Source organism: Lactuca sativa, chromosome 8 (genome assembly GCF_002870075.4).
Source record: "Lactuca sativa cultivar Salinas chromosome 8, Lsat_Salinas_v11, whole genome shotgun sequence".
Classification (NCBI taxonomy): domain Eukaryota; kingdom Viridiplantae; phylum Streptophyta; class Magnoliopsida; order Asterales; family Asteraceae; genus Lactuca; species Lactuca sativa.
The window spans coordinates 59,433,682-59,505,770 of record NC_056630.2 but is presented as its reverse complement, the minus strand read 5'-3'; the positions used below and the strand labels follow the sequence as shown (position 1 = coordinate 59,505,770).

The window sequence follows — 72,089 nt, the reverse complement described above, 5'->3', positions numbered from 1 at the left end:
CATGAAGGATCCTTAAAACCTAATTTTTAAGGTTTGGTCCATATATAATCATCATTTACTCCTCATTTCTCATTCCCTCATTAGCCTCCACCTGAGAAAACATCCCTCTAGCTAACCCTAAGTGAGAAGAGTGCATCTTGAGCTCATCTTTGTGTTTTGGTGGTATTCTTGAACAAGAAGAAGAAGGTGGTGGAAAGACTTTGGAGCTTGGAAGCAACTTGGATCTGGGATTCTCTCCATGCTAGCAACCTCCATGAGGTAAAAAGCTCATAGCTAGATCATATTATCTTATAGATCTAGCCATTTCTTCATTTAGGGCATTTTTGGCCCCAACTATGATGATTATTAAGCATGGAATGCTCTTAGTTGAATAAGTCATCCTTTCAGACCTAATGAGGGGTCTTGAGTAATAAAAATGTGGTCTTGATGCTTAGTTTTTCCCCATGCGTCCTCTAGAAGGTCTTAAGGCGTTAAGAAATTAGTATTTTATGTATTAAGCACTTAATGGGCATGCAAAGTCATAAAGTTGGAAACGTTATGACTCTTAGTGGTATTTTGGCCTTGGATCTGAAATTGGGATGTGAGAGCTTCATGCATTAAGATCTTGTTGAGTAAAAATGGATTATGTGCGTACGTCGTATGCAACCCAGCATACGCCGCACATACGGGGTCAACTGCCCAACTCCGGTCAAAGCCTGAGTACGTCCAGCGTAGGAGCTGAGTACGCCCCGCGTACTCAACTGAGTGGATCGAGTTGACCCGTTGACCTTAACCTTTGACCAGAGCTTTGACCAAATTAAACTAGGGGTATTTTAGGTATTTTGAGTTGATTAATTGAGATTAGGTCCTTTGTTTTGATTAGGTGATCGTTGAGCCAATTTCCAATACCGAGATTCATTCAGCTTCCATTCAGACTGAAAGGTGAGTTTTCCTTATTATACCCGTGGGTCGAAGACACCAATGCCGACCCACTAGATTATTTATCATGGTTAGGATAGTGATATCATAGTTGTAGTTGTTCAGCAGATCCGTATGATTATCTGTATATGTTAGCTCTGTGTTTATGTTTATTTGTTGCATAATTCGACATGTTGTGTTGGGTTGAGGCGGTCCTACTTTGTGTTGTAGACCAAGACACCCGGGAACGATTGGATAGGCTGTAGCCCCTTCGAGGCAGTCCAGTCAGGCCGGCGACCCGTGGAGCGGTCCGGATAGGCTGTAGGTCCTACGAGGTGGTCCAGTCATGTCGAAGGCTCATAGAGCGGTCCAAATAAGCTATAAGACCTACGAGGCGGTCTAGTCATGTTGGCTGCTCATATTGTATGTTTGTTTGTTGTGGTGTGCTGGTACTTTGGAGGAACTCACTAAGCTTTGGCTTACAGTTTTTAGTTTATCGTTTCAGGTACTTCAGAGGATTGTGGGAAGGCAAAGGCGTGATCGTACATAGCTTCCTATGTTTATGTCTTCGGGTCTTGGGAAAACTCTGATTTGGAGTAATGCTTTTGAAACAATGACTCTTTTTGTAAAAAATATTGATTCATGATTGGTTTTACAAATTTAAATTTATTGTGATTTTTGGACCGTTACAAGTTGGTATCAGAGTTGGGGCATGGATCGATGTGTTCGATGGGGACGTCGAACCTTATAATGGGGGGTGAAGGTGGGTTGCACCTAATCCTACATCAGCTTGGACGGATAACGAAACATTTCCTTATAAGGGGTGTGGATAGCTTCCTTTTCACAACACATTTTACAGTCGTGAGGGCAGCAGATCCCATAAGAACTCTACAATTAAGTGTGTTCGGGCGAGAGCAATCAAGGGATGGGTGACCTCTTATGAATTTTTCGTGTCGGGAGCCCAAAGCGAACAATATTTTGATACGTGCCAGAGGGGGATGTTACACTATAAAGTGTATTGATGCACTTAATCCTTCGAGGATTTTCCGGAAAAAATGGTGACACAAGCACCATGAGCAAAGACTGGCTCTATGTTATGTACAACATCTTCTCCGGAAGGGATAATGCAGTTGAATTAACTGAGGTGCTCTGGCAAGACTTTCGTAAATTTGTTGTTAAGAGGAAGCTGAATGAAATTTCCAGTCCGAGATTCTGGGCTCTAACGTTGCAACAACCGTACTTTGAGAGACTTGAAGCCATTCCTCTTAACTCGGACATCAAAGAGGTATATTGTTCTTTTAAAGCTATAAAGACTTAAATGTTAGCGAACCAATTCGCTTATGGACCTATCAGACGTTTGCCAGTATACATGTTAGCCACAGTTCTATCCAGCTCACCATATCTCAAAAATCATCTTGAGATTTCAGTTGTGTTCAACCCAACACAATCTACCCCAATCTCGGATGATCTAGCATCGGATGTGAACAAATCAACCTCTTCAGGAGGACATAAGAAGTAGATGGCCAAATGAAAGAAATCACCCTCAAAAGTTCGAGCCAAAAAAAAGAACCAAAGCCAGTGAATCCTCTAAAAAGGATTCACAGATTGGCATTCGATCTGAATATGGATCTCAGTCTACCCCTCCCATCCACTCTTCCGCCTGATAAACAATGTGATTTGGAGATATGTGGCGGTGTATGCTTTGATAAAAGGCTCATTTCTAACTTGATAACAACACCACCAAGATAAACATAAGTAGTAATATTAGCACCAAACCAATAATCAACATATATTGGATATTGACTTATATCCAACTACATCAAATTAAGGATCACCATCATCGCTTCAATCTCTGATCCAACTAGGGCTTCCATGATCCTTTTTCTGCTTCAAATAACTTCACATTCTTGAGCCCATTCTCTCTCATCATTTCCACCACCTTTTCCATTAGCAACCGATGATTGTTCATGGAGCCTTAGTCGATTCCTATGTCGATATTTGAATCGGGATTACACAAGTGAAATCACCATAAATGTTGTCAAGAAATAGAGTACGATTGTCATGGATTTAAGAGAATTATGATCTTTAGGGATTTTAGTGACAGGTTGTTTCTTTGTTAGTTTAATTTGTCGATTCTTTTCAGTTTTGAGGAATTAGAGGAAATTGGAGGATGTTGTGTGTGTGAAATAGATGAGAATAGTAAAAGATTCGATACTAGTTAAAACTGTAATTTACTATAAAATAAATAAAATTATGTAATATTTGTTATTTAAAAAAAGTAACAACTCAAAGTTCTATTTAACGTCTCAAAAACAAAACCATGAACCACAAAACCTAAACAAAGAGACGTTTTCATAATTGTCATCAACCAACTAGTTCTAGTTATAAAACCATATTGACCAATTGTATAAATTTTGTTTAAACAAAAGAATAAAATAAGGATAAATTAGTGTTTTCATATCTACCGCACCTCTTATTTCTAAGGGATGGTATCAGCCAAACGAATAGTGGTCTAGTAAACCACAACCCACAGGGAACAATATTGTAAGATAAAACTTGGACTAAAATTGTCTATTTTAATATACTGTAGGGATCATTTATGTAACTTTTTCCATATAGTATAATGAGATGAACGGTTGTGATGAGACATCCCATTTGAAATTCGGTCGGCAAATCCATCCTCCATACCAAAAATGCGCACAAAACTCACACGCTGGTGCACGTTAGCAGTCTAACCTGCTTCTCGAACGTTAAATCTCACCTCTCCCATCTCTCTCTCTCTCTCTCTCTCTCTCTCTCTCTCTCTCTCGACTCGTCATTTATATGAATGTTTCGCGGCGATTTCAGATTAAACACAAAACACACAGAAAGGAAGAATAATAACCTCCGTGACAAGAATTACGAGGGGAAGATTGGAGCGAAAGAGAAGCGATTGAAAGAGGTTTTGATGGTATTTTCCGGTAAGAGAAGAGGCGGCGGAGAAATAGAAACCGTGGAGGAAGATATGGAGAAATTGAAGCCGTTGCACAATTTCGATTTGCCGTGCTTGAAGTGGGGGAATCAGAAGCTCCTACGGTGCATGAAGGTGGATTCAAACGGAGATGCGTCGGCCGTCGATCGCAAGCAATCGTCGGAGAGTGGTGGCGGCGGTGGCTCTGTAATCGGAACACGACGAAGGGATTCGGAATTTGAGAGACGATTTAGATCGAGTGATGATCGTAAGATGGAGAGTTATTATAAGTTTTCTTCCTCAGAGAAAATGAAGGCGAGAACCGGAGCTGCCGGAGATGGTGAGATCGAGGCGACTAGAGAGAAGCTGATGTTCGATTTTCAGAAGGAGGTTGGTAAGATGAAGGATGCCATTCTCAGAGAAGGTCTTGTTGTTCCGCCGCCGCCGGCGATGACGTCTAATTCTCCGGCGGAGAGGCCATGGAATTTGAGGACTAGACGAGCAGCGTGCAAGGCTCCGCCGTCTCCATCGAACGGAGTCAACGGTAACGGTGATGTTCTGAAACCTAATTCTTCTCCGGTAAGAAACGAATGCAAATCTCCGAAACACCGGCCTATCATCGGAATCGCCACCGCAACTACAAGTGCCGAGAAGAGAGACAGACCGAAGTTTTCCATTTCCCTTTCCCGTCGTGAGTTGGAGGACGATTTCATGGCTATGGCCGGTCGACGACTGCCGCGTAAGCCGAAGAAACGGCCACGGATTGTTCAAAAACAATTGGATGTAAGTGAAATAAACTAATTCAACTTGATCTCTTTTTCAAATCTGCGAAGCATCTTTAAATTTAACAGTTGCATTATCTCTTTGATTCACAGACTCTTTTCCCAGGATTGTGGTTGTCGGAAATAACTGCCGATCTGTACAAAGTTCCCGACGAGATCGAAACCGGAAAGGTAATAATCCGGTGATAAAAATTGATAATCACTGTTCTTCTTCTCTAATTGATAACTTCGATACACATACCAAATCCCACTTTCTAATCATCGTGTTCTTTTTTCAACTTTTGCAGAGGTAGCATTAGGGATATGGTTGATCACTAATAATTGGATACTTGCTGCTTGATTTCTTCTAATTGGAAACTGATCGGAAGGGTTCAAATTTCCAGATAAGATCTTGGTGTAAACTTGGGTTTTATGCTAATTTTGATTCTAATGGCTAAAAACATGTTCATAATTCATATATGTGTTTTTTTTTTTTTTTTTAACGCTCTTGATGTTCATTGAAATAAAACTGGAATAAGTTTCACATTAACATTTCTTCTGATCAATCTTTCCAAATTTGTGATAATTTGGGTATCTCCAAGTTTTCTGATTACATTTATCTTTCTTAATTTCTGGGAAACAATTGCAGTAAAGTGACACCAAATTACATCATTGTACATGGTCTGTTTTAAAGATCAACCTCCAAGATAAAAAAAATAAATAAATAAATAAAAACTTTTTAAAGCCATATAAGGTTTTAGAACTTGCTTACTTATAGATTCTTGATACATATTCATTAATTACCCAAGAATCAAACTTTCATAAGTTCTTGATGAGCAAAAATGTTGGTTTTATGTAACCAAATTTATTGTATATTCTTTATAGTATTTGGTACATGGGATGGGACATGAATGGATTCGACAAGTTTTATGAGGTTTATTTTCGATGATGATATGGATGTGAAGGGTATTTATGTAATTTGAGATATAGAGGACATTTATGTCATTATGTTATTTGCATAGAGGGTAGCCCGTCTTGTTCCATCTTTTTTGGTGTACCAAAAGTATAATATTAACATCTTTTATAGTCTCACTCTAATGCGAATGTAAGTGAGACGCATTACAATGATACTTTGTATTTCGTAACAAATAACAGTAATTCTACGTTTGCATGATGTTGAGAGCATTGACATAATCTGAAGTTTGCGTGATGTTAGCTGAAAGCTAGTTATTATATGAAAAACTAAATTATAAAATTTGATGTTTGATAAAACTAGCTGAAAAAGCTAGCTAAAAGATATTAAATAATATAAAAAGACACTTACATGTTTTCTATAATTAATTAAGGGTATAATTGAATTTTTTTTAAAAAGCTTATGAAAAGTTAGTTTAAGTAGTTTTTTAAAAAGCTAGCTTATGAACTGCTTTTTGGTTTATCAAACATTATAATTTAAAAAAGTTCAAAAAATAAGTTAGTTTATTAACTAGTTGTGGCGTGCTAAATACAACTCTAATGAACCATCCATCTTGTTTCCAATGGAATAAGATTTATAGCTTTTCTTCTATTAATCTTTGCCTAAGTCTTAGTCTAATAAATTTCAAATGAATGTTAGATATAATAGGACTAAAGTTGTGCTTCACATACTGAAAACATAGATTATAAAAAAAAAAAAAAAAAAAAAAAAAAAAAAAAAAAAAAAAACTAATTTATAAAGTATTTTTATAGTCGCATCAAACATCAAATTATAATAATTTCGAAAAATAAACTAATTTATATGTGCCAATTCACCAAACATATCCTAAGTTTTTATTATGTAAGTTTATTATATATATATATATATATATATATATATATATATATATATATATATATATATATATATATATATATATATATATATATATATATATATATATATATATATATATATATATATATATATATATTCTTTCTCCAACGGGTTATGTGAGTTATTTGTTCATGATTTATACTTGAAATTGGAGGGAAATAAACATTAGCCCACGAATTTTGACCATGGAGCTAGGTGTAAAGTTGCCTTCTATGAATATTCTAGAGCTTGAAGCCTTCAATAAAACATCACTTTTAGTACTTTGAAGTTGAAAACTTGCAATTTGCACCCTCCAAATGCTTGATTGTACTTTTTGATCTTGATTTGGTTGAGGGAATCTCGAGTCATTAATGTATCCTTAATAAATTATTACATGAGATTATATTCTATGAAGTATGATCTTATTTTAGAAGCTGTTATTATTATTATTAATTTATTATCATTTAAAATAGAATATAAAAGAAATGTGAGCAATAGGAATTGATGATAAGTGAGTGGGAAATTTGGTGGGGGTTGATCGGGTCTTGGGTTAGTAAATTGTTGATGATTAGGGTTTCCCTTGCAGCTTTCAATGAACTTCGTCTGATTTACAACATTCATAATATAAATATTTCATCCTACGAGTATCCAAATCTTACTATTATCTAATTAAATCGTTAAATTTAGTTATTATATATGGCATGCAAGACTATATATTCAAACATGATTGTGTATTTTTGTTGCTTTTATTGATTACACCTTAATTTTTAAAACCAATAAAAACAGTTCACCAACACCATAAGACATCCAACAGCCACAAGCTGCTTCATATAATATTATATAATTGAAAATGAATGTTGAGAAACAATACCATATCTGAGCGCAACTTCTTGTAATATTTTAAATTTTGCTTGATTTTGTAAACTATGATATATAGAAAACCATGTAAAGTATTACATATAGAGATTAAGTTATTTTTTATATTTATTTGTTGAAATTATGGACGAGTCGAACTACCTGAGTTCGGATCATTAAAAGCTTGAAACAAGCTGAGCCTTAACAAATCCAAATCCGAGTTCGATCCTAGAGTAATGTCATTTAATAAATGAGTCCGATCTCGAACCTGATGTAAGGGCTCATTTAAATTCGCAAGCTTAAACGAGCTTTTGTGTAATAGAATTTTATTTTCATATTATTATTAATTACTTGTATATTAATAAAATATGAAAAAAATAATGAGTTGATCCCGATTTCTATCGAACTTCACAGACAAACGAGCCTTAACGAGCCAATCTCGAGCTTCATATATGCTTCACGAGCCGAGATGGAGCTCGAGCCTCAAGACTATTAACAAGCTCGAGCTCAAGTTTCTATAACTTTAAACGAGCCTAACTTGATTAATATCAAGCTTGGCTTGTTTACATCCCTAGTTGAATTTAACAACTAAGCATATATTTAAAAAGGGAAATAGCACAAAAACCCCACAATATTTTCAAAGTTGGTTGATTCAGTCCCTAGAGTTATTTTCTAACTTTGTTGGGTATAAAGTAGGTTATGACCCGATTTGTTAGTCCCTTCCAACTTTTAACCGGTACACCATGTGACATGTGACCCTTTAGACACAACAAAACTCACCTTATGTGACTATGTCTCCATAAATTATAAATAAATAAATAAAAAATAAATTTGGGGATCATTTAAACCAAAACTCAAAAAAATCATAAAAACACAACCTTTTGCATTCTTGATGTAAATAAGCTAAAGTAGGGATGTTCAAAACCGGATATCCCAAAATTCGGATAGTTGATTTTTGATATCCGAATTCATATCCGAAATTTCGGATACGGATTCGGATATTAAACCGGATATCTGAATTTCATTAATTTTAAATAAATATCCACATTTGAACATCCGGTCCGTAAAATCACCTCAACTCTTAAAATTAATAATAACAACTATGTTAAATCTTGCGACATAGATGGATATCGATAGCAACAAATAAATATATGTAGCATTTACTTAATAGTTTTTTATTATAAGCCAACGAACCAGGATTATAACAAACAAATATATAACGATTGTAATGGAAAGGTTTGCAATAAAAGTTTGGAAATAATGGTCATGAGAAAGTTGAAAATGGTGGGAAACATTAGTCCATTAAGCATGTCAATGTTTCTAATTTCTCATTTTAAAATATTAAAAAATAAAGAAAAATTATTTTTTTCGGATATCCGGAATATCCGAAGCTTTATAAATTCACTATCCGTATCCGAATCCGAAAAACCGGATATCCAAAATTCGGATATCCGAAAATCCGGATATCCGAAATTTCGGATAATTTCGGATCGGATTTTCGGATTTTCGGATCGGATATTTCGGATGCGGATATTTTTTAACACCCCTAAGCTAAAGTAGTGGCTACAACCATTAATATTTTGCTCCGCTGAACCCACGAGAGAGTTATTCTTGACTTAAATATTGATTTATCAAGTGACCCATTTCAAGTCATAAACCAATAAAATTTCATCTTTTTCGTGACACCAACCTTGTAATCTCACAAAATTTCGTTGGCAGAGAGTTCTGATGATTGATAGCTCTGAACTTAGTCATTCCCACCTGTATGGCTGCACTTCTTCACGACAATATACTCGTCGGTATCTGATAGTATACCCCTGTAAACAATCCCAAATGCTCCATGTCTAATTATCCATGTGGGATCAAAGCCTTTCATGGCTAATTTAAGCTCTTTGTATGAGAATTCTTTTGGGGGTTTTATGAATTCAGAAGCAAAAGGTTGAGGCTTTTTTTTTTGTATTTTTGACTTTCTTGGAGTAGAACCATATTAGTAAGAGTGTACACACGTCTAAAACAAATGCACCGACAATCGTCACCCCCATCACCTGTTGGGTTTTTGAGCATTATAACACTCATATGGTGCACATGCAACCCTAGATGCTTTGGATCTAAGTTTTCTCTAATTATACATGCAATTTCAATTTTCCAAAGCATACACCCTAACTAGCATGCAATTAAAGATATACAACATAAAACCAAGTTAGATGAATGCCTCTTGATGTAGCTTGTAGTTCTTGGCCTTTAAAGTTTTAGCACCTCAAATTTGATGCCTCTAATGTGTCACAAAGACCAAATGCAAGAGGAGGCTTATGAGAGGCTAGATAGCACTAAAATCGGTTATAGTTCGTCTTAAGAATGCATGGGCCGATTTTAGGGGTTAAGGGGTTGCTTTTATAGTGTGGCAAAGACTATGGTTACATCCATGCAAACCCAAACTCACCATGACCCTTCGTATTTCTTAGGCCCTTTAGGTTTAAACCTTCATGGACTATCATATAGGTTTAGCCCATCCTAATCAAGCATGGATCATTAGCCCAAACTATAAGTATTACTGATTTACTTAATTATTCCTCGTAAATTTAATTAGTCTCTTTTGATCACTAAATTAATTCCAAATTAATTCTTGATGAACACTAATTAAATAATATGATTTCTCAATTAATATATTATACTTATTCCTCAAAAGTCCATCCTATCAAATTGCTCTTGTGAAGACAACCCAAAAGGATCATGCTACTATCGCATCAAGTACATACCAATTATAGTTATGAGCTTAGACACCTAATCTAACAGTCTCCCACTTGGATAAGTCTAATAACTATAACTGCCAATGCAACTTCAAAATTCGATTAGCAATCGTAGCTCTCAAAATTCGTTGTCGAACTCTGATCCAGTCAGTGACGCGTCCTTAGATAAGGGATCATATAATCCTCTTTTAATCAATATATCATGTGGACAAATACATGGAACATAGTCATACTTATTGTCCAGCAGTTTGTTTCCCGATTTCTGATTTGTTTGACATAGAAATTAATTGAACACATCAATTGAGTCCTGACCGGGCCCGACACATAAGCCAAAACAAAATCATCGAGGGGCCCAATATATCGTTTTTAATCCTCTTAGGATAAAGGAACGGATAAACCTCGACGTATATGCTTGTACTAACTACTCGTTAAATCATGCACAACAATACGTTTTATAACATCAAGTTACTGATGCGTTTTCATACCGTCAATGCACAACCAGCTCATAGTCAACAACTCATATATCTTGGTTTGAAGACTATATGATATTATCGTCTCACAATCACTCATGATAAATTCCATGAAGTGATTCATGTGAGCGTGGGTTTAATCCAATACTCAAATCTTATTTCAAGAGCACTATGAATGTTGTAGCATACTTTTGCTATGTCTAATACCTTAGATAATCTACAAGCCAATTCATGACAGTCTAGCCTCATAACCTACTCCCAAAGTATGATCGACTGTGGATAGTTTGAATAATCTTATTATTCCGTAAGTCAATACATGCATAAGTGAAACAATAGTAAACAATTTACACAAGATAGTAACTTTACTTATAAATAAAACTCATTTTATTCAATCATCAAATGTCAGTTACATTTAAGCTATTACAAGTTTCTAAATATTTATCTAATCATTAAAATTAATATCGTCCTTCAGCCCGATACTCTTAGCATGCTGCAAGTGCTTAACCCTACTCATTCCCTTCGTAAGGGGATATGTTGGGTTATCCTCTGACGATACCCTCTTTACTACGATGAGTCCTTCTTCTACTCGATGTCTTATGAAGTGGTATTTTCTGTCGATATGCCTGGATCTTCTATGATCTCTCGGTTCCTTGGTTAAGGCGACCACTCCTTCATTATTGCAGAAAATCTCCACAGGCTCCTTTATGGATGGTACAACTCCAAGGTCTCCGATGAAGTTTTTCAACCATATCACCTCTTTCGATGCTTCACTTGCTGCCATGTACTCTGATTCGCACATTGAATCAACTACAGTCTCCTGCTTGGAACTTTTCCATGTTACTGCTCCTCCATTTAGGGTAAACACCCAGCCCGGCTGAGAGCGCAAATTATCTTTGTCGGTCTGAAAATTGGCATCACAATACCCTGTCACTCTCAAGTCATCACTCCCACCGAGGGTAAGGACCCAGTCCTTAGTCCTCCGCATGTACTTTAGAATGTTCTTTACCGCAGTCCAGTGAGCTCTACTAGGGTTCCCTTAATATCGACTAACCTTGCTCAAAGCAAAAGCCACATTAGGGCGAGTACACGTCATAGCGTACATGGTTGATCCAACATTAGAGGCATATGGTACTTGACTCATATCCGCTATCTTTTCATTAGTTCTCGGACACTGAGCCTTGCTCAGTTTGGTATTGCTCTGGATAGGTAAGTCACCTTTCTTGGAATTCTCCATGTTGAAACGTTTCAACACCTTATCCAAGTAGTTACTTAGACTAAGTCCTATTAGTCTTTTACTTCAGTTTCTCAATATCCTTATCCCTAGAATGTAAGCAGCTTCCCCAAGGTCCTTCATAGCGAAACACTTCCCAAGCCAGGACTTCACCTCCTGCAAGGTTGGGATGTTGTTTCCTATGAGCAATATGTCATCTACATACAATATCATAAAGCTAACTATACTCCCACTAGCTTTGACGCTGAAGCTAATAAGATAACAATTACAACCCAAGAAGTAATAAGTACTTGGCCGTGGACTTGGAAACCCCTTATTTTCTAATAAAAATGTTGCTTTGGCAGTCGAATTTTTCTTACATCTAGTGCTACATCTAAAGGTCCAGTTCCCTAGGTCATTTGATATCTCTAGTTTGTGTTCCGTTCAACAAGCCAGTTCTGTTAGATCGCTTACAGTCCCCGTAGTGTCCAGTAGCTGTCTCTTTCCCGCTTCTCGAAAATCCAAACTCTTTGACTTTCTCATCAAAACAAATATTCCATCTGCGAGATGCTTGTTTTAATCCATAAATGGATTTCTCAAGCTTACATACTCTATTAGGGTACTTTGCATTGACAAAACCCTCTGGCCTACACATGTAAATGTCTTTAGCCAACTTTCCATTAAGGAAATCGGGTTTGACATCCATTTGTCATATTTCATAATCATGAAATGCAGCTATGGCTAACATAACCCTTATAGATTTACTCTTCGCTACTGGTGAGAAGGTCTCATCATAGTCAACTCCATGAGTTTGAGTAAATCCCTTCGCAACCAATCGCACCTTATATGTGTTTACTTTCCCATCCATGTCGGTCTTCTTCTTGAAGATCCATTTGCACCCGACTGTCTTGCAACCTGACACATTGTCAACCAAGTTCCAAACTTGATTGTCATACATGGACTGAATCTCGTTGTCCATCGCCTCTTTCAATTTTGTAGACTCAGGGCGTTCCATGGCTTCCTTGTGGTTATTAGGTTCATCCAAATTTATCAGTGTACTATCACTGATAAACGTATCACCTTCAGTTGTTATATGAAAACCATATAAAACAGGTGGAACACTAACTCTACTAGAACGTCTTAGAGGTATAGACTCATCAATCGGTCCAACGGGAGTTTCCTCCTCGGTTTGAGTGCTAGTGGTTGAGGTTCCTTCATCACTTAACTCTTGAAGCTCTTCAAGGTCAGTTTGTCTCCCACTGTCCTCTTGGCATATTAGTTCTCCATCTCGTAAAACCCCTCTCCTCTCAACGAAGACAACATTGTCACTCGGTCTATAGAAGAGATACCCAAAGGACTTCTACGGGTAGCCGATGAAAATACATCGCTCACTACGAGGTTGGAGCTTGTCGTGAGTCTCTCGTCTTACGAAAGCCTCGCAACCCCAAACCTTGATGTGTGCTAACGAGGGAACTTTCCCTGTCCACATCTCGTGAGGCATTTTAGCGACCTTCTTAGTTCGGACTAGATCAAGGATATGGGCGGCTGTCTTTAAAGCATGCCCCCAGAATGAGATGGGTAACAAAGCTCGACTCATCATGGAACGAACCATGTCCAACAATGTTCGATTGTGCCTCTCAGCTACACCATTCAACTGTGGTGTCCTAGGTGGTGTTAATTGTGAAACAAGTCCACATTCCTTAAGATAGTCGTGAAACTTGATACTAAGATACTCACCACCTTGATCGGATCGAAGCATCTTTATCTTCCAGCCCAATTAATTCTCCACTTCTTGCTTAAAATCTTTGAACTTTTCAAAGGTTTTTGAATTATGCTTGATCAAGTAGATATAGCCATATCTGCTGTAATCATTAGTAAAAGTCACATAGAAGCGGTTAGCATCCCTTGTGGTGGATCTGAAGTTTCCACACACATGGTGTGTATAAGATCCAACAGAACTTCACCCCTTTCACAAGTACCAGTGAAGGGTGACTTGGTCATCTTTCCAAGCAAACAAGATTCGCAAGTGTCATCCGACTTCAAGTCGAATGACTCCAAGACTCCATCCTTTTGGAGTTGGGCTATGCGCTTCTTGTTGACATGTCCAAGACGACAATGCCAGAAGCATGTTTTTTCCAAACCATTAGACGAATCAATATTCAACACATTATTTCCTAAGTTATGTACAACCATCACAATTTCATATATACAATTACAAGGCAATGTTTTAGAATAAAATACACCATTATAGAAAGCATTAATAGAACCAATTTCATTATCAAATGAAAATCTAAAACCTTGTTTATACAAACCATGAAAGGAAATAATGTTTCTCGCCATATACGACGAGTAGCAACAATTATTCAACTCTAAATTTAACACACTACTAAGCAATAAAGAATAAACTCTAATCTTGGTGACAGGCTACACTTTCCTATTCCCCATGATTAAGCTTATCTTCCCGTGCTCCACATCCCTACTTCTTTTTAGTCCCTGCAAATCAGAACAAATGTGAAATTCACAACCTGTATCAAGGACCCTAAGAATTAGCATGTGATGAGTTATTAGATAGAATAGTATAAATACCTGCAACGGTGAGATTTATCTTCCCATCGTTAATATCCTATAAGTATTTGGGGCAGCTTCATTTCCAGGGCCCTTTTTCGTAACAATGGAAGCACTCTGCTTCCTTTGGATTGGTAGAGGGTTTAGCAGGACCACCATTGGTTCCACTAGAAGAGGATCCGTCATGGGACTTTCCCTTATGAATCTTAGAAGGAGCCATCCTCTTTTTTCCCTTCTTATCTCTAATTGCTAGAACAGGGGCAGTAGCAGTAAGAGCGGGTACAACAGCCCTGCCTTTCAAATTACTTTCTGCAGTTCTTAGTAGACCTTGAAGCTTGCTCAGAGTGACTTCCTCCTTGTTCATATGATAAGTTATACGAAACTGATCATAACAGGGAGGCAAAGAATGTAAGATGATGTCAATAGCGAACTCTTCATCGAAGTTCACATTCAACTTCAGCAAGCGGTCCACAAACCTCTGCATCTTTTTCAAGTGGGTTGTGATGGCTCTCCATCCTTCATTTTGGTTGTAATCATGGAGGCAATGATCTCATACCTTTCCTACCGAGCACTTTGATGGTACCTTTCCATCAAATCTTGGTGCATCTCGAAGGGCCAGAAGTCCTCATAGGACTTTTGAAGCTCAGCAGTCATGGTAGTAATCATAATGCACGACACCTTTGTCGTGTCCCTCTCATGAACCCTGTATTCATCGATTTGGTCTGGAGTAGTAGTTTGTTCATCAATCTCCTTCAACTCTTTATCGAGGACATATTATTTGTCCTCGTAGAGAAGGGTCGTACGAATGTTTCGAATCCAATCGTTAAAGTTTGACCCCATCGAAGATAGTTCTGCCAACCAAGTTCATGAGGGAGAATAAGCTAGAAGGGTTGGAGCCTAAAGCATTGTTTGGGACAGACAACTGAAAAGGAAAAAGAACAAGTTTATATTAGATAAGAATCCTTAATATAACACCCAAATGAAATATTAAGACTAGGACCCAACACAATACTCTACAATTCGGAAGAGGGATGTCGTATCCAATTGCAAAATATTTGAAGGTATGTAAATGACGATTTACCAATTTCCACCATGAAAAACGAAACTGATTATTAAGTTTTAAATGAATTGAAATTCCAAGATTCTTTGAGATTCATTGAACTTTTCAATGACATGTTTGAATCTCGATTATGTCTGTAACATCCCTAGATCAGGTATACCTCAGCAGCCCTTGTTCTTTTGGTAATTGTCAAGTTTGGCCCACTATTTGAGAAAAGGTGGTAAGTGAGTACGCGGGGCGTACGCGTGTGTACGCTCAGCGTACTCATGTGTGTGTATTTGATGCGGAAGCTACCTAGTCCTAGAGTGAAAACCCTAATTAAGGGTGTATCCCTATTTAAGGGAAATGATGGCCTCATTTCTGGCCACCATTCCCAGACCTTAACCCTCTCAAACCTTAATTTCTCGTCCCTTGAGCTTGTGTGTCCATTGTGAGCTATTAAGTGTTCTTATGGTTTCTTTGGAGTGAAGAAGGAGCTTTGAAGAGGAAGGACTGGGAGTCCAGGCTTTGGATCTGAGCTTATCTGTGGTTGGAGCTTCAGTTAGAGGTATAAAGCTTAAAGCTTTCTCACCCCTTTTGATTTGTGCATCATTTTAGTCCATTTAAGGGTTTTGGTCCCAATGTTGGATGCTTTATGAGTTGTTAAAACCCCAGAGCGTAATATCTATCCCTTTGAGTGTTTTAATGGAGTGGTTTCATAAAAATGGAGTCTTGAACGTCAAAACTACCCCATGCATGAGACACAAGCATTCTTGAGAATCGAGAGTGAGAGTTTTGGTGTTTGTGACTTTTTCAGCCATGCAAAGGCTTAAAGTCCCAGACTTTATGGAGTATGAGCCTTTAGGGAGTCCAAATCTGAGATTTGAGCTAAGGTCTTAACGGATTAAGACCAAATGAGTAGAAAGAGCAAAAATGGGGTGTACGTTGAGTGTAATCCCAGTACGCACAACGTAGGGTTGAGAATCCTTGATGCATGCATGTCGAAGGAGTATGCCCAGCGTAGAGGGCTTGTACGCATTGCCGTTGACTTTTAGTTGACTTTTGGGGTTTGGTCAATTTGTAGACTATTAAGGCCATGGGAGGGTAAAATGGTCTTTTATCCTTCTGTGAGTTTGTAGAAGGGTTTAGGCTAGCTTCTTTGAGAGCTGTTATTAATTAGAAACAAATATCGTATGTGTTAGGCGGAGGCTAGACTGGTGATTTGAGTTCGAGGTTATCCGATTTCTTACGAGGTGAGTCTTCTCACTATAGTTACCTAGAGTGGTAACCTTTGTGTGACCGGAGGGTCTTATGTGCTTATATTGAGTATTGTGATATCCTGCATTATGTATTTGTGATTTATGTTGTGTATTATTCTGAGCTTACTGAGTTAGGACCGGAGGGTTTCACTGAGACACATTGACCGGAGGGTCTTATTCGAGTATATCCATAAGAGGCTAATGAGATGTGTGTGGTATTTTGGGGAACTCACTAAGCTTCGTTCTTACTGTGTTATGTGTTATGTGTTTTAGGTACTTCTCAGGATCACAGGAAGGCACCGGCTTGATTGTACACACACAAGTTGGAGATATGTTTTGGAGGATCCTGGATTGTGTATTAAACAATTAATAAACATGTGTTTTTGATGACTCGATATTTTGGGATTTTTATGGTTGTGTTAATGAAATTCATGTGATTTTTAAATGAAAATTTTGTTTGGAAATTTACGGTGTTACAAGTTGGTATCAGAGCCTTGGTTTGAGGGATTCAGATATACCTCCGGGTGTGTCTGGACTCAAACTGAGGATTTGAGGAAAATTTTCAAAAGAAATGATTTTTCTAAAAATGAGTAAGAGTTTTAAGAGAAAAACGAGTTGGAGCAGTGTGTACAATCAACCAGAGCCCGAACGGTGATTTCCCAAAATACCTTTACTTATCTGTGTTATGAGATATTTATGAGATGTTAGGGATGCATGCTAGAGGATAGGCTAGGTATTTCATATTTAGGGCTAGATTTGCCTAATTTGTGATGCCTTAGCCTAGGAATTTGCTGCTATCTGTTGTCTCCTTGAGTATGTGCTGAGTAGGAGTATCTAGCAGGAATCACTTAAAAAGTGTTCTGAGTCGAGGGTTAATCTAGGAGAGATATCTAGATGATTATATGAGGAGTCTACTGAGAAAGTAGCCTAATATCCGTAAGAGATAGAGTACTTGTGAATTGGAATGATAGGAGGAGGACTTGGGGTGACTACAGGTTGGTGTGGAAGGCAGTATTTAGCCCGTACTACTAAAAGCACCAGATCTGTATGCAACCCAAGTAAAAATCATTAGGGTACTAAGGAGCATGTAGGGGCGTCAAATCGAGTGTGAGTATGCTCGAGCGAGTCTCTAATGATTTTGTGTTTTCAGAGACATCATGGTGGGTACACACCACAACCCCGAGAGCAGTAGTGCTGGTGACAAGGAGATCTGTAGGATCATACATGAGGAGGTGGCTGCAACCATTCGAGAGGCAATACCAGAGATTTTTGGGTCTATTAATATCACCCTGATCAAGACATTTGATGAGCGGTATACCACTGTTACTGAGGTCGCTGCTGCTGCAGCTACCACGACTGTTGCCACTGCTAGACCACAGGGAGGTGACTCGTTGTTGTTCCGGGAATTCAGCAACACGAAGCCACCAGAGTTTGATTGGATACATGATCTAATTGCTGCTATGAGATGGATCTACTACATCGAGAGATGTTTTTACACATGTTCTTGCCTAGAGCATTTGAGAGTTCGGTTTGCGCTGAACCAGCTTCGCTTGCGAGCGAAGGACTAGTGGAAGTTTGTGACAGCCAACTTTACCCCTGCAGATCATGCTGCAGTGATATGGGAGAGGTTTACACAGTTGTTCCGAGACAAGTATGTTCCCCAGGTGGAGAGGGAACGATTAGCCCCAGATTTTCTCTCTCTCAAGTAGAAGACAGAAACTGTGACTGAGATTTCGAGGATGTTCCATGAGAGGGCGTTGTTTTGCCCTGACCACGTGTCTACCAATCAGGCATGTGTGAGTTAATCTCTGAGCATACTGAGGAGGGATATACGGGAGTTTGTGGCGAACTTGTCATACCGTACATTGGCTGAGCTTTAGACCAATGCCATACGGAGGTAGATCGAGCTTGAGTTGCAGGCCATGGAGGAGGGAGAGTCTTAGGGGAGGGACCGGAGACCAGTGCAGTCGCAGTTAGTGACGAAGCGGGCCAAGCCCGCTGATACAAGATTTGTGGGCCAGAAGGGCCGCACTTGTGGTAAGTGCGGCAAGAGTCACGAGGGATCATGTCGGGCAGGGATTTGATACAAATGTGGCAAGGAGGGGCACATGGTGAAGGATTGCCCCAAGGGGTTTGCAATTTGCTTTCACTGCAACCAGACCGGCCATCGGAAGCCCGAGTGCCCTCAGATCATTCAGGGATCAGCTCAGGGTTCCGCACCTGCTGCTTTGCGTGCTACTGATAGTCGGCCGGTGAAGGCCGAGGTTCTAAGGGCTCGTGGGAGAGCTTTTCAGCTGACAGGGGAGGAAGTCCGCGTAGCACCTGATGTCGTGGCTGGTACGTATTCTCTTATTTATACTATTTTGATATTTGTTGTGCTTATTCTGTGTTATATATAGGTATTTTTCTTGTGAGTTTTGTACTTGCTTTGGTGTTATTTGACTCGGGTACGAGTCAATCCTTCATGTCTTTAGCTTTTAGTCGTCACATTAGTATCCGAAGTGAGGCGTTGTGTCGACGTCTGAGGGTTTCTATAGCCGACGAGCATGCCGTTTTCGCTACTGGTGTATTTCGAGGATGTGTGCTATAGATTTTGGTGTTGAGTCCCTGATAAACTTGGTACCTATCGCGATGGGTGATGTCTGTGTCATAGTGGTCATGGACTGGTTGAGTCGGTTTGGATCTATGATCGATTGCGAGCGTCAGATGGTGACCATACGAGACCCTAGTGGGGGAGTGATTATGGTGCATTGCGAGGGTACCAGATCTGGATCAGCTTTCTGCTCTGCTGCCAGAGCGAGACAGACTCTACTATAGGGATGTATGGGCTTCTTGGTGTGCGTGATGGATACGCGGGTTACTACAGAGAGGCTGAGTTCTATCTATGAGGTTTCGATAGTGTGTGAGTTCCCGAATGTCTTTCCAGAAGAGTTGTCAGGTGTTCCTCCCAAGAGGAAGGCAGAGTTCCAGATAGACTTGGTTTCGGGTGCGGCGCCTATTGCCAAGGCACCTTATCGTCTTGTGCCACCAGAGATGCAGAAGTTATCCTCACAGATCCAGGAGCTGCTGGGGAAAGGTTGCATCAGACCGAGTAGCTCACCGTGGGGAGCATCAATCCTTTTTGTCAAGAAAAAGGATGGTTCACACCGGATGTGTATTAATTACCGAGAGTTGAACAACCTGACGATCAAGAACCGTTATCCACTTCCGAGGATCGAAGATTTGTTCGATCAGTTGCAGAGGGCGTCTTGGTTCTCCAAGATTGATTTGAGATCGGGATATCATCAAATGAGAGTTTGCAAGGAGGATATCCAGAAGACGACTTTTAGGACTCGTTATGGGCATTACGAGTTTGTGGTGATGCCTTTCGGGCTCACCAACGCACCGACGGTATTAATGGATCTCATGAACCGGGTGTGTAGGCCCATGTTGGATCGATCAATGACCGTGTTCATCAATGACATTTTGGTGTACTCGAGGTCCAGAGAGCAGCACGAGGAGCACCTGTGAGATATTCTTGGAGTATTGAGGGTTGAGAGGCTTTATCCCAAATTCTCCAAGTGTGATTTCTGGTTACGAGAGGTCCAATTCCTAGGGCCTCTCGTTAATCAGAATGAGATATTGGCCAACCCGGCCAAGATTGAGGCTGTTATGAGATAGGAGGTGTTGAGATCCCCGTCTGAGATCAGGAGTTTTCTGAGTGTGGTTGGCTACTATCGGAGATTTAATAGAGATTTCTCCAAGTTCGCTGTTCCTCTCACCAGATTGACCCGGAAGGGTGTTACTTTTTCCTGGGGGCCTGAGCAGCAGGCGTCATTTGAGACTCTTCACCAGTGATTGTGCGAAGCTCCAGTGTTAGCCCTTCCCGAGGGATTGGAGGACTTTTTAGTTTACTATGATGCATCTATGTCAAGATTGGGTGTAGTGTTGATGCAAAGAGGGTATGTGATAGCTTATGCATCGAGGCAGTTGAAGCCTCATGAGACGAGGTATCCCACCCACGATTTGGAGTTGGGGGCTGTGGCGTTCACCCTCAAGATCTAGCATCATTATATGTACGGAATCCGATGTACTATATACACAGACCACAAGATTTTGAAGTACCTCATGGATCAGCCCAACCTGAATATGAGACAGGGGAGGTGGTTGGATGTAGTGAAAGACTATAACTGTGAGATCTTATATCACCCCGACAAGGCTAATGTGGTAGCCGATGCCTTGAGCCGCAGAGCATAGAGTGCTCCGATCCGAGACCTGAGTATGAGGATGACAGTGATGACTCCACTCCTAGATATCACCCGAGAGGCTCAGGTGGAGGCTGTGAGGCCCGAGAACCTCAAGTGGGTGCGAGTGATCGGACGGGTTTTCCAAGTTTGACACGGATAGTCAGGGGTTTATGACTTTCCGTGGGCAGATTTGGGTGCCCTATACAAGTGGAGCTTGATGTATACTGATGGAGGAGGCACATAGATCGAGATTCTTGATCCATCCAGGAGCCACTAAGATGTATTTGGATATGAAGAGAGATTATTGATGGTCCTGTATGAAAAGGGATGTGGCATGGGTAGTTGAGAGGTGCTTGACATGTCGTCGGGTTAAGGCGGAGCACCAGCTTCCACATGGCCCGTTACAACCTCTAGAGATTCCCCAGTGGAAGTGGGAATAGATTTCCATGGATTTTATCACCAAATTACCGAGAACCGTGCGAGGTGTCGACACGATATGGGTGATTGTGGACCGGCTGACGAAGAGTGCTCACTTCCTTGCTATCAGTGAGAGCTCTTCTACAGAGAGATTGACCGAGATCTATGTGAGAGAGGTGGTGGCACGACATGGGGTGCCAACTTCGATAGTGTCAGATTGGGATGTGTGTTTAACTTCCAGGTTCTGGAAGAGGTTTCATGAGGAGTTGGGTACCTGATTGCACTTCAGTACCACATACCACCCACAGACAAACGGGGACAAGTCCAATTATTAGGGTTTTAGACTTCGGCCCCGTACGCCCTGCGTCATAGCTTGCACGCAATGTGTATGAGCCTAAGTCACCCGATGCATCCGCTTGTGTACGCTAAGTGTACACAAATATTCGACAACCGTAAAGAGGGTCCTCCAATGCCATAAATTAATACTTCAAGGGGTTAAATAAAATACATGGATTTTGAATGTTACAACTCTCCCCCACTTGATTTTGACTTCATTCTCAAAGTCTGCTGACACAAATAGATCCGGGTAATGCACTCTCATCTCGTCCTCCTGCTCCCCAGTCCATTCGGAGCCCCTCCGGCGCTGCCATTGCACCTTCACTAGTCTCACCTCTTTATTACGAAGAGCTTTAGTTTTTTCTGTCCAGAACTGCAATAGGCTTCTCAACATAGTTCAAGCTCTCATCCACCTGAATTTCATCCAATGAAATAACTGCAGACTTATCTGATAAATACTTCCGCAGCTGAGACACATGGAAGGTATTATGGATCTGACTCAGCTCATAAGGGAGATCTAACCGATACACAACCTTGCTAACTCGGGGCAGAGATCCTGAATGGACCAAAGAATCGGGGTCCTAACTTTCCCCTCTTTCGAATGCAGATGAAACCCTTCCAGGGCAACACCTTCAGCAGTACGAAATCCCCTACCTGAAACTCGAGATCCGAACGGCGTCGGTTATATCTGTTTTTTAAAAGCAACTTTTGATATTTTTCCCAACTTATATATATATATATATATATATATATATATATATATATATATATATATATATATATATATAATTTTCTAGTTGTAAATAAATGTCGAGAATTTTAAATTACTTTTTACTAATTAATTCAATTTTTGTTATATTAAACACTCATAAATCATAAAATAGGACTCTATAGTTTAAAAACAACTTTTGACATTTCTCCCAACTTATATATAATATATACCAATTGTACTAATATATTTGAAATTTTTATTATCTGTTTAAAAACTAATTTTATTGTTGTTTAATTAAACACAAATAAATCAAAAGCTGAGACTCTAGGTTTACAAGCAACTTTTGACATTTTTTCAAAATTATATATATATATATATATATATATATATATATATATATATATATATATATATATATATATATATATATATATATATATTGTATTCAAGTTGTAAAAAATATTGAATATTTTTATTAACAATTTACTAATTAATTTGAGATTTTTCTTATTATACACACATAAATCATAAAATCAGACTCTCTTATTTAAAAACACATTTTGATATTTTTCCTAGCTTATACAAATTATTTAACAACTGTGAAAAAAATATTGAGAATTTTTAATAACTTTTTACTAATTAATTCGATTTTGTTATATAAAACACAGATAAATCATAAAATCAGACTCTATAGTTTTAAAACAACTTATAACATTTTTCCCAACTAATATATAAATCATAAAATCAGACTCTACACATAAATCATAATTCGATAAATATTCAGAATTTTTATTAACTGTTTACTAACACATTTTATTTTTGTTTTATTAAACACAAATGAATCATAAAATTAGACTCTACTGTTTCAGAACAATTTTTGACATTTTTCAAAATATACATATATATATATATATATATATATATATATATATATATATATATATATATATATATATATATATATATATTATTCAAGTTCTTCAAACATATTGAATATTTTTATTAGCTATTTACTAATTAATTTGATTTTTGTTATTAAACACACATAAAACATATAATAAGACTTTGTTGTTTAAAAACAACTTTTGATGTTTATCCAAATTTATATATATTATTTACCAGTCGTAAAAAAATATTGAGAATTTTTTTAACTTTTTACGCATTAATTTGATTTTTGTTATATTAAACACACATAAATCATAAAATCTGTCTCTATAGTTTTAAATTAACTTTTGACATTTTTTCCAACTTATATATGACATATACCTGTTGTAGTGATATATTCAAAATTTTTATTAACATTTTAAAAATTAATTTGAGTTTTGATTAGTTAAATACAAATAAATCAGAAATTGAGACTCTACTTTTTTAAAAAAAAATTTGATATTTCTCCCAACTTATAGATATTGTATTGAATTTGTAAAAAAATATTGATTATTTTTATTAACACTTTACTAATTAATTTGATTTTTTTTATTATTAAACACACATAAATCATAAAATCCGACTCTGTTGGTTAAAAACAACTTTTGATAATTTTTCAACTTATATATAAAAATTTACAGTTTTAAAAAAATATTGAGAATTTTTAATAACTGTTTACTAATTAATTCGATTTTTGTTATATTAAACACACATAAATCATAAAATTAGACTATATAGTTTTAAAACAACTTTTGAGATTCATCCCAACTTATTTATAATATATATTAGTTTGATTAAAATATTCATAATTTTTATTAACAGTTTACTAATTAATTTGATTTTTTTTATTAAACACAAATAAATCATAAAATCAGTCTCTACTGTTTAAGAACAACTTTTGAGATTTTTCACAAAATATATATATATATATATATATATATATATATATATATATATATATATATATATATATATATATTGTATTTAAGTTGATCGAAAATATTGATTTTTTTATTAACTATTTACTAATTAATTTGATTTTTTTGTTATTAAACACACATAAAACATAAAATTGGACTCTGTTGTTTAAAAGCAACTTTTGATATTTTTACAACTTATATATAATATTTTCGAGTTTAAAATAAATATTGAGAATTTTTAATAACTGTTTACTAATTAATTCGATTTTTGTTATATTAAAAATACATAAATCATAAAATTAGACTCTGCAGTTTTAAAACAACTTTTGACATTCATCCCAACTTATTTATTATACATACTAGTTTTAGTAAAATACTCAAAATTTTTATTAACTGTTTACTAATTAATTTGATTTTTTTATTAAAACAAATAAATCATAAAATCAGACTCTACTATTTAAGAACAACTTTTGAGATTTTTCACAATATATATATATATATATATATATATATATATATATATATATATTGTATTTAAGTTGATCGAAAATTTTGATTTTTTTATTAACTATTTACTAATTAATTTGATTTTTTTATATTAAACACACATAAAACGTAAAATTGGACTCTGTTGTTTAAAAACAACATTTGATATTTTTACCGACTTATATATATATATATATATATATATATATATATATATATATATATATATATTACTTACCCGTCATAAAAATATATTGAGAATTTTTAATAACTGTTTACTCATTAATTTGGTTTTTGTTATATTAAACACACATAAATCATAAAATCTAACTCTACAATTTTAAAACAACTTTTGACATTTTCTCCAACTAATATATGATATGTACCAGTGGTAGTAAAATATTCAGAATTTGTATTCACCATTTACTAATTAATATGAATTTTAATTAATTATATACAAATAAATCAAAAATTGAGACTACTATTTAAAAACAACTTTTGACATTTTTTTCAACTTATATCTATTGTATTTAAGTTGTGCAAAAATATTGATTATTTTTATTAACAATTTACTAATTAAGTTGATTTTTTTCTTTCTAAACACACATAAATCATAAAGTCGGACTCTGTTGTTTAAACACAACTTTTGATATTTTTCCCAACTTTTATATATATATATATATATATATATATATATATATATATATATATATATATATATATATATATATATATATATATATATATATATATATTATTTACCAGTTTTAAGTAACTATTGAGAATTTTTAATAACTGTTTACTAATTAATTCAATTTTTGTTATATTAAGCACATATAATTCATAAAATCTTACTCTACATTCTTAAAATAACTTTTGACATTCTTCCCAACTTATGTATAACATATACCAGTTGTAGAAAAATATTTCGAGTTTTTATTAACTGCTTACTAATTAATTTGATTTTTATTTAATTAAACACAAATAATTCATAAAATCAGACTCTACTATTTATAAACTAGTTTTGACATTTTTCCCAACTTTTTATATATATATATATATATATATATATATATATATATATATATATATATATATATATATATATATATATATTATTCATTCTTTTCAAAATATTGATAATATTGAGAATTTTTAATAACTATTTTTGTTATATGAAAGACACATAAATCATAAAGTCCCACTCTACCATTTTAAAACAGCTTTTTACATTTTTCGCAACTTATATATGATATATACTAGTTGTATTAAAATACTCAGAATTTTTATTAACTTTTTACTAATTAAATTGATTTTGGTTTAGTTAAGTACAAATAAATCATAAAATGAGACTCTACTATTTAAAAACAAGTTTTGAAATTTTCCATACTTATATATATTTCATTCAAGTTGTGAAAAAATATTGATTATTTTTATTAACAGTTTACTAATTAGTTTTATTATTTTATTATTAAACACACATAAATCATAAAATCAGACTCTGTTATCTAAAAACAACTTTTGATATTTTTTTCCAACATATATATATATATATATATATATATATATATATATATATATATTATTTAGTAGCTTTAAATAAATATTGAGAATTTATAATAACTTTTTACTAATTAATTCGATTTTTGTTATATTAAACACACATAAATCATAAAATCAGACTCTACAGTTTTAAAACAACTTTTGACATTTTTCCCAACTTATGTATAATATATACCAATTTTAGCAAAATATTCAATAATTTTATTAACTGTTTACTTATTAATTTTATTTTTGATTGATTTAACACAAATAAATCAAAAAATCAAACTATACTATTTAAAAACAACTTTTGACATTTGTTTCCAACTTATATATATTGTATTCAAGTTGTGAAAAAATATTGATTATTTTTATTAACTATTTACTAATTAATGTGATCTTTTGTTATTAAACACACATAAAACATAAAATCAGATTATGTTGTCTAAAAATAAGTTTTGATATTTTTCCCAATTTATATATATTATTTTCCAGTCATAAAAAAATATGGAGAATTTTTAATAACTGTTTACTGATGAATTCAATTTTTTTTGTATTAAATACACATAAATCATATAATCGGCCTCTACAGTTTTAAAACAACTTTTGATATTCTTCCCAACTTATATATGATTATACCAGTTTTAGTAAAATTTTCAAAATTTTTATTAACTGTTTACTAATTAATTGGATTTTTGTATAATTAAATAGAAATAAATCATAAAATTAGACTCTACTATTTAAAAACAACTTTGGACATTTTTTCCAACTTTTATATATATATATATATATATATATATATATATATATATATATATATATATATATATATAAAGGTTGTGACAAAATATTGATCACTTTTATTAACTATTTAATTATTAATTTGATTTTTTTATTAAACACACATTAATCATAAAAATCAGACTCTATTCTTTTAAAAACAACTTTTGATATTTTTCCCAACTTATATGTATATTATTTATCAGTTGTAAAATAATATTGAGAATTTTTAAAAATTGTTTACTAATTAATTCGATTTTGTTTGTATTAAAAACATATAAATCCTAAAATCGGACTCTACAGTTTCAAAAACAACTTTTGACATATTTCCCAACTTATATATAGTACATACCAATTGTAGTAAAATATTCATAATTTTTTATTAACAATTTACTAATTAATTTTATTTTTGTTTGGTTTAGTTTTACAGGATGTTTCACATTAGATTGGAGTAGTTAGTTGATGGTTGTTTGTTTCAGATAATTAATTATGCTTATTACATATGTATTTCGGTTTAATGTTACCATCTATGTGTAACTTGGTTTAATGTGAATACATATATGTGATCTATTTTGGATTTGGTAATTAGACTATGCACTTTGTATGGTATTTAATTAAGTAGTCCGTTGATGTTGTTAATTTGTTTAAGTTAGATCATTAGATTTGATCATTTATACCAATGTGTAAAACCTTTTATGTATGTTGTGTAGATGTTGTACATTATTAATGTTTTGAAATATACAAAGTTTTAAATACATATGTGTTGGATCAATGGTCGAACATAGTCAATGTAGGACTAAGTGAAGAATTTCTTTTATTTATATTTGTTTTGATGATGACAAGGGTATTTTAGTACTTTTATTAATAAATAAATTCATATATACCTTTTTATAATATTTAAATAGTTTATTTAAAACTAGACTAATTATTTAGACATATATGAGAGTGTACAAGTTTTTTAAGGATATTGATATAATTTTAATTTGTATAAGGATATAATGCATTTTATAAGTTTTGTAAGGATACAAATCGTGCATTAGAATGGCACAAAACAATCTATATAAACATAAGCAAATATCAAAAAGCAATAAATATAGTAACAATTTAAACAATACATACAATAAAATATCAATGTTTAAAAGTGTTTGAAAACACAATAAATATACATAGTCGTTAATAACAACCTACTTATTGTTCTGACAATCACAAAATATATAATTTGTCTTGCTTGTAAACCCCACAAGAAATAAATCATGTATCAAGGCTTGTCACGTGCCTTTTGTTGAACAACAACTTTTTCATTTGCCTAATGCAAATAAATGTAAATAGTAGCGTAAGTTCAATGAACCGTAATATTATGTAAACGTAACCATATAAAACAAGTATAGGAATTTTAGTATGAATAAGGAAGACATTCCTTACATAACATAATACCTCGACAGTCGGGATAAAAGTAATCATTTCTGGACTCCTTAAGCAAATCTTGGGGGTCTACACTTGGCAATATATTATCACTTTGAGGAAAAACTTCAGTACTAAATTCCTCATCCACATCCTCATATGCATCTTTATAATTTTTGGTAGGTGTCTTGAACGCAATATACATTTTTTTTGTTCAACTGATCTGTCACGTAAAATACTTGTTATGTTTGTGACGCCAATATGAAGGGATCAATGTTTTGGCCTAAATTGTTTAGGTGAACCAATATGTACCCAAAATTGTCCTTCTTCACACCACTTCTATTCTCTACCCAATCACACTTGAAAATTGCAATATTTTTAACATGATAATCTAGTACTCATATTTCCTATAAAACATCATAATAGTGTCTTTTTTGGTATAGGTGATAACTTCTTTACTAGAAATGTGCATGTCATTTGCCATTACACTAACCCCAGTGTTTTGGTGAGCTTTACCTTCATGACATTTTGTATGAAATGTATATCCATTAGTAGCATACGATTCGTATTTTAGTACATTCTTGTTAGCTCCATTTGAAATCCATCTAAGGTTCTCCGATACACTCTCTATGGAGACCACTAACTCTTTCTCAACCTGAATATTAGTACAATGTAATCTTTTGATAAAGGTAAATACATTTACTTACGAAAAAATGGGCAATATGAAATAAAAATGTACCTCGTTTCGTAACCAACTACTAAATGTTTTACTATGCTCTTACTCTAGCCAAGTTTTTTTTGTGGGTGTTTAATTTCCAAAACCTCCTTGTGTCGTCTACAATCACAATGAATCGTATTAAACAACACACATAAATGTACAAATGTAAATTATATATATATATATATATATATATATATATATATATATATATATATATATATATGTATGAAACATACTTACTTAATATACGGTTCAACTTAAGTTGTGTTTTGGAATACATAGAAATGAGCCTTGTTGAAGAATTTTGGAGTAACCTCAACCATTTTACCCGATGATAGTGTAGTTCCGTCCATATGAGCATTATTATCTTCACCACTCTCAATTCCATTACTATATGATTGTCAAGTGGAATACCAACAGTAAGCATGATTTTAACGAACTCACTAAAGAGCTTAATTGTCTCTTCTAAAACATTCTCTTTAGCAATGCATTCTTCTGGATTACTTTTGCTTCTCACGTGGTCCTGAATAAGCTTCATACACCTTTCAAATGGGTACATCCATCGAAAAAAATAGGACCACATAATTTTACTTCTCTAATAAGGTGCACAATTAAATGAACCATAACATCAAAAAAAGCTGGTGGAAAGTGTTTTTGTCACGAAGACATAACGTCACACATAACTCTTCTTGCATCTTATCGACCTCATCCACTTTGATTTCTTTGCTACATATTGATTTGAAAAAGAAAGACAAACTGATGATAGCATTTCTGGTGGATGGATGCATAATAGATCATATTTCAATGGGTAAAAATTGTTGCATGATCATGTGGTAATCATGTGATTTAAGTCCGATCAATTTCCTCTCACATAGACTCACCAAATTAAATTTCCTCTCTTTGTTTTTTTAATATTTCTGACATTGTTATATATTTGTTCCTCATTCATAGGTTCTGGAGCAGTTTCAAATTCTTATTTTCCATTGAATGCCTTCTTCTGATTTCTAAACGGATGTTTATATGGTAGATAACGTCTATGACCAACATAATGTTGGATTAGGTGTCTACTCCGATAACTATTTTGGTATGTACTTGACCTGATTATAAGCATGGTCCTTTTGGATTAATTATGATTTATTAATATATTATGTGAATAATATATTTTTAATTAATATTAGTCAAGAATTAATTTTGTGGCTAAAATAGATTAATTAAATAAAAGGGACCGATACTGTAATTATAAGATAGTTACAAAGATTGGGCTTAGGATCCATAAAGGAAGCATGGACGAATTCTATATGAGGGTCCATATAGAAATCGTCCAAGGGCCTTCTAGAAGGATCTTTGGGCTGCTTAAGGACTAAATAGCTGGATTAGGGTTTCCTAGTTGATAACTCTAGAAGCCTAAGTATAAAAGGAACCCTTAAGCCTCCAAAAACGTGTCCAACCTTCTAAGAGAAACCCTAGGACGTTTTTGGTGCCTCTTTCCTCTTTCTTGTTCATCTTTGTTGCTTATGGTGTTTGTGACTCCATTAGAGGTGCAACATTTGAGGCACTAAGCTTTCAGAAGTCAAGATCAAGGAGGTTTGTGATTGTTATTGCTACATAACAATCAAGGTAGTGATTCTAACCTAATCATATTTCAATTTCAGTTTTGTATGCTAGTCAATTAGGGTTTATTGCATTGGTATTCAATGTTGTATGTTTACTTAGAAAAACCTAGATCAAAACAATTAGGGTTACATGAACACCATCAAATTGATGTTATGCTCATAACCCAACACATAACACTTCTTATTAGATTCATAAAGCCTAATACAATCTTTTCTTCCCCACATACCACAAAGCCTTTATACCCGCTATAAGGACATCTACTTAATGTACCGAGGGCGGGGTAATCATTAATTGTCCATAAAACAACTGCACACAAACAAAAAATATCTCCCATATATGCTTCAAACATTTTAACTCTAACATCAAATAATAGTTTCAAATCATCAATCAAAGGTGTTAAGAACACATCAATATTGTTTCCTGGCATTCCCGGTATTAGTAAACAAAGCATGAAAAACTTTATTTCCATGCACATCCATGGCGAGAGGTTGTAAATGTCACTTAAAATAGGTCACACACTGTGATTATTACTTCCTCTATGCACGTTGACACCATCGGCCGAAATGCCAAGCTGCAAATTTCTTGGTTCAAAACCGAAGTCAGGAAATTTGTCATTTATGGCAGACCATGCGGGTGAATCTGTCGGGTAACGTAAAACACCAGGATCAATTTGTCTATTGAACATGTGCTATATTAAATCTTTAGCAATTGACTTTGATTGCAATAATAATTTCATTCATGGAATAATGGGAAAGTACTAAAAAGATTTTGCAGAAATATTTTCATAAGTTTTGTTTTTTTTCCATCCACCTTCCATCTTGGTTTCCCACAAGTGGGATATACTATGATGTATGTATCTTCGTTCTTGTAAAGAATGTAGTTGTTAACACATGCATGTATTTTTGTATATCCCAACCCTATTTATTTCAATGGTTTCTTAGCCTCACATACACTACTACATAGTTCATTACTGTCAGGTAGAATCTTTTTAATCAAAACCAGACATTCAGAAAATCACTTATCTGAAACACCATACTTGATCTTCACATTGACAAGTTGAACACCTGCAAACAACTTTGTGAAGTCTACACATCCCTTGTAAAGGAGATTCTTAGCATCTTTTAATAGTTTTTTAAACTTTTCAGCATTCTCTATGAAATTTTGTTCTATGGCTTAAACAATCTCTATTGTTTTCGGGACATCTGTTAGAATTCCTTCATCTACAAAATCTATGGAATCCACAAAGAATGATGTGTCCCTTGAATATTTTTCTTTAGAAACCACATTACTTGTTGGCGTCTCTTTTTCTCAATGCTTAGTGCAGTTGGTATAATTTTGATCGATTCCATATCTGAATAAATGAAATTCCACAGTCTCAACACACTGACATGTGTGGTTTACACAATAAGTGCATGGACATAGAATTTTTAGTTTCTTTAAACGTTTATTAGGTTCAATAGTCCTCGCGACCTTGTAATTGGTTATTGCATAATCAATAAAGTTTAAAACACCATCCTTATACTGCTGTGTATTTCCAAGAACCTCCATCCACGACCTGTCCTTATTAATATATAAATTATGTTCAATAGATCTTCAACCAATCATCTACAGTTAATGAGTATTTAGAATGCTACTCACATTGATCAATCCCAGTCCCGCGCACAAGAAAAGGTTGTAGTTGTCGAAGATATTAGGGTTAACTTTTTCTGATTTAGGATCGACAAAGTAGGGTATGATGTTTGCGTAATACTAAAATATATAATATAAATTGGTACATGTCAATTACACAATTAACGGTTTTTATTATGTGAATCCAATAATAATAATGCAAATAACATGGGTCTAAGGTCATGGGTTGGTTCTATGATCCTATTGTTAGGGAGAATGCATGTTAGGTACGACCGATGACCCGGGATCGATCGAGTGATTAGATACATTGTATGTGGTTGGTTCTAGGTTGTGGATTGGTTCTATGATCTTGTTGTTAGGGAGCATGCATGTTGGGTACGACTCATGACCCATGATCAGTCGAGTGGATAGATATATTGCATGTGGTTAGGTCTAGGATTATGGGTTGGTTCTATGATCTTGTTGTTAAGGGGAATGCATATTAAGAATGACCTGTGACCCAAGATTGACCGAGTGCATAGATATATTGTATGTCGTTGGGTCTAGGGTTATAGGTTGGTTCTATGATCTTCTTGTTGGGGATCATGCATGTTGGGTACGACCCATGACCCAGTATCAATCGAGTGGATAGATACACTATATGTAGTTGGGTCTATGGTTATAGATTGGTTCTATGTGTAGTGATCTAGCACTTTGTGATGATTCCTGAAAAAAATACGGATAGGTGTAGAAGGTAGTATGGGCCCATACTACTGGAAGCAAATGATTTGTACGAGGTTCTAGGAAAGTTACAAGGCTAATAGGGAACTATTTGTTGGTAGATAGTATGGTATAACACTAGGGTTAGTTGTTTCCGTTTCCATCTCTATTAGTATTTTGGTTATGGTTACTCCAGATGATGACGAATTTGGTGCTTGTTCGGGCCCAAGCGGTCATGATAGTTGGGGCCTGAATGGTGCATACCTTTATAAGTTAGTTGGTTCTAAGGTGTCGAAGACCTTTTTCAAAGTAGTACCAGTTTGAATTGCAAGGCTTAAGTACGAAGCAAATGTGTTGATCACCATAAGGATTGCAACTTAAGGCTGGGTGGTTGACCGATGGTTCGGGATGTCGTTTTCTACAACACGGTTATGTTCTTCTTTCCTCTCGTGTTCAAAAGAGTAGAGATGGGATGTGCGTCAATCGATATATGGAACAAAGGAATGGTATTCTCCGCATCGCTTCCTACCGTAATGGGGTAAAATTTGGTTCGTAGTAAATCATTTTTGTCTTTCAGTATAAGGACGTTCGAGATTGATTATCTTGAAAATGGTGGCCAAAGTGGAGAGCATGTCATGTGTCGAGCTTTTGACCAAGTTTTGAGAATATCGGGTGTCTCCGTTGGCAGATAAGAGAATTATATTGTTCTGTTTGGTTTACTAGAGCAATTGCTAGAGCATTCGTAAAGGATTCTGGAAGTTTCAGTAGTGTGAGACTGTGGGTCATTTCTTCGAATGCAAGATTTGATTATGCGAGGTTCGCTTCTGAGGGTTCCTCATCAATCAAATGGTATCCTGGTTGACTTCATTAGAAATAAGGCAGGGATGTGTTGGGAGGACTCTGAGGTCTTCATCTGAGATTCGGAGATTCCTCTAGTTTGGTTGATTATTATTCGAAAGTTTATCATATTTCGTATTATGCTCGCCAAGGGTCAAGATTAGTAAGTATCTTGTGAAGATGGTCTGAGGCTTTGTTGATTGTAGACGTTAGTTGGTAGTAGTTTGAACCCAAAGGGGGGGGGGAGAACTGAGTATTTTTCTTGGAAGGTTATTGGTCGGCTCGATTTTATGGGCTTAGTGTAATGGGTCAAGAGAATCTATAATTAGTTTGTAGGGTTTTTGGTTCGGGGTTATATATGCATGCAAGAAGGAAGGTAGGCTATCATTGAAGCCTTCGACTTTGTTGGCTCGATTTTGCGGGCTTAGTGTACTGGGTCAAGAGAATCTATAATTAGTTTGTAGGGTTTTTGGTTCGTGGTTAGGAAGTCATCTCATTATGTTTCTCAAGGTTCCACTAGAATTCTTCCTGGTCATGAAGAGTTCAAGGATTGGTCAGAATACGAGCAAAGAGAAAGTTTCTATCATGATTATGTCTGCAAGGGCGCATGTAAAAGCTGTCGGGCAAGGAAGTTGTTGTGTTCAGTAGTTCCTTCGAAAGCACCTTGGATCTTGATTAAGGAGCGTTTGAGTCACTCAGGTAGTGTATTAGATATAAAGAATGCAGCTAGTTCCCGGTTTGGGTTAGTTATCCTTGGTTGAGATGGGCAATTGATGATCTGTCGAGCGGTTTCAGAGTCAGAGAATATTTTCACATGGGATTTTTTCAGTATGTGTGGGATCATTGGTTTTAGTTGTCGATCCATTTTCGATGATTGTTTATTTTGTTCCTCATCAATAATTGAGGTTATTCGAAGGCTTTAAGTTGTGTCAATTGGAGGTGCAATTGATGCGTTAACCTTTCGTCAAGTTATGTAAGGTGAATATCTTGGTATCTGTGTATGTGTATTCTCGACTGTTTGGTTGTGAAATTGTTTTTCCTAGTAGGCTTGAGTTGACAGTTGTCCTTGTTTATTGGGAGTGCGGATGTCAGAGGGAAGTAGTTCATTTTTCAAGTGTAACCATGATCCTACGCAGAGCCCAGTTTTGGCATGTCGCGTCGGCCGGGTTGGTATTTGGATTGATTTGATGAGGGTTATGGCAACATTTCTAGATAATTTTAGGAATTTTGTCTCCGAATTTGGAAGTTTTATTTGCTTAATTACGCATTGCTGGGATATTTTCACATTAATTGAAGGCGTGGGATCTTTTTTTATTGTTTAGGAGAATGTTTCTACTAGCGGTCGAGGTTAGTCACTTCATTTGATCAACTGGTACTTTACCCTTTTGGGTGAGGGTAGGAATACGTTAGATTTGGGTTGGCTGTATAAATCTTGACAATCCATAAAATATTGTTGTGAGGGGTGTATATGGACTGAGTAACATAGCCTAAGAAATCTTTATTGCATGTTTCTTATTTGATTTATTGCTTTCGAGTAGGAGCATGCGTTTAACTGTCTATTGTCTTCTAACTGCATGTAACAATGTTCTGTATGGTGTTGAATAGATAGCATTCTAGCATGTTGAAAGCTTTTCATGTTAAAGAATGGTATGACTCATGTTGTGTTTGGAAAGTACTGGGAGGGATGTCGATCGGCTTCCAACAGGTCGATAGATTATGGTCGTATGTCTAGAGGCACACTGCAGTGTTGGTCGTAAGTCTTCATACCCATGATTGGATGATGGCAAGAGTGGTTTAGCATTATGAGCTTTTCGTTATGATGGTGAGATGGTGTCATGATGCATCGTGAACTATCACAGATACGACTTGTGTGAGTTGAACCCAATAGTTGTATAGCATAGACTCATATGTTTGCTTCGTTAACCTTATGACATAGTTGGTATGTTTGAGTGATATGGAATTAGTACTGGTGGCTCAGTTTGGGTCAGGTTTTGGTAGTGTTTTTCAAATTGATTCGTTAGCCTTTAGACATAAGATCTTTCCTATGTGCACATACAACCCTATAGCTTGGATCTAGGTTTTACTAATTGAACATGCAATATATCCAAGACTTTCATGGCTAGATCTAATGTAAACTAACAATCAAAACATATGAAAACAGATCTAGAATAATACCTTGAGTTACTTGCTTGAAAGCCTTCTTCTTCTTGGAGCTTAGAGTTACAAATGTCACTCCTCTAATGCTTACAAACACCAACTAGCAAGAAGATGATTTGAGAGAGGTGAGGAAGAGAGAAATCGGCTCTAGGGTTACTCCAATAGCAAGGTTAGCTGGTTTCCACAACCCCAAGGGTCTATTTATACTGTGAGCTCCTAGCGTTTCACCCTAAAACCCTAATTGGATAACTTAGCCTCAAAGCAATCCAAATCTCCTTCTAGATAAGACCTTGGATGATTTCTAGGTGATCCACATCCCTAAAATCGTCCACCCTATATCTATAAGGATTCTTAGCTCAAAATACAACTATCACACATTTGACAGTTTATACCCCTTTCTTCAATTAATCTCTTTAAGTCACCAAATTAATTCCTAATTAATTTATGACTTATATTAATCAAATAATATTATTATTCCTTTAACATATTATTCTTATAATACATTAACAATAATATATCTTCTCTCTATAAATCACCCTATCAAGTTGCTATGGTGAAGGCAACCCAAAATGACCATACATAACCGGGTCAAGTACTTACCAAATATAGTTACAGCCTTAGACACTAATCCAACAGTCTCCCACTTGGATAAGTCTAGTAACTATAAATGCAAACATAATCCAATTAGCAATCGTAGCTCTCAAAGACGCTGTCAACTCTGATCTTATCAGTAACCTGTCCTTTAGATAAGGGATCGTACAGTCCTCTGTTTTGATATCGTGCAGACGATTTCATGAAACATTGTCATACTTACTGTCCAGCAACTATTTTCTCGATCTCAAATTTATTCGACATAGAACTTAATTGAACACATCAATTTAGTCCTGACCGGGCTCGGAACATAAGTCAAATCAAATCATCGAGCGGCCGTAATATCACTTTTACCCTCTTAGGATAACTTCGACTTATATGCATTTAATTATCGACTAACCAACTATACACAACAATGCGTTTTATGACATCAATTTACTGATGCGGTTTCGCATTATCAATGTACAACTAATTATTAAATAATAAACCATATATCTAGGTTTTAAGACCATATGATATTATCGTCTTGCGATCACCCTAAAGTGATTCCAGCAAGCGCGGGTTTATTCCAATGCTCAAAACTTGTTCATAAGCACTCATGAACGTTGCAGCAAACCTTTGCTATGTCTAATAATATTTAGACAATCTACACACCAATTCATGACAATCTTCATTCATACCTACTTCCAACATATGAACGATTGTGGACTGTTTGAATAATTCGATTATTCTTAATAAACTCAATTATTCTGGAAGTCAAAACATGCAAAGTGAAACAATAGCTAAACAATTAACATAAGACAGTAACTTTACTTATAAATAATACTCTTTTATTTAATCATCAAATGTCAATTACATTTATCTATTTCATGTTTCTAAAACTATCTAATCTAAACTAATATCATCCTTCAGCCCAATACTCCTAGCATGCTGCAAGTGCTTAACCCTGCTCAGTCCCTTCATAAGCGGATCTGCTGGGTTATCTTCTGATGATATCCTCTTAACCACGAGGTGTCCTTCTTCTACTCGATGTCTAATAAAGTGATATTTTCTGTCGATATGCCGAGATCTACCATGATCCCTTGGTTCCTTGGTCAAGGCAACTGCTCCTTCATTATCACATAAAATTTCCATGGGCTCCTTTATGACAGGCATAACTCCAAGATCGCCAATGAAGTTCTTCAACCATATTGCCTCCTTTGACGCTTTGCTCGCTGCAATATACTCTGATTCGCACGTTGAATCAACTACAATTTCCTGTTTGGAACTTTTCCAAGTTACCGCTCCTCCATTAAGATTAAAGACCCATCCCGACTGCGAACAGTAGTTGTCCCTGTTGGTCTGGAAATTGGCGTCACTATACCCTCGCACCTTTAAGTCATCACTCCCTCCGAGGACTAGAAACCATTCCTTGGTCCTCCGAAGGTACTTAAGGATGTTCTTGACTGCAATCCAATGCGCTCTACCAGGATTCCCTTGATATCTACTGACCATGCTCAAAGCAAAGGCCACATCAGAACGAGTACAAGTCATAGCATACATGATTGAGCTAACTGCGGAAGCGTAAGGTACTCGGCTAATCTCAGCTATCTTAGCTTCGGTACTCGAACTTTGAGTCTTACTCAATTTGGTATTACTTTGTATCGGTAGTTCTCCCTTCTTTGAGTTCTCCATACTAAAACGTTTTAGTACCTTATCTAAGTAAGTATTCTGACTAAGTCCTATTGGTCTCTTACTTCTTTCTCTCACTATCCTTATTCCCAAAATATAGGAAGCCTCTCCGAGGTCCTTCATAGCGAAGCACTTCCCGAGCCAGGACTTTACCTCCTGCAGAGTCGGGATGTCGTTTCCTATGAGCAGTATGTCATCGACATACAAAACGAGAAAGCTAACTATGATCCCACTGGCTTTGACATATACACATGATTCATCTTCGCTTCGTACAAATCCAAACTCTTTGACTTTCTCATCAAAGCAAAGATTCCATCTGCGAGATGCTTGCTTAAGTCCATAAATGGACTTCTCAAGCTTGCACACTCTATTTGGATGCTTCGGATCGACAAAACCCTCTGGCTGAGCCATGTAAACATCCTCAGCCAGCTTCCCATTAAGGAAAGCGGTCTTGACATCCATTTGCCATATCTCATAATCATGAAATGCAGCAATGGCTAGCATCACCCTAATAGATTTTATTTTCGCAACTGGTGAGAAGGTCTCATCATAGTCAACTCCGGGAGTTTGAGTAAAGCCCTTCGCAACCAATCGCACCTTGTACGTGTGCACATTCCCATCCATGTCGGTCTTCTTCTTAAAGATCCATTTGCACCCAATTGTCTTATGTTCGGGCACATTGTCAACCAAATTCCAAACTTGGTTGTCATACATGGACTGAATCTCGCTGTCCATCGCCTCTTTCCATTTTGCAGACTCCGGGCCTGCCATGGCTTCCTTATAGCAATTAGGTTCATCTAGATTTATTAGTGTACTATCACTAATATACGTGTCCCATTCGGTAGTAATATGAAAACCATACAACTGGGGTTGAACTCTAACTCTTTCGGAACGTCTAAGAGGTAATGACTCGTCAATTGGTTCAACCGGAGTTTCCTCCTCGGGTTGAGCACCAGTGGTATAGGTTCCTTCATCACTCGACTCTTGAATCTCTTCAAGATCGATCTGCCTCCCACTGTCTCCTTGGTTTATGAGTTCTCGCTCTCGGAAAACCCTTCTTCTTGCAAAGAAGACAACATTGTCACTCGGTCTATAGAAAAGATATCCAAAGGATTTCTGTGGGTAGCCGATGAAAATACATTGCTCACTACGAGTATCGAGCTTGTCATGAGTTTCTCGTCTTATGAAAACTTCACAACCCCAAACCTTGATATGTGCCAACGAGGGAGCTTTCCCCGTCCATATCTCGTGAGGTGTTTTGGCAACCTTCTTTGTAGGGACTCGGTTAAGGATATGGGTGGAAGTCTCTAAGACATACCCCCAAAATGAGATAGGTAGTGAAGCATGACTCATCATAGAACGAACCATGTCTAACAAGGTTCGATTGTGCCTTTCTGCCACACTATTTAACTGTGGTGTCGTAGGTGGCGTCAATTGCGAAACTATTCCACATTCCTTGAGATAGTCGTGGAATTCAAGACTTAGGTACTCTCCTCCTCGATCGGATCGAAGCATCTTGATTTTCCTGCCCAATTGATTCTCCACTTCATTCTTGAACTCTTTGAACTTTTCAAACGTTTCAGACTTGTGCTTGATTAAGTAAATATACCTATATCTATTATAATCATCGGTAAAAGTCACGTAGAAGTGGTTTCCATCCTTTGTGGTGGATCTAAAGGGCCCACATACATCGGTATGTATGAGATCCAATAAACCCTCACCCCTCTCACAAGTGCCAGTGAAGGGTGACTTGGTCATCTTTCCAAGTAAACAAGATTCACACGTGTCATCTTCCCTAAGGTCGAATGACTCCAACACTCCATCCTTTTGGAGTTGGGCTATGCGTTTCTTGTTGACATGTCCAAGAGGACAATGCCACAAAGATGCTTTATCCATACTGTTGGAAGAATCCATACACAACACATCACTTCCTGGGTTATCTACAACCATAACAGTTTCATAAATTCCATTACAAAGCATTGCTTCAAAGTATAAAACACCATTTAGATAAGCATAAATAGAACCATTCATATTATTAAACGAATATCTAAATCCTTGTCTAAACAAACCATGAAATGAAACGATGTTTCTTGCCTTATCTGGCGAGTAGCAACAATTATTTAAATCTAGACCTATTCCATTACTAAGCACTAAAGAATACACTCCAATCTTGGTGACAGGCGACGATCTTCTGTTTCCCATGATTAGATTTATTCTTCCTTGCTCCACATCTCTATCTCTTCTTAGTCCCTGCAAATCAGAACAAATGTGGTAACCACATCCTGTATCAAGAACCCAAGAAATAGTGTGTGATGAATTACTAGATTTAATTGTGTATATACCTGCAAAAGATGGCTTGATCTTTCCATCCTTGATGGCTTGTAGATATTCCGGGCAGCTTCTCTTCCAATGCCCTATCTTGTGGCAATGATGACACTCTGCCTCCTTCAGCTTAGGTTTGGGCTTAGCGGGATCAACCTTGGTCCCACTAGAAGAGGAACCATCTTGTGACATTCCTTTGCGGTGGTTCTTTGATGGAGCCTTCCTCTTCTTGCCCCTTCCCTACCCTATAGCCAAAACAGGAGCAGCGGTTGGTGCGGGAGTTGGTGCAATAGACTTGTCCTTTAGATTGCTCTCAGCAGTCCTTAGGAGTCCTTGGAGTTTGCTTAGGGTGACCTCTTCCTTGTTCATGTGGTAGGTCATCCTAAATTGATTGTAGCATGAGGACAAGGAGTGAAGAACAATGTCGATAGCCAAATCTTCCCCAAAGTTGACATTCAACTTGCGAAGACGATCGACATACCTTTTCATCTTTTGCAAGTGCACGGTTAACGATTCTCCATTTCCCATCTTAGCGGTGATCATGTTGGTGATGATCTCATAGTGCTCCTGCCTCGCGCTTTGGTGGTACCTCTCCATTAAGTCTTGATGCATTTCATAGGGATACATGTCCTCATAGGACTTTTGGAATTCTTGGTTCATAGTGGCTATCATGATGCAATGGACTTTTGTTGCATCACGTTCGTGTGTCTCAATGACATCCATCTCTTCGGGAGTAGCGATTTCCGGGTTGACCTTCTCGAGCTTTTCGTCGAGGACATACTCTTTGTCCTCGTAGCGTGCAATGGTTCGAATGTATCTTATCCATTCGCTAAAGTTCGTACCATTGAAGGTCACCTTTTGGCAAAGACCCATTAACGTGAATGAGTTAGCAGCAACGTTGTTTGCGTTCGACATCTACAAATAGAAAGGACAAAGTTTGATTAGAATTGGATCCCTAATTAAACACCCAAAATGAAAAATTAGGGCTAGGACCCAACAACATTATTTACATATTAGAAAATGGATGCCGTAATCCAATCATGCAAATAATTTGGAGGTAAGTGAATGACGATTCACTGATTCTTCTCCACGAAAACATAACCTTAAGTTTTATTAAGAATTCCTAGATTTTTAGAGATTCATTGAACTCTTCAATGGCATGTTTAAATCTCGATATGCCCTTCTAGTTTGTGACTGGGATACCGAGGATCACAAAGCGGGTGTGAATAACCATGCAACTCTACACGGTGCCTTCATTGTTACAATCACTCATTCGATGTGCCGGTAAACCACACACGATCCATCGAACTATGATAAACAATGAATCACCCTTTGCCACCTTTGCTTAGAACCAATTAGTGTGCCGGTAAACCACACACGCTCCACTAACTTCTTAGCAAGGGTGCAAAGTGCAATTTCATGGGATTGCATCAATTCACTTTTCCTAAAGTAACTAAGATTGAGAATTTTATAAAATAGTTTAGTTACTTTATAGATTCATTATACTTATCAAGGTTGCAGAAAACGCTCGACGTAGGCTCGGCGGTGGACTGGGGTCAAGGGATTAATCGGCTAGGCGGGGATTAATCAGGGGATTAATCGGGGACCATTAATTATTAAAAAATTATTAAAATTTTAATAAATATAACATTAATCCTAAGAATATAACACTAAATATAACATTAAATATAACATAAATAGAACATTATAACATGAAAATATGATTACAAAAAAAAACCCCTTTGATTTTTAATACATCACATCTAAATAACTAACTATTACATTGCTTTTCTCAATCACTTAATACATCTTAATAACCAACTTTTAATGAGTTTTAGAATCGATCTCATGCTAACTTTCCAAGCTGTTTTAGTAGCAGTTAATTCCATCACAGGAACATTTGGAAAATTCTGCTTTAGACACCCCAACACTTTGTAATCTGGATGAAAATCATGTCCCCCATTGTTGAATAAACAATAATGAGTATGTATGTTTATATATCATAGTGTGAAATCATAAGAGTAAGTAGAATCAGACATTGTTATACCTTACACAATGTGCTTCATCAACAACAAATCCAACAAGTTGTCCCTGTAATTGATCGAACAGGTTGTTGCACCTTATCAACAAGTTGTGGCACCTTATCAACATTATCAACATTCACTCAAGCAATTGATCGAACACTTGGTGGGCAAATGTCGAATTCGCTTCTTCTTCGTTTTCATTCCAACCAAACATCACCACCACTTCTACCCTACCTGTTACAACCGAGCACAAATCCAAACCTTGAACTAGAAAAAGATGAAGAAAGAACAAACAATTTTAGAAAGCAAAGTAACAACGATTTTAGAAACCAACAGAAGAAAGAACAAACGATTTCATGAAGGGTTACCCTACCTGTAACTTGTAATAGTCGTGAATTGAATTACCTTCAAGATCAATCACTTCTAATTTCTCCATATCCTAAATTTCAGAAGGGATTTTACCACTCAAATCTTTGAAAGGAAGTGATAAAAGAACAGAAGAAAGAACAAACTATAGAAAACACAATCTTGAACGCTGCAGCCTCCAACAAATGTGAATCAAATTTCACTGTGACAAAACATCAAACAACTGGTGTGCACCTTGATTCGCTATCACATGCACAACATTTTCATAAGAGATTATGAGCTTTTATGTAATCGTTATTCTATTTTCCTAATCTCAATCGATTTCACCATCAGGACTTAACCCATGGTCAACAAACATGCTACTGATAAGTGAGAAGTCGGAAGAAGAGTTAGAAGTAAAAACGAACCTGGATAACTCAATTAGTGTTGACAAGAGGAGCTGAAGTCGGAAGAAGAGTTGATTTTGGAATTGATAAACTTCAAGAGTTGATTTTGGAACCGATAAGTTGATGTCGTGAACTGAAGCTTGGAAAGAGACTGCGACATCGTTGCTGGAAGGAGATGACAAACCGGGGGCCAGAGCTAAAAATGACGGCGTGAGACTGTCGAAGGTGTAAGGAAGAAGAAAATGCGATCGATTTCCCTTTGTTTATTCTCGTTCGTGGTTCAGAGAGACAGAGAGAATGTCGATTTTATTTTGACTGCATCGAATAAGAAAACGGAAGCAACCCTAGAAGCATTTGTTACATTTTTTACAATTTTGCCCTTAATTTTTTTAAAATTGTGTTGACTTTTGTTGACCGATTTGGGCGCCTAGACCCATCTTTGACCGACTTTGACCACCTCCGATTATATAGCCCGATTAGCTATAAACGTCGACAGTCGAGGACCGCCAAGCGCCTAGGCGCCGATTAATCGGCCGCCTAGGCCGATATTTGCAACACTAATACTTATTAATGAGGAGAGAGAGAGAAAGAGAGAGAGAGAGAGTTTCTCTATCCTACCCGTTCGGCTAACGACCCTCCACCAGTCAAGCAAGCGGTGGGTGTGAGTGCACACCCATTAAGCGTCATTTTATAGGCAGCAACGTTATACCCACCTTATAGACCGACTTCGTGAATGAGGCCTACTAACGGTAAGACTAGCATTTTAATTTTACTTATATATTTATTAAGCTTTTAATAATATAATAGTATAGGGTTGAATTTTAAACTTGTAAAACTCTAGGGGTTGAAATTTAAATTTTTCTAATTTAAACTATTAATCACAAAATTCAAATTTCAAAACTTCGGGATAAAAATTAAACTTTTCAAAACAATAGGGATCAAATAACAAATAATTCAAATTAAACAATTAATTTCATAATTATCTATATTTGACCTAATTAAATTTTAGTCATTAGATAATTACCAAATAATCTTAAATAGTCCAATATTTATCATATAAATAATCAATATTCAAAAGATTTGAAATTATCTATTGTTATGTCAAGGATAATCATTAAATTAGGTTAAAATTCAGATTTTTACATAATAAAACGATTTAGGTATCAATCCAAGACAAAACAGCAATAAAATCCCGAATTATCCTCTATCTGACGCTGGGACTCGCCGAGTTAAGCTTTGGACTCGCGGAGTAGGGCCAACTCGTCGAGTCTAAACACTGACTCGCCGAGTTGGGTTGGACAGAGGGCAAGAAAAACGATTTTCAACAAGCAAAATAGTTAAGCATCATATTCAATTGAAACCAATCATGGCTCTGATACCACTGATGGGTTTTAGACATAAGATCTTTCCTATGTGCACATACAACCCTATAGCTTGGATCTAGGTTTCACTAATTGAACATGCAATATATCCAAGACTTTCATGGCTAGATCTAATGTAAACTAACAATCAAAACATATGAAAACAGATCTAGAATAATACCTTGAGTTACTTGCTTGAAAACCTTCTTCTTCTTGGAGCTTAGAGTCACGAATGTCACTCCTCTAATGGCTTACAAACACCAACTAGCAAGAAGATGATTTGAGAGAGGTGATGAAGAGATAAATCGGCTCTAGGGTTACTCCAATAGCAAGGTTGGCCGATTTCCATTACCCCAAGGGTCTATTTATACAGTGAGCTCCTAGGGTTTCACCCTAAAACCCTAATTGGATAACTTAGCCTCAAAGCAACCCAAATCTCCTTCTAGATAAGGCCTTGGACGATTTCTAGGTGATCCACATCCCTAAAATCGTCCACCCTATATCCATAAGGATTCTTAGCTCAAAATACAACTATCACACATTTGACAGTTTATACCCCTTTCTTCAGTTAATCTCTTTAAGTCACCAAATTAATTCCTAATTAATTTATGACTTATTATTATTCCTTTAACATATTATTCTTATAATACATTAACAATAATATCTCTTCTCTCTATAAATCACCCTGTCAAGTTGCTATGGTGAAGGCAACCCAAAAGGACCATGCATAATCGGGTCAAGTACTTACCAAATATAGTTACAGCCTTAGACACTAATCCAATAGTCAAGAGGCACACTGCAGTGTTGGTCGTAAGTCTTCATACCTGTGATTGGATGATGGCAAGTGTGGTTTAGCATTATGAGCTTTTTGTTATGATGGTGAGATGGTGTCATGATGTATCGTGAACTATCACAGATTCGACTTGTGTGAGTTGAACCCAATAGTTGTATAGCATAGACTTATATGTTTGCTTCGTTAGCCTTATGACATAGTTGGTATGTTTGAGCGATATGGAATTACTACTGGTGGCTCATTTGGGTCAGGCTTTGGTAGAATGTTGACTTGTTTGAAAATTCATAGTGATATGTATCTATAGCCCCCATGTGGAGTGCTTTCTTAGTGGATCCATGGTTGTATTATGAGAAGCGTTTCAGTGGTGTTAAGATACCAGTGGTTGAGTGTGTAACGAGTTTCTTTAATGATCCATCAGGTGGTGGTACGCCTAAAATGGGATGAGGTTTGGCCACGACATGGAATATTGGTTCGCCCGTGACTATGCTCGTGGGGATGGTGAGTTATGACTAATTGTTCATCTGAGGTCTTTCAATAATGAATTTCCTAAGTGATGATTAGGTTGGTTCTTCCGGTCAGAACCTTTTGAGTGATCGCCTAAGCACGGAATGGTAACGTCTCTAGTCTTAAGTACTAAGAAATAGGTACGTCAAGGGGTTTGGTCATCAATACTTAAGCATGACTCCTTGGGTTGCAGACCGATAGGTTTCCAATCCTGTGAGGTTACCATTGAGTTTAGTTGTTGTAGTTATATAAGTATAGATGGTTAGGTTGACTAGATGAAGTGGTCTAGGTTTCGAGAGGTCTGGAGAACCCTTTTGTTGATTCATTAAATGAGTAGTATAAGAGTTGTTTTCAACGATTCTAGCCAAGGCAGATTTTAAGGACAAAAATCAGTTTAATCGGGGAAGAATTGTAACACCCATTTCCAATTTTGCGATTTCTAATTAGAGCCAAAAAATATAATGAATATTTTATAGTTAAAGACTAAATATCGTAGGTTTGGCAAGTAAATAATTAAATAAAAGACATTATATGATGTAAAGGGGTTTAATTAAATAATAATAATAATAATAATAATAATAATAATAATATGGTGTGTGTGTGTGTATATATATATATATAGTTGAGGGTTTAATTTGTCATTTCCATAAATCACTTTTGTAGAGAGAAATTGATGTTAGGGTAGATTATGTCAAAATATCGAACTTTGTGGGCTGAATCTGCCAAATCCGGAAAAGCCTGTGTCTTCTCCTTACCAGCGACCCATCGATGCAGCTCCATCCATGCCATTTTCAGACCTACAAACCGGTCCCCACCGAAAGCCAACTGATCCTACCCCTTTTTCTATACTCAACCATTGATCATTTTTATGCTTCTCCTCTCTCATTTAAGCCTCAAAACCGAAGAAAAAGAAAGTAGACCGTGAACTAGAAGCTACAAGAGTGAGTCTAGTTCGCCGGAGGTTAGAGAGAAGGAGAGTACTCTGGTGGTTCTCTTACATGACCACCACATCAGATATGGAAGAAAGATCTTAATGCAATGGCTATTCATTGTTCTAGAATGCCTTAAACTCGTTTAATGTCAAGGATTTGGATCTTGAGGTGTTTGTATGAGGTTTTCCATAGACTGCTTTCTACTATACAATCTCGCTTGTTTCCTACCATCTCGGCACTTGAGGTCACAGTGAAGACACCACCGAGACAAGTAACAACGTGAGTGAAATTTGACAGCTTATATGATCTAAAGCCCCAGGTATTAATGTTTTCAAGATCTTTAGCTAATCTGTGGACTTGTTCTCAAGTTGGTCTCTGAGAAATTACATACAATATATGGGAAAGAGAAGATGTAGAGAGTGAATCGGGGGAAGGGGGACGCTGATATAGAGAGGTCGGAAATATTGAGAGTAACGGAGATGTTTGCCTATAAATTATAATATACTTGTTTTATAAATATTGGAGATGAAAGCTACACCGGAGAAGAAGGATCCGCCGGTGAGGAAGGCACTGTCGGGGACGATGGAATCACGGGTGAAGAGGACAACTACCGGAGCTAAAAATGGTTGTGAGAGGTAATCTTATTGTCGGCTATTGTCTTCTGAATGGAAATTAGGCTTGTGCATATTTAGTAAATGGGCTTCGTTTATGGGCTCAAATAATAGGAACTTCAAATCTAACCGGGTTAATGCAATTTCATAAGTGACACAATAACATATTGATTAGGCTTCTTATGCGAGATTAAAGGAAAGGTTATGAATATGTGGTGAGATTATTTCGAATTAACTATTTTATAGGTCATGAAATACTTATAATTATTTGGTAGGATGAATGGACATAATTATACGGGCCCTAAGTAGATTTTAATCGGTTCATGAACCCAATGCTATAACGATAATGAAAGGAAATTAAAAATTATAATATGAAGTATTAATAAGTTATGCTTGAAATGAAATAATAAGGGATTATAAATATAGATTTAAGATATAGATTGAGGTTGGACCTCTTTTGGTTTTAGGTGGCTCGTGTAGCTGATATCTTCATGGATGTGTATATGTGATCTTCAGTTCCTCATAGTAAGTGAGTTCTTCCTCATTCTACTCGGGGGTAGAAGGCACCAATGTCGGCCCTCTGGATTATGTTTGTATCTTGGTATATAAGAAATGGTAGATATGTATGATTACCTGTATTGCTGGTTATTATCTGTATATATCGACATATTATGTTGGTTGGGTTGAAGCGGTCCTGCTTTGTGCTGAAGGCCAAGATATTTGGGCAGTCTGGATAGACTATATGCCTTGCGAGGTGTTCTAGTCAGGTAGTAGGCCCATAGAGCGGTTCAGATAGAATGTAGGCCTTGCGAGGCGATCCAGTCAGGTTGTAAGCTCGTAGAGTGGTCCACACATACTGTAGACCTTGCGAGGCGGTCCAGACAGGCTGAAGGCTCATATATGCATGAATTGTATTTGTATTGTTGTATGTGATATTTTGGGGGAACTCACTAAGCTTTGACTTACAGTTGTGGACATAATGCTTTCAGGTACTTATCGGATTGCGAAGGTGAGGCTGTACACACACATCAGTGGTATTTATGATTCAAGATTTCGTGTTGTTTTTCCTTATAACTCTGATTTTAAACTACAGTTTATGAACAATGGTTTTACATCGATTATATCTTTTATAAAATAGGTGTTTGTTATATTTTGAAAATAAAAAACTTATTCTAGATTTTGGGACGTTTCACAGTTACCATTCAAGTATATGAATGGTATCGTATGAAGCTTTATATGGAGCACCGTGTAAAGCTCCTACTTGTTGGACGAAAGCTGGAGTAAAACTGTTTGCTAAACTTGATGTTGTGGAAGAAATGGAAAGAAAGATTAAAGAGATTCGAAAAAACATGAGAGTTTCTCAAGATCGCCAAAAAAATGCTAACAAACGCCGAAAAGCAATAGAATTCCAAGTTTGAGATATGGTGATGTTAAAAGTATCCCCATGGAAGGGTGTGTTCTGTTTTGGAAAATGGGGAAAATTGAGTCCTCATTTTATTGTACCTTTTGAGATCATACAAAGAGTTAGAAAAGTTGCATATCATCTCAATTTACCAAGTGAATTTGAAGGTATTCATATCGTGTTCCATGTGTCGTGTTTACAAAAGACATTATTTGACAAGTCATAAGAAGTATCATTGAGTGAGATAAAGATAGACGAGGAGTTAGTGTATCAAGAACAACCAGAGGAAATTGTAACACCCAAAGTTTTGAAGGCCAAGAAAGGAAAGAAAACCTTAATGTTAAGGGGCGACTCGGCGAGTCCGAGCGGGATCCGGGTCGAGGAGTAAGTGACCGACTCAGCGAGTCGCCCAAGGTGACTCGACGAGTCTGTTCTGTGCGTGGAAAACCCTAAATTCGGGACTTGGAGCCTATATAAACGTCTTAATCTTCTTCCTAGGGTTCCTTACTGTCTCTTAAGCCCTGGATATCAAACCCTAGCCGCCATATCCTCTATTTGAGCCATTTATTGCCTTCAAGAGTGCATTAAGCTTGGAGAAAGAAGAAGAATCTTGAGAGTGCAAGAAGGGGGCTGTAGATCCGGGATTGGGAAGACATTTCTGAGCTGTTGGAGGTATAAACTAGTTCCTGGACCCTTTTTGCATCTAGATTTATGTGTGGTTGTTGGGGCTCTTTAGCCATAATGATATTATTTTGATTTAGGAGTCGGATCTGGAGTTGCTACTTCAGATCCAAGTGTGTTATGGACTGGAGAAGCATAAAGTATCAGCCCTTGAGTCGATTTTGAAGCTCCTTGGCCTTAAACCCTAGTTTATGGTGCTTTTTTGCCTAGATCTCCCTCTCTACATGTAAAGTTTGCAACTTTACGTGGGGGATAGGCTTGGGAAGGGTAGATCTACAGTTTGGATTCCATGCATGACTCGAAAGTCCTCTGCATGTATGTAGATCTGAATGGACTCGGCGAGTCCTTCGAGTGGACTCGGCGAGTAGCTTGAAGATGAGGAGGAACTCGACGAGTGGGATGAACAGCTCGTCGAGTCGGATGAAGATGGGCATGAACTCGACGAGTTGGATGAACAACTCGGCGAGTTGGATGAACAACTCAGCGAGTTGGATGAACAACTCGGCGAGTTGGATGAAGATTGCCTAGCACTTGGCGAGTCTGTTCTTGGACTCGGCGAGTCAGGTCGTGAAGCCCCAAACCCTTCGAGTTGAGACTCGAATCAGTGAGTCGGGTGGAGACTCAGCGAGTTGGTCAGGTCAGGACTCGGTGATCATTGGGCTCGGCGAGTCATGGATTGACTCGGCGAGTCATGTCGCGAATAGAAGGACCCTGAGTATGTGAACTCGGCAAGTCAGTAAGTGGACTCGGTGAGTAGGGTTGACCTGGAAAGGTTGACTTTGACCAGGACTTTGTCATAGACCAGAATTGTCTTGGTTAACTGTCGAGGGTCGGTTATACTAAGTGTTGCATTGATATTAATAGCTCGGGAAGCTAGTAGAGCAGGAGTTCAGTGAGTGGTCGGGCAGCAGCTAGTGGGTTCATCAGCCAGTTCAGCCAGTGCAGGTGAGTTTCCCTTTGTATGAATGGGTCTACGGCCATAATGTCGGCCCATGTAGTTATGAATAGAAGACTCGGGGGTTAGCCATAGGCACAGTATGCTAGTATGATATTCGGTACGAGGTCCAATGATAAAGGGCGGGTGCCCAAGGAATGGTTTATGTGGTAGTTTATACTTGTTGTCTGTGTGATACTTGTATGTGCCTGGTAGGGAGGTGCGTGTGGGCGAGGTCTCGTATCTCACCAATAGCGGAGTGTGGATGGTGTTCCACATCTCAGTAGCAGCAGAGCAGGGGCGAGGCCCAAGTTAGGGAAGGAGTGAGGGTGGGTTGGGCCCTTACCTCACTATCACCAGGAGTATGGACGGGGTTCCATGACTCATCAGTAGCAGGACAAGGGCGGGGCCCGGAGATAGGCGAGGCCTTAGAGCAAGAGCCGTTAGTATATGTTTAGCTTATGTGATGTTATGTGATATGTGTATGTGCTATTATATGTTAGTGGGCGGGGCCCTGTGACAGGCGAGGCCTAAGTGAAACAGATCTGTAGCCGAGCGGGGCTCGAAGCCAGGTGGGGCCTGGGGCGGCGGGGCCGTTGTAGCGGGCGAGGCCCGAGGTAGGGGGCCAGGCCCAGGATAGCGGGCGTGGCCCGGTATGTGCAGTATGTGGTTATGCATGGTATGTGGTAGGGTGGGGAAATCACTAAGCTTCGTGCTTACGGTTTTCAGTTTTGTTTTCAGGTACTTCCGGTAGCGGAGGGAAGAGCTCGGGGTGATCGCATGGCACACACCATAGTTTGGACAGCCTGGGAATGTTTACTCTGATAACGAATATGTATTTTGGAAACTAATACTTTGTTTATGTTTTGAGATGATGAATTTGCATAACGTAATGTTTTAATTAAAAGAAATTTTTAGTCTTGAATTTTGGGACGTTACAGAAATATTGGACAAAAAGGATACAAAGTTGTGAAATAAAAATATTGGAATTGTAAAAGTCAAATGACGACATCATAGAGGAGCAGATGTTACATGGAAATCCGAAGAAGAATTTAAAATTAAATACCCATACTTGTTTTAATTAGATTTCGGGGATTTTTTTTTAAGATGGAGATAATTGTCACACTTGTTTTGCTAGAGTAAGCTATAATTTGTAACTAAGTAATAGTGTAAAATATTTTATGTGAATATGTTAAAGTAAGTAACTTTATAATAGAAGTGTTTAAGCCAAAAATGGTATTTTGTCATTTTGAGTAAATTATAACTTAGAAATAGATTTCTAAAGCTATTGTGACAACCCGACACTTTTACACTGTACAATCGATCCATATACCCATATTTCACTTGAATATAGCATCTTTTAGCAGAATTTTGGATCTGCACGAATGCTTTAGGCTTAGTCTATCTTAGATATGGGTCTTAAGAAAGGTTAGGAAGGGTGTTGCATCACAAAATCAAGCCAAACACACCAAGAGAGGTGTGTGTGGCTGTACACCCAACCGCAAACCCCTTCCAGCCTCACACCCAACCCTATATATAGTAGAGTACCCCCCTTCCATTCACTTTTGGCTGCACCTTCTCTCTCTACTTTCTCTCTAGAAACATCATCCAAGAACACTTAGAAGGCCTCCAAAACGTGAAGAACATCATCTTTCAGCTTGTTATAGAGGTAAAACACTTGAATCTAAGCTTAAAACTCATAGTGTTCTTCGTGTTCTTCACCCCTTGAAGGAGTGCGGTCGCACACCTTCATTAGGTGGCCGCACACACACAAAACATCCTCCAAAGTGAGGGCATGGCCTCTATAATCGATCTAAGACTTAGTTTGACACTTGAAACCCCTCAGAATCGACACATAGGACTCAAACCAAGAGTGTACGGCCGCACACTTCTATGTACGGACGCACACTCCAGTGTGCAGCCTCACACACAAGTCTAGCCGCATTCTCGAGCCACACACTCACTTTTATGGCCATACACCCACTCTAGTACCCATATTTGGCCTTAAACTTGTAAGAATCACTAAGTACGAAACATGGGACACTTAATCCTAATGAATCCAAGTCTTTAGGGTGTTTTCCCATCATGTTTAGTCATGAAACACCCTAGCTCTAACTCATATACGTGGGACACTTAATCCTAATGAATCCAAGTCTTTAGGGTGTTTTCCCATCATGTTTAGTCATGAAACACCCTAGCTCTAACTCATGTACGGCCGCACACTCCAGTGTGCAGCCTCACACACAAGTCTAGCCGCATTCCCGAGCCACACACTCACTTTTATGGCCATACACCCACTCTAGTACCCATATTTGGCCTTAAACTTGTAAGAATCACTAAGTACGAAACATGGGACACTTAATCCTAATGAATCCAAGTCTTTAGGGTGTTTTCCCATCATGTTTAGTCATGAAACACCCTAGCTCTAACTCATATACGTGTCACCGCCTGATTAATAGGGACCTCTTGTGTTCAGAGCATCCATTGACATTCAACACTCCTATCGATCGCACACTCGAACCCTACGATAAACTGTGAGTTCATACCCCCTAAATTAACCTTTCAAATGTTTTTAAATGCTTTTATGGGGGGGGGGAATACAAGTTGAATCCAACAAATTATAGTATCGATCACATATGATTTGTAACTGGCAATCAAAAAGGATTTCTATACTTCTAACCGTTTTACCATCAAAACTGCTTTAAAATTTTGATCAAACTCATCTTCATGTTAAATTGTTATAAAAACTATTTCCAAACTCTTTTAAACTTCTTATGTTCCTAAAATATATCTACACCAATATATCTATATAAGTAAGACTTGGAGGACTTAGGACTGATAGCTCACCTTATTTCCTGTTCTTGTTTGATTGGGGTCTTAGGGTATATTGTTATTTGTCCGAATGTCGTTGAATTCTTAGTTATATATAGTATGTATTTGTGTTGGATACGAATGCCTTCACTTAGTTCAATACTTATGTGTATCCAAGATAAACTACAACATGTTACTTAACTATAATAGGTATAGTTAAGGTTTACCACTCCTTACTACCATTACTATGATACTTACAACAATTAGTATTATTACGCGTCTCTACATGTTAAGCACTATACAAGAAGAATACTATATACTATACAAATGAACACTAAATACTTAATACCGAGAAGCACACTATACACTAATACAAGAGAACATACTAAAACAGAATGTGATACACTACCCTTCTATACGGCACTTTACTGCGCCTTCGCCGTGTAACCATAGTCTCCTGGAGGGAGAGCAGGCTCTACGTGTATAGATTTATACATGGTGAACACTATCACATCCCGACTGCTAGCTACAGTCCGAGCCGACTAGGCCCAGGGATGATAACATGTTACCACACTACGTGTGACCTGGAGGGTCACTATACATGCGATCGCCTATCCGCATGGTTACATATAAAATCACATTCGGATCATTAAACTAACAAACTAAGTAATAAAGGTAAATTAGACTTCCCGAGATGTATTTTATACTTATCACTACTTAGAGTCTGCAGTTTATTTACCATTCAGTCGGCAGTAACACTGCTGGAATAATACATTATATATTTTCCCATTTACTTTGTTCAAATGAAGTCCAAACTATATTTTCATAATTGAGAGTCTAATTGGGAAAACTTTTACACACTCAAAGGATCAAACCTACAAGCAACCAAGCCTTGGCATAAGATTACTTTTACTGGAAAATATAGGATTTTCTAGAGATTCACACTATTTTCAAACTTGATAACAACTTTCATGTTATACAATTGTAAACACTTTTATACAAGCAATGACACTAAATTCTTATGAACTCACCAGCTTTATGCTGATACTCGTTTTCAAAATAATTTGTATTCTCAGGTCGTCGGTAGACAGGTACAGATGTAGCTTTTGGGAAGACGGAGCACATACAAGACTCCTCTTTATTTTTTATTATACTTTTTGGTGTCTAACAAACTGTACAGAACACGCTTGTATTAGAATTTCTATATTAATGCAATGGATGTGGTTGCTTGTTTTTACTATTATGCATTGTTATGATACTGTACATGACGTCCTCCACCCCAGAACATATTCCACCGTTCTCGGTTTTGGGGTGTGATAGCTATGATAAATGAGTGATATGATTATAAAGTGTAAATAAGTTCTTAATAGAAAGGAATTAATGCATTAAGAGTGGAAGATGGTGAATGAGGGTAAAATAGGAAAATTCTAACGAATTGATAAATCCCAATAACCACGACGTGGCCCTGAAGCGGTGATTAGGTTGATGTAAGTTGAATAGTGAGGGCAATATACTTTGTATTTGCCACGACGTGGTGGGGATATACCAAGATGTGGGAAACTAGAGTGCTATGTTCTTTCGTGACAAAACTTTTAGTAACAGGACAAAAGTATCATGAATAATAGGAAAACGACGACGTGCAGAGTTAATGACGCCACAATATGGAAAGGGTATCGTCATGGCATGGCGATACGATGAATTAAAATCTGATAAAAGGAACGAGAGTTCCTTTCAACTCTTATTCTTCTGAATTTCTTTCGAGAATTGTAAAACACGAAGGAGGGGTGATTTTGGCTATGTTCTAAAGGAATAACAAAAAGAGATTAAGAAAGGGTTAACATGGTATCATCTATCACTTCTAGAATCAAAATGAGTTATATGTGTTGATCAATCTATGATTTAGGGCAAAAATGAATTTGGGGTTTTGAAAGCCTAACTGTGTTATAAGATTTCTGTTGTGAAATTCTTATGTCTAATAGTAATTAAAAGTGATAATTACGTGATTCTAAGTGCAGAGGGTGATAATAACAAGTATGTTCATGAATTGGTAACCCTAGAAATAGAAGTTTGTGATTTTGGTGAATTGAGTTTAAAATTAGTGGATTGAAGATTCATAAGTGATTTATTTGAGGTATATGATTAAATTGAACAATTGAATCTTGTGTTACACATAATTAAGTATTATGGAACTATGTTATGGTGTTCCTAGTTATGAACGAGTCATAACAGTTAAGATTTATGTTGTTGAACTAGGTTCCGATGGAGCAAGAGTTGGAACAAGATTTCACGGAATTGGAACAAACTCATATCAACCAAATCAAGGCGAGTAGTTTATCGTAACTCACATTATAAGTTTTGTTATGTGGTTTAAAGTTATGTAATCATATTTACGTTGCTAAAAAGTGTTTTATGGATATATTGATATGAGTATTGCAATAAGAGTTATAAGAGTATAAGTCTATTAAGTCTAAAGTATACCAAGAGAAGAGTATTTGTGTTGGTAAAACCATATATGAGTTTCTTTTTATGACATGTTTTAAACACATTATAAACCTCTTAATGAGTTATGGGATAGTGTTATATTATATGATATAAACTTTTAAAGATAGAGAATGTGATTATGTATTAAACGTTACAAATAAACTATTCACTAAGAGTGTGCTTATTTTACGAGTATGGTTTGGTGTTAAGCAGGTAACATTAACCAAAGCAAGGACAAGACAATTATAGAGAAGTAGAATATATTTTAGATAAAAGTTAGTGTCTTTTGTAACACTTTTTGTAACACTATACATATCTAGGGTCCAGTTTTTGTATGTTTTGTTTATATTATTTTTGTTGTAAATACCCAACTAAATATAATGTTTTGATGTATAATATTTGGAAAATGTTTATGCGTATTTTGTGTATAATGACTGATGAGAAATCTGGTCATTACATTATGTGTTGTAGGGCCTTACTCATTTTGGACACGATCACTAGTGAGCATATCATTGCTATTGTGGGCTTGTTGGTTTTCACCATATGTGGGCCCGAAAGTCTAGGCTAGAGCGGGACCTTCATGACACACGCTATCTTGAAGTTTTACAGGATCTTTATCTTCATAATTCTCATCAGTTTTGATGTTTTTTAAAGGAAATTTACGTTCACAAAACAAAACATCTCTATTAACTGTGATTCTTTTATCTTAAATGTCATAAACCTTGTATCGTTTGGTTCCTGTGGGATAACCTAAGAACACACTTAGTTTTCCCTTTCTTTCAAATTTATCTCCTTTTAAATTCATAGTTTTTTTTTGAAATTTATCAACTTAGTAAGTTCAATAAAATTACTTTTAAAAAAATCAACTCTCAAAAGTTTTCCTTTTGTTCAGGGTCAGTCCAAACATATTTTGGAAAAAAAGCCCATTAAAATCTCAAATATAATAAAGATTTAAAAAGAAATTTATCAATTTACTAAAATCATTAATAATATTATCAAAAACATAAATATAGTCACATCATTTACAAAAACAAAAACAAAAAAAAAAACAAAAAAAAAGACACCGACTAATTAAAAAAAATACTTCTAGTTATTTTTTTATTTATTATTTTGATTAAAGCAAAATTGTCGATAATACTATTAAGATTCAATTATCTTTCTTTATGCTTAATATTTCCAAACCATTTAACCTTTAATTTGACATTGATGACCTTAAGAAAACTTTTACAAAGAATGAATTAAATATCTAAAAACATATTAACTGATTCAATGAAAAATCTGAGACATGGAAATTTGAGTTTCAGTGTTTTGATATGACTTGAGAAGAATCTGATTTCAAATATTTGATTCTAAAACAAATAGTAACAAGAAATTAAAAGCTTTGACAAACAAAAATCATAAGAGATAAATATATACAAACCTAAAGAAACAAAAAAAAAAATCAGAAACAAAAAAACATATATAAGATTCAAAAATTAAAATAGAAAGTTTAATGTTGATCAAATCTTATGTGATATCTTCTAATTACTTCAGTAATCAGAGTTTCGCACAAGGGGGTGACAAAATCATCATTTAAACACATAAGAATCTGACTTCAAAAATCGGATTCTAAAACAAACAAAGAATGAGAAATTATAAGCTCTGACAAACAAAAAGTAGAAAAAAAAAAACGGTTACAAACAGATGAGAAACAGAAAAACCAGAAACAAAAAAAGCATAAATAAGAATAAAAAATTAAAATCAGAAAATTTGATGTTGATCAAACCTTATCTAGTATCTTCTAATCACTCTAAAATCAAAGTTTAACACAAATGGGAAGACAAAATTATCAGCAGTTCAACACTATTCCTGTTGTTTTCTTCGTTGCATGTTGCCATGGTGCAGATTCTTTCATTTTTTATGCGGCCAACGATAGGAATAATAACTATTTTCAAAGCACACGATTTTGTAAACTTTAGAAAATAACATATTTGTTAAACAATTTAATAAAGTAGACCAATTTTGACCCTCTCTCTACTTTTTTGGAATTTTGTTATTATTCTTTAAAATAGTTTCTATTGAATAAATCCAAAACCTAAAAACAAATGTATGTGTTTTTTAGGAAGAATTTAATGCACAATTTACATTCTTGCTATTATAAATCATTACTTAAAAAATAATATTTTAAATTTTAAACTAATTCCTTAGATATTTTATTACTAACTAACTGTTTTAATTAGATATTATATTTTATACAGAAAAGAAAAGAATTTTTTTTATCAAATGTGCTACTACCCAATTATTGACATATTTAAACAATGATTTAGACTTTAGATCCAATCTTGTGATGAACCCTTCAATAATTAAGCTCAAATAAATACAAAAAGGAACAAAACTAAAAGAAACCAAAAGCAAATTATAAGCCTACCAATTGCAATAATTCTGAACATAGAAAAAAGAATATAAAAATAAAAAGATTAAAAAAAGAAAGTAAAATTATCAATATTCCAAAGTAGTAAAGGACGCCCAATAATGGATTTAACTTCATTGCGATCTTTGGTCAAAAGTTATAAAAATAATTCGGTTTGCTTTGTTTTACAATTGAAGTAGTCCTTACTTTTCTAATTAACCTAAAGATCAAGTTTTAATTTCACAATATCTCTTTAAGATCACATAATATAAATTAATGCCACGTAATTCATTTTCACGATTATGATTATCGGTTATATTATTTTAGTTTTGAATTTTGAACACGTCAAATAAGTTACTAATCAAACTTGATATGATTACTTAAATGTGGACAAAAGCTAAAAGGTTATTGTCCTCTTAACATTTAACCCATAAAAGTATATTTTTTTTTCAATATCTACTTTTTGTGTTTTCCTAAAAATTTAGTTGATACAATGATACTAATAACTTATTATAACAACATTTTAAAACATTTAATTTGCAATCTTCTTCTAAGTATTGTTTAGACAAAAGATTTTAAAGAAGAAGAGCCAGTGAAAAAGAAAAGCATGAAACATGGAGGCTTTGTTTGTATGTTCCCCAACCTTTCGACATCCTCATGTACATTTTAATCATGTTTGTACCAATCTTACAAATGTACCCCCACCAATTTTAGCCATATACAACTTTCTTAACTGGATTGTGGAGGCTAATATAGGAAACAAAATGTTCTTACATTATATATTTTTTTTTTGTAAAAAACTAGGTTTGTAATTTTTTTGACATCAACGATCTACTTTCCAATATCACTAGGCACGCATCAAAAACTATTAGCAAGGTGGATTTGATTGGCTACATGAGTAAATTATATTTTAAAATAGGGAAAAACATTAAAATAATCAAAATGTGTCATTTTTTTATTATTAAATAACCATATTTTCTAATTTTATTATAAAATAGTTTGTTTCTCTTACAATTTTCGATATTCCTCAAAGTTGGAAAATTATACACTTTGTATATTTCATAAAATCTTTGTAATCTTGTGATTTTTTTGTTTCTATTCGTTTTCATATATACTTTTTTCCTATCACTATCAACAAGTCTCTCGCTAGTTTTATTAATATAATGTCAGCCTTTTTTCGGTTTAGGAAAAAAAAAAGTTAACTTAAAGATTTTTTTTTTTTGAATTAAATCAAAACATTGTAACTTTACATTCAAAACATTTACATAGAAGAAGAAGAAGAAACAAAATACAAATACTCTCGCCTTATGATTTGCTCTTCTTTTTAGCTTTTCCATTACACAAAAGTGAACCAAATCCAAAAAAACTTATAGTCCCCTTTGAAATATTGTAAGCAGGTGGAATGTTCAAAACCGGAATAATTCTAATTCCTCCTTTCGAATTCCTTGAGCTCGAATTTTGATAACTATAATACATATGAGTGGAAGAAGAAGAAGAAGAAGCGGGATTTTGAGATTGAGCTACGCTAGAACATCTTCTTAATGACACAGGCTCCTTTGATCTTTCCATGGATTTCGGACCTCCATTTCCCTTTGGATTCAGAGCTGAACCAGTTGAATAGCTTCGTGATAAGCTTTTTATCGATAAGGATCTAAGCAACCCTTTTGGGCCCTTACCATTGTCGCAATTAAGACTCGTACTTCTCCTGAACTGCCAAAAGGATCTCGATGTGGATGTAGATTTCTGTTGTTCTTCGTCATTGAATATGAACTCCTTGAGGCGTTTCTTCTGGGTATCCGTATTTGGTGGTGAAGTTTCCGATTTGGGAACTGGGAGGTGAATGATTTTGGGTTTTTTGATTTGGGTAGGGAGGATTTTTCCATTGGAGAAGAGCTCATCCGCAGGTGTGAGATTGGAGGTGGTGCAGAAATCGAAATCGAAAGTGGGAGATAGAAGAAATTGGTCTGATCTGTTGGGATCGGATTGAATCGAGTTGATATCTGAAGATGGGTCATTGATATCATGGGAGAAGGAGATTCGTGGGCTTATAGGAACTTCGGAAGCAGAGCAAACATCGACAGCCATGGATGATGGATGGAGTTTTGAATGGAAAACTGTTGTAAGAAGGAAGAAAGGCTGATTTATAGGCAAGAGGAAATACTTGGTGAGTGAGAGTAAAAAGGTTTTTATTTTATTTGTATAATGTTAAGCTAACGAATGTACGAGCATTTTGAAAAGATTCCTGGTCTCGAGTAAAATATTTCTCCCATCTCAAAATTATTTATGGGGTTTTCAATAAATATTGTTAATAGAAAGATTCTATTAAGAATGTATAATTGCTTGATGTTTCTATTAATCAATGGTGGAATATATACTATAAGAATAACTCAACCTATGAAAAGTAGTCGTATGGTACAAGGGTATGTTCCACAAAATTAGAAGCGAAATACTATAACTTTTAATTATTTTAATTATATAAAACTCAATAGTAAAATCTTTCAAAAAAAACTATGTTATATAACTTCTTTAGATTTGTGAGCTTTTTGCTTAAAATAAGAACGGAATATGTTCTTTAATTCCAGTTTTTTTTAATAAACTTGTTACAATAACACATAAATATGACCATGTATATCTAATTGTCATTTGCAATCAAAGTTGTATGTGGTCGTATATTGAGATCTTGTGAAAATCATCAAAGAGAACTCTGAGTTAACCCTTTAGTGAAGATATTGGCTAACAAGTACCATGTCGGGACATGTAGAACTCCGACTCTGCCCTTTGCAACCGTTTCATGGATATACTATATCTATTTCAATATGCGTACTATGTTGATGTTCCACAAGATTTCCTGAATGAAAAGTAGCACTAACATTGTCATGATACAGAATAGTGGTCTTTGGTAGGGAACAATTGAGTTAGAGTGATATGTTGTGAAGCCACCAAGCATCGAAACGACATTTGCGATGCTACTGTGTTCGGCCTCAACACATTATCGTGGGAGAGTTGGTTGTCTTTTAGAAGATCATGAAATAAGAATGTCACTTAATAGCACATGATATCCCGAGGTTGATCTTTGACTATCAGAACACCCGTCCGATCTGCATTTGTATAACATAGTAAAGTAGAGGATACAAATTTTGATAAATACAGTATGTGAGTAAGGGTGCCTTGTAAATATCAGAATATATGTTTGAGAGTATTCGTGTGATATGTTTTTTGATTCTACATATGTAGACAAATCTATTATAGCGTGGAAGTGATGTTGAGGCAAGTAAAAGTGAGATATGGAAGTGCACGAACCAAACTTCGATAGGACTTGGGTTCGGAAAACGAGTCATCATAGAAGGAGCCAATACCGACCCGTTAGATTGTATATCTTGGTATATAGGATGTTGATATGTTGTAGTGATCTATTAGATCTGTGTCCTAGTTTATAGGATGTTGATATGCGATAGTGATCTATAGATATGTGTCTTTGTCTGTTGATTGGTTATATGATTATATGTTGTTGGGTATATGTTATTTGTTATGTATATGTCAACATGGTATGGTGGGGTTGAGACTGTACTGTTGTGTGTTGTCAACCAACAAATTGGGGCATTCCAACTGGGAGGTTGTGGGCCAGGGGTAATCCAACCGGGAGGTTGTGGGTCAGAGGTAATCCAACCAAGATGTTGTGGACCCGTTATGTATTGGGCAAGCCAACCGAAGGGTTGTGGGCCAAAGCATTCCAACTGAAAAATTGTGGGCCAGGGGTAATCCAACCAGGAAGTTGTGGATCTGGTATCTTTTTGGTTATATGTTTGTGATATGGTACTTTTGGGGGAACTCACTAATCTTTGGTTTACAATTTCATTTTATTGTTCAGGTACTTCAAATGAGTGTGACATGACGATGACATGATCATGCACATCCTTCGAATTTTATGTTATTTGGATTTTAGGATACTTTAATTATTGATCAACACTTTTGGAACAATGTTTTGTAAACAATTATGGTAATTTAGTTGTTTTAAAAAATGAAAATTTTACTCTGATTTTGAGATGTTACACCGTGCCCTCCCAAATAATAAGAAATAATACCTCGAGGATCCCGATGTTACAATGTATATCGTAAATATCGACTATTCCCATCCTAGAATCATTTATTTGGTTTTCGATAAATATTGTCTAAAGATTTTGTAAGATTGTATTGGTATAACTACTTCAAGGTTCTCATTAGTCAATGAGTATATACACAAAGAATAATAAAAAAAAAATTAAAATTAAAAAAAAAAACCATTTAGGTATATCTAATATATTCCAAAAAAAAACATGGAAAACCAAAATACAGTTATTACCTTATCAAATTTTTAATATCATTTTTGTTAGTAATTATGTTTTTAGAAGTTTGAATGTTCTTATTGTTGCAAGGTCGAATTTTAATCTCCAGTGATACCTAATAAAAATATAACAATTACATGAATCTGGAGGACAGTCTCTAAGAATCTACTATAAATGTTAAATCTGTGATGATTTGGGCGTAAAAATTATGATAACTGGAAATGAAATGTAAGATACGAGTTTAATGTGCAATAAAGGACTTCTTCTGGTCATTTTTAGAGATCTTATATCCTAGGTTTTTCTTATCCGACTAATTGCAATTATATTTTGACATGTTTTACACATTCTACCTTTTTTATGGTGCCATGCAACACTTCTTCTGATCATTAACATGCAACTCATTCACATACCATGTCAAAGGCCTGCAACTCCTTACTCCTGCATAACCATTTTCATGACATGGGGAAACTTCTTGGTTGGATAAGAACTCAAAGGCGAACAAACTACACTTAACCTAAAGAAATCGTATGGATATATTGCCCCCAAGCACTAGAATTTAGAGAGTGTTTTAGTGTTCTTTTTCTAAATTCGAAAAAAATGACAGTGGTAAAATTTTCGGAGTAATATTTAAACTAAAATTAAAGTAGTAAAAATCTATATTGGTTTTTAATAAAAAAAAGAAAAAATATATAAATTGATAGCGGTAGGGAATGTGGGCACCGAAAGGCTATAAGATGAACTTACACACGTTTGAAAACTTTTACTTTATTAAAAGTGAAATTGCGGCAGGTTTCTTTAAGATAAATTTTAATCGTTTATTTATTGGTTATTTACCATTTTTGATTATAAGTACTATAGGAAAACAGTAATTATTTGCTCGATTGAGGGTTAAAGGACATAGTGATTAACTGATATTATAGAGGCATGTGGGTACCGAGTATTATAGGAAGAATCTTTGTGAGGGCCCGAAAATGAAAAAGACTGATTAACACGTACACATTACACAACTCATGGCATGTTGGTAGAGCATGGGTGTTACCATATCATCCGACCCACATATTACTTCTTTTCTGAATCAGTTGTCATAATTTTACGAGGTGAGATTCAAATTATTATCATATGTTTGGGTCTAACAGAACTTTTCTATTTGTGAAATTATTAGTGGTAGGGTGGTAATCCATGACACTCGCATGACAAAAAAATATACATGTCGAGTGTAAAAAACATGATGTTTGACCGCATTGTTATCGTGTTCAAAATTAGGCATGGTATTAACATGTGTATGTGGTGTTTATCGTGTTTTATAAGATTAATTTTGAATTAAATAAACTAAATGTGTATTTTATTTCACTTTTATCGTGTTTGTCGTGTTGATCATTTTTATCGTATTTTAATTGGGTCGTTTTCGTGTTAGCAGAACAAAACACAATAACACATCATGTTTGTGTTATATAAAAATTGTTGTACCGTGTCGTGTCAGCTAAAAACACGAAATAATTGCCCGATTTATATCCCAAATTAGTGGTCTGTGTTAAATATTTTAACTTATTTCTTATTTTATATATCATGTATAGACTACGGTTCCTTATGTAAATTAATGTACCATTTACAGTGATGCAATACAACGCAAACCCTAACGGGTATTTTTACACTTCAACATGATAACAAAGTCACCTTACATAAGGGTTTCGATCAAGTCTCTCAATTTCCCACCAAGTTAAAGTTTTCTTTCTCCATTTGATCATTTCTCTGGCCTCACCTATATTCAGTGACTCATCCATGTTCAACACAGCCTTGTTGCCAATTTGCTCATTTCTCAAGGTTGCCAACTTCATTATTGATGGTCGACGCCATCAAGGTTCTTCCCATCGGGTTAGCGTGTCTAATCTTTATGATCCTTCTACTATGGTAAGTCTTCTTGTAGTTTGTTACTATTATTTATTTATTTATTCCAAATTTCTCATTCGCCATCATGATTACTCTCATTGTTGCATCCTCTATCGACTCTTCGTCTCAACAGTTTGTGTACACCTTAACACATGTTTACTCTAATGTAGTTTCAAACTTTAGTGTCGAATTTTCATAAATATGTGTAAAGATGCAAAAGTTCCTCCTCGTCATATGAATGGAAAATCCAAACCTTTCAGTGATGATGATGACGATTGAGAATCCATTGATTCAAATGTCAAATATTGGATCTACTATACGTATGAACTTGGTCTCCTTCAAATTATATATAACGATAATTGCACCACCAAAAATGTGTGGAACAAACAAGATGAATTCATTTTATATAATAAAATGTCTCGAACGTTACAAGTCCAAGATCAATTCCGTAATACAAAAAGGTACAAAAGCAAAAATTAAAAGGAATAAAGAGCAACAGTCAGGTTTCGTGGCTAAAATCGACTCAACTAATTAAAAGTCTGACTTCTTATGAAATAACCAAAAATATAAATACATAACAGATTTGTTGAAACATCTTTCCTTGTCTTTTGTGTTCCAAAGATCAAAGAATTACGAGGGTTCCAAATCGCCCAAATAATAGTAAGAATCACCACGTTCAAACAATCTTATTGATTTTTGTTTAAAGAAGAAGTTTTGTTCCATGTTAGCCGCTCATTAATTGTTTGACTAGTGGGAATGTCAATATTCCATTAATGAACAACCAAGGGCGGAACTAGCATGGAGCAGGGAGTAACAAATGCTACGCCTTAATTTTTTCGAAGAAGTGCCACATCCCCTTTCTTCTTTCTTGTGGCAATCAGGTATCATGATCATGGAGCAAGGAGTAGCATGATTAGGTATGAACTCTATATCTTTAACGATTTCTCCTTCTTATGGTCTTCCTTTTAAAAAAAAATCTTCCTATTCTTTGTTCCTTAAAATTACACTTTCACATAGAAAAGCACATAATCACACCATTAAATTAATTGGCTTAATCGTCTATTTTTGAAATTTTGAACTCCAATTAGATGAATTTAATCTAAAAATTAAAAAGGGTCATGTAAGCTTTTGGTGCATGATGAATTTAATAATAAAATTAAGAACGGTACATGTTGCTACGTGACTATCCATGTACATTATAGTCGGTCGTTGACAACCTCTTTTTAATGAGCAGTCGGATCATCCACTGCAAAAGAAGGGTAAACGCTAGCTTAAAAAGCAGTACTGAGGGTTGGATCTCGGTATTTCTCTTCGATGCCTAATTAAGTTAGATACCAGTTGAAGCTATGATAAAAATTGCTTATCCTTGGAAGGATAGTTCTCTTAGTTGTTTAGTGCGTGCTCGGTCCCCTTTTATACATACGAACCATTTCGGTTTATTGCGTTTATCATTGGGTGTTTCCTGTATCCAGTGGTTGCAAGGGTAGTACCCTTAAATATAATAATATTACTTTTTCCATGTTTCTCGGGATGCTACCTAATGATTCGTACGAAAGATTTTCTTGTCATGGTTTAGTTCTATTCGGTGCAATTGGTCGGATTTTGCTGTCAGCCAGCCTGTAAATGTATTTGGGCTTTTGTTGGCGTTGTCTAATTCACTTCCTATCTTGTTGGCTTGTCCTTGTATGTGGGTCCATCCCTATACACCATTAGTACCCTCGATGGTGTTGAAGATCATTTTTTTTATTGTTGCAAATATGGATTCCAAAGTTTTGAGTTGCCTATGTTTTTTGCACATTTGAATGATGGATTCATGTTGCGCACCAAATGTTTGATTTAAGTCCTTAAAGAAATCAAAAGTCTTTTTTGATCAAGAACATGCCTTTTATAGATATAGAAATCTCAAACTAAATCCTCTCAACATCTTTCCAATTATATGACTGAAGGTTTGGCTTCTAATTTGTATCAATGGCAACTATAGCGAAGAAATTTAGTACTTCATATAATCATGTCGTCCTTATCTTTTTGTTGATATTCTTGTAGCTTTTTGTAATTTAATTACGCTTCTCCTCAGGTTGTTGGAGATCTTTTTATTTTTGTCAATTTGTCATTTCAGTAGGTTACCTCCTTCAATTATCGATGCAAGGGCAATGTTGTTCAAAATGGAGGAACTTGGAAACTTTATCTATTGTTGCCTTGATGAGATCATTAATGTTGGGTAGGCATATACATTATTTTAAATTATATTATTCAATCAAATTTCAGCCTTTATTATTCTTGTTCATAGTTTTCTTTTCTCAATAAATGGTCACTCTTAGAATAAATAGGTGCTCAAGGTTAAAAGGTAAGAAAACTTTGTGTACCCCTTATGAAATTTTTTGGTTCCGCCCTTGCGAACAACTTGTCTCCAAATTCCAAAAGCCAAAAATCTCTCATTCTAAAAAGCCAGAATTTAGGGGGTGTTTGGATAAATGTGTTTTTAGCTTATTAGCTTATTGTGGTGGGAATAAATAATTTTTTAAAAAGTGTTTGGATTAGCTTATTTAGCTTATTCCTATCACAATAAGCAATAAGCAATAAGTATTTCCCCTCTTGCTTATTAAAATAAGCTTATTTAGCTTATTCCTACCACAATAAGCTGGTTTTTTAAGCTTCTCATCCAAACACTTCAACTCAACTTATTGTGGTGAAAATAAGCAATAAACAACCACTTTTTTCCCTATCCAAACACCCCCTTAAAATTTACAAAAGATTATAGACATATGAGTTTTATACGGTGCAAATATAAAATTATTGACAAACTTTTGGCTAATAGTTTATCAAATAGTATTGTGTATGTGCGAGTATGGAACAATATGCTTTTACCAAAGGGTGTTAAAAATTAGATGATCATTTGATGTTGAATGAATCTTTTTGGTGATTTTTGGTCCTATTAACAAGAAAAGACGATTATATAACTTATATTGGTTTTTTTCTGCCTTTTATATTTATTTTAATGATTTTAAATAATTAAAAATAAAAGAAGGGCTCACCTACCTCCCCCTTTTTCTCTCTCTAACACACACATTAGTCATCTCACATGCTCACTATAACGAAAATCAAAGACATATCATCCCACATCTAAGGTTGCAACCATGAACCAAATTTATTTCTCACATCATCTCCATAAACAATCTTCCTTCCCTATGCATCTAATAGAAGCTTCACATAGCTCAACTTTTTCCTATTATGCATCAATCAACACATGATCATTGCCTGTAACATCATATTTATTAGCAATCATATTTATAACATCCAACCAAACATTTGTAGCAAATATATCACCATCATCATTCCTTCAACACACACACACACACACACACATCCACCGTCTCTTTTACTTTTCTCTATTAAATCGCCTTCATCATTAAACCCTTAAATTGAACCTGTAAAGACAGGTTTTTCCGGTAAGGATATGTTCAAGGTTGAGAATAATTTTCCATTTTTTACGTCTATGAGTGTGTCTATGATATGATAAAGCGCATTGAGATCGTTGGCGACAAGTTCTTGTTGGGTTGTGGGAGTTATTGAGTGGAAAGGTGTAAAAATGCGTGTAAATAGTTGTAGGAAGGAGGTTTGAGAGAAAGTCAGTGATAACGCAAAAATGAAACTTTGTTTTCACCTTTTTTTTATGATGTTGTGCAATACCCATGAGAACATGGGTATTGCACAAACATAAAAACAATGATACTCCCTTGTTTTCACTTTTTTTTGCTGCAAATCAGAATACATACCCAAGATGAAAGATTCTTTGTTCAATGCTCTTTTAATCAAATTCCGTTAAGGCGTTGTAAAAATGTCCTCCATCGGAAAAGGATGCTTTGGCGAAGTTGCAACTAATAAAGGTAGGGTTGTGACAACACATGTGGTGGCGGTGGTGACAATGGTGCTGGAAGGATGAGAGAGAGAGAGAGAGAGAGAGAGAGAGAGATCAACCTAAAAGACAAAAAAAAATCAAAAAACCAAAACTAAATCACCGATAGAAGTCCAAAAAATTTTAGATTAAACCTACCATTTTTCCAAAGCATTCCAAATAGGGAAATTCATTTAATTAAGCACTCCAAATAAGTTGTTTAAAATTTGAAAAAACTATTGTTCTTTATTTTAAACAAATTTAAAAGCATTCAACTATTATTCAAATTTTAGATTTTTTTTTTAATTCTTTTAAAGAAATCTCTCTATTTATATTTAAAATGTTTATTTCGAAGTGTGTAATATCACTCTTTGAATTTATTTCATAATATCATATATAATTTTCATTTAGTATGTTTGTTGAACTTTTAGTTATACTTTAGTAAAAAAAAAATTAACATTTCGAAATTGTTCATCGATTTCGAACTTGATCTTCAAATTCTAGAGTTTTTTTTTTTCAAACTTTAAAATCAGAATTCAGTTCGGAATCTAGAATGTTTGACCTAAATGTATTTTTTTGTTAGAAAAAATATTTTTATTCAGCCTAGAATGCATGTTCCATAATTGATGGTTATTTTGTAAAAAAAAATCTTCAAATATACATTACATTGTAGTTAATTTAATGAATTTCCTAGTAATTTATCCTTTTTTATATGACACCTTAGTTTAAATTAGGGATGTCAAAAAGTCCCGTAGAGCCTCCATCCTGTTTGGGAGTATTTATTAAAAAAATCGGGGCGGGAGCAGGGGTGGGGCAATCCCATCCCGAAACCCCCATGGAGACCCCATTAATAAACTATACATACATTTACATATATTAATTATATAAATAAATATAACAAACGATAACATGATTTTAAGCTTTCAAAATTCAACAAAAACATGGTTTTAAGTTGTTAGTATAATGTTTTTAAGATACCGTAACTTTTTTATTTTTAAATATAAAATTCTACTATAAATAATTATTTGTTACCTAAAAAATAGTGTTGTTTAACCCAAATAACAACTTCTTTTGGCCCAAAAAAAGCAACTCAAAATCAATCAGGGACGGAGCAACGGGGTACTAAAGGGGGTTCTGGGGTGGGGGTGGGGGTGGGGGTAGAAAAGCTGGACATTTCGAGGACGGAGACAGGAATGAGGGAACGGGAAAATTTCGAGAGAAGGGGCGGGGAGTCCCCGACTCCCCGTCCTATTTTCTTCCGTTGACATCCCTACCACCGAAGCTCGGTTATTTTCCCACACCCCATTAATTTTTCACAATATGTTACGAGATAGATGTAATTACGATTCCTTTACTTGCATAATTAACCTTGCAATTGTATTTAAAATCAATGGTCTATTTACGAAAGCATTAATCAAATACTTAATTTTTCGTATTTGAATGTAGTTGTTTCAACAATAATTCTATATTGTCTCTTAAACTATTTGAACAATATTTTAGCTGAAAAAAAATAAAACGAAATAAAGTTGAACATAAATAAAACGACATAAACTTTCTACTTGTTTATTTGTCCAACAAACGAGTGGTTATGAATTAAAACATTATTTTGTGTAGCATGTTTTTATGTGGAATGAATATTCAATTCGTAATACTCCGTATTAGTTTTGGTCCAATCGAGACTTCTAGTAAGACAATTTATATGTATAAAATGCCAGTATTAGTTATATTAGGATGTTTTAAAATTCCGATTGCTCATTGGTAAATCAGGTTTCTAATTCATCTAAAAATTTCTTTTTTATTACATGTCCAATTTACTTGTATTCCTGCCTAGAGCTAACGTATTTATAAACTAGTTTGCATAATACAATTGAGAAATCACGACTATGTCGTCAATTGGGCATCGAGGATAAGGATGAGACCATTCACTTAGACTCACTGTTGTGTTGTCATTAGATTTAAATAAATAACTTATGGTCTTCATTATTTATTGTTATCTCCACATGGTCTTATAAATTAACATTATATCATGTAAATTATTTGATTAGTCTTTAATGGACATGACTACAGAAAACGATTTGTTTGATCTACAACCAATGAAATCCCTTGCAATTTCAAAGTATTTATTTCACTTGAGCAATATATTTTTCTACAATAAAATATGATACTCGTGGCTTAGGGAAATTTATTTTATGGATCATTTTGATCTAATAAGTAAATCTAAACTGATTTTGGTTTTTAAAATATTGATTCGAAAAGTAAGAACTAAATTAAGATATTATTCGAACAGTTTAAATTATAATTTGATTGGATTGATTTTCACAATTTGGTTTTCTAAATTGGAGCCTTTTCAAAATTATATATATATATATATATATATATATATATATATATATATATATATATATATATATATATATATATATAGAGAGAGAGAGAGAGAGAGAGAGAGAGAGAGATGGGTTCAATTGATAAAATAAAAAAGCTTGAGAATGGAGGAATCATTCTCAGCCACTCATTTTATTCAAGCATAAAAAGACACGATGGCAAACTTGTAAATATGAGAACAACCTTCAATCTCAAATACGTATCTGTAGTTCAAACTCATTCATCGTTCATCATTCAAATTTCTTCTCCAACTTTCAACAATCATCCAGATTTCTTCAATTAAACCATCATCAACATCATCCAGTGCTAATCAATCATCGATCTTCGTCAATAATCAACACAATTCAACAGTTAACAACAAAAATTCGTTTTTTGTTCTTTTAATTCAACCTTCAATTGTGCTTGAATACGATCAGATCTTCAACACCTATGATTAATTATACTCTCAGCGTTATTAGATCAACATCATCGATAATCAACAAAAATCCACTTCATATCATTCATTCAACATCGATTATCAAATAAAACTTGAAAATTGAGGTTAGAAAAATATCAAATCGTTTTTTTTTTTTTTTTTTGAAAAATTTCATATAATTCTCTATCAATCTACTCTTTTGTAGATTTAAATAGTCAAAATATCATGTTTTTAACATTTTTAAAAAAAGTTAAATTGTATGTACTCCAACTGTTTGATGAAATGCATGAACTAAATTAGCACGTTATATTCATATATGAATATGTTTTCTCAGTATATGATTATTAAAACAAAAAAAATAAATATGCAAGTCTGTATGTTATTCATATGTGAATAACATATAAAAATTATATATATTTGTGAAAATACCTTGTAATATTCATATGTGAATATACTGTGTAATATTCATATGTGAATATACTGTGTAATATTCATAAGTGAATATATATCATCTAATATTCACAAATGAATATACTATGTAATATTCACATTTGATATACCATGTAATATTCAGATATGAAAATATTATCTAATATTCATAAGTGAATATATCATCTAATATTCACAAGTGAATATACTATGTAATATTCATAACTAAATGCATCATCTAATATTTAAACATGAATATACTATGTTTATTATATGCTATATTCATATATGAATGATATTTAAACTGTAAAAAAAAAAAAATTAAAAAAAATCATAGTTTTTATTCATAACTGAATAACGAATGTACTGTAGTAAAAATCTGATTCATTTTTATTCACTTATGAATAACGATAGCTGAAAATATAAAAAACACATGTCTATTCCTTTCCCATTTCTGCCGGTATGACGGAGGCTTTTGTGGCAAAAATAAATGAGTGGGTGAGAATGATTCCCCCATT

The 72,089-nt window shown here is 35.3% G+C and overlaps 2 protein-coding genes and 1 long non-coding RNA gene across 3 annotated transcripts; 2 read left to right on the top strand and 1 right to left on the bottom strand.

Annotated features, from left to right (window-relative positions):
• Positions 1-3,587: 3,587 nt before the first annotated feature.
• Positions 3,588-5,782, top strand: LOC111911246 (uncharacterized). Its single transcript, XM_023907033.3, has 3 exons — positions 3,588-4,630; positions 4,723-4,800; positions 4,917-5,782. The coding sequence occupies exons 1-3, from the start codon at positions 3,725-3,727 to the stop codon at positions 4,920-4,922; spliced, it is 990 nt and encodes a 329-aa protein (XP_023762801.1). The 5' UTR covers positions 3,588-3,724; the 3' UTR covers positions 4,923-5,782.
• A 41,038-nt stretch (positions 5,783-46,820) lies between these two features.
• On the top strand, positions 46,821-51,471 carry LOC128128190 (uncharacterized). The gene is made up of 2 exons (XR_008226005.1): positions 46,821-47,567; positions 51,302-51,471. It is a non-coding gene; the product is annotated as an uncharacterized LOC128128190 (long non-coding RNA).
• Positions 51,472-59,546: 8,075 nt separating this feature from the next.
• Positions 59,547-60,326, bottom strand: LOC111911245 (uncharacterized). The gene has a single exon (XM_023907031.2). It carries the CDS (start codon positions 60,324-60,326, stop codon positions 59,547-59,549), a length of 780 nt encoding a protein of 259 aa, XP_023762799.1.
• Between the last annotated feature and the right edge of the window lie 11,763 nt (positions 60,327-72,089).

Excerpts from the sequence above, each read along its gene's own strand:
- LOC111911245 (XM_023907031.2), bottom strand. The coding sequence starts at position 60,326 with ATGGCTGTCGATGTTTGCTCTGCTTCCGAAGTTCCTATAAGCCCACGA.
- LOC111911246 (XM_023907033.3), top strand. The coding sequence starts at position 3,725 with ATGTTTCGCGGCGATTTCAGATTAAACACAAAACACACAGAAAGGAAG. Across the intron at positions 4,631-4,722 it reads TTGTTCAAAAACAATTGGAT|ACTCTTTTCCCAGGATTGTG; the intron begins GTAAGTGAAATA and ends TTTGATTCACAG.